The sequence below is a fragment of the Lithobates pipiens genome, unplaced genomic scaffold (genome assembly GCF_037356315.1).
Source record: "Lithobates pipiens isolate NorthernLeopardFrog02 unplaced genomic scaffold, aLitPip1_a1.2 Scaffold_19, whole genome shotgun sequence".
Classification (NCBI taxonomy): domain Eukaryota; kingdom Metazoa; phylum Chordata; class Amphibia; order Anura; family Ranidae; genus Lithobates; species Lithobates pipiens.
This window is the reverse complement of record NW_027507764.1, coordinates 112,153,013-112,225,101: the sequence shown is the minus strand read 5'-3', so window position 1 is coordinate 112,225,101 and position 72,089 is coordinate 112,153,013.

Below are 72,089 nucleotides of genomic sequence, written 5' to 3'. Positions count from 1 at the left end.
CCAAAGAGAATAGTAATGCAGCAAACATAGTGTCCCCTCACCCTCCTGTCAAGCCCTGTTCCAAGCCAAATTCCTATCTGGATAATGTGCCCGGGTTTCAGGTGGACCTGGACACATGATGCAAAACCCGGACTGTCCGGGTGAATCTATTGGTCTTTAGTGAATCAGACAGTAGACAGCAGACTGTGACTGAGAATTTAACAAGAATACAGTGACTCTAGTATTTCCTTCCCAAGCACACTGTGACTATCTGAGAGCTTCTCAGCTTACTCTTGAAAAGATCTTTAACATTGTGTTTTTAAATTTTCTGGCTGCAGATATTTGATTTTTTGCATTTTTAGATATAATTCATTAAAATTCATTCTGTTTTCCCTACTTCTTTACATTGCTATCCTGTTGGCTCGTTCCACTTTTTTCCACTGGCTGCCATAGGAAAATACTTTATACAGGGCTATTAAACAGGGCATGCAGGGATCTCTGAAGTTTTTTTAATGTTGAATGTTACCTGCAAAACACCAGAATCAGATTGCAGATAATAAATCATGACTAATAATAAATCATAAATAATAACTCCCTTTGGAAATGTAAAAAAAAAGGGGACATTGTCTAAATAACCTGGGGGAGTGTGTAGCGCCGGGCTCCTGAAGAGCACGCACTATGTTTTGTAAATTTCGTTTTTTCCTAAGGCCATAGTTGGGTCTTAGGGTTAATTTCAGTAAATTGTGGTCAGTTTGGCTGGGCTGTACTATGTTCTGCCTGGTCATAGGTGTAGGTATCACCTTTGACAGGCATTGGAACGCAGTCTGGTTGGACACATTGGGTACCAATCTCTCTCTCGGAGCCAATCAGCGGGTGCGTTGTCTCTCTCGGAGAGGGTGCTTAAAGTGGACCTCCACCCTAAAGTGGAAGGTCCGCTCATCGGAACCCTCCGCCCCTCCGGTGCCACAATTGGCACCTTTCAGGGGGGAGGGGGGTGCAGACACCTGTATAATCCATGTATCTGCACCCACTTCCAGGACAAGCTAGCCGCAGCTAGCCGCAGATGCCCCGCCCCCCGTTGTGTTCTGGTAAACACACAGTTCCCAGGACACAGAGGGGACCGGTGGAGACGCGCAGCACGACTCGCGCATGTGCAGTCGGGAACGGGGCAGTGAAGTTTAGTTCGTTTTTTCCTAAGGCCATAGTTGGGTCTTAAGGTTAATTTCAGTAAATTGTGGTCTTGGCATCAGTTTGGCTGGGCTGTACTATGTTCTGCCTGGTCATAGGTGTAGGTATCACCTTTGACAGGCATTGGAACACAGTCTGGTTGGACGCATTGGGTACCAATCTCTCTCTCTGAGCCAATCAGTGGGTGCGTTGTCTTGCTGTGTATTCCGGGAGAGGGTACTTAAGGTGCTGAGGTCATGTGGTTCTGGGTTCCGGTCCAGAAGTATGTTCTGAGTGCATGGTCCTGGTCCTCCTGACCAGCCCCCAGAGGCCCTCGTGGCCTGAGGTGCGGATCCATCCATTTCTGAGTCTCGGGACTGGCTAGTCTGAGGCACAGTACCTGGAAGGAGGATTTCAAGGTGGTCCAGTGCCGTCTCGGGTTTGGAGAGGCCCAGCAACTCAAAACGCAACCAGGGGAGGGCTCTTCAGAAGAGGGCCACACACCAGGCTGGCTGCTCGGTAAGAGCCTGGAAGCTAAGCTGAAAGGACACCAAGTAAATCCGCATTCTTACGGTATCGCCAGACCGGCTGCAAGATACTGGTACTGTAAGAAAGTTCCTAATTTCATCCTTCAGTTACACCTAAGTTTCTGTGCTAATTTAAAGTTCTACAATCAAGTCTGTGGCAGAGACTTTTCTCATTTAAAGTTCTAGGCAGAGACGAGTTCCAAGAGTTCCAAGAGTTCCAAGAGTACTTGAGCTTTACTACCCATACATTCTATTCCCAACTGAGAGACTGTGTTCTGTTCAACGTTATATGCAAATAAAAATTCCCAAAGGGATTCAAGTGTAGGTCTCTGCAGTTTATTGGGCCATCAACCTCGGGAACCCCTAGACAAGAATGAGGTGGAGAAGGTAAACGGTAAGCCCAGCAAAACCAGCCGCTCCTTCGGGGGTCAGTGCTACATATATATAGCACCTTCTAGGTTGCTAGATAGATGTAAATAGGGATTTTTGGCAGAGTAGGCAAATTTAGGCAGGCCTAGCTGGTAGCTAAGCCTGTTTGTTTTCATCTGGGCTGGGAATGGCCCAGTGTAGAGCTGGTTATTCACAAGCAGCATCATTAAGACCTCACACTTTTTTACAGAATGTTCTGGTACTTTCTGGAAAGAGAGATGGGGAGTGGAGGTGGAGCTGTTTGGGGTGTTCTAAGGAGCCTTGACCAATCCCCAACTTGGATTGGCAGGGGGCAGGCCACCTTAAACACCTAGGGTCAGCTCAGCGGGGAGGAGTTGTTCATGAAGAAGCTGGAAATGGAGTGCTAGGCTGTTGGTGGCCTTGGAGGGAGCTGCCCAGTCTGGTGGTTGACCTTGGGCCTGGGCTCAGGGTGTGGACAGGACCTTCTAAGAACACATGGAGGTGTCCTGGACAGAAGGCACGTAAGCAAGGAGAGGACAGTGGGAGAGAGCAATGCCAAGCAAGTCTTCAGGGAGGAACAACAGGTCGCAGCCGGGAGGGCTAGTGAGTGATGCACAGTCAGGAGGACTGGGGAGGCACGTCTGAGAGAACTGGGAAAGAGCAGTCTGGGATGGCTGCAGAACCAGAAGAGTGGACTGTGGAAGCATGGGTAGAGAGAGGCAGCTGCAGCCAGGAGGGCTGACAGGGCCTGAAGAGGTGGTATTGGTGTTGAGGAAGTATAGTCTGCAAGCAAGTGTTGTGCTGGAGTGAAAACTGGAATGTATACACAAGCAGTGTATATAGTTGGTCCCATGTAAATATTCTGCAATTCAGTGGGCATCCCATATTCCCTTATCCCATCCAAGTTAATTCCCCTAAAAAAAAAACAGAAAACAAAGTGCATGGACTGTTTTCTGTCTAAAGAGTGACTGCAAATGGTTTGCCTGACTGGGCAGGGTGACAGGTGGACTACAATACTCAGCAGCCCCTATGAGGGTACCACTACATATAGAAAATAATTATTATTTAACAAATAATATTTACTTAAAACAAACTAATCATTGGACAAAATGATGGATTTTTCTGTTTTACAGACTTCCATTTTATATAATTAATTTTGTGCTGCCAGTTCTGTCCCAACAGTCCCCATTACATTTGGTAACCATAAGCAAGAGCAGGGCTGTAATTGTACTGTTGTTTACAATTGCTCAGAATAGTTGATAATTAAGATTTTATGGTGTTAAACTGTTGGCTTCTCATAAAATTTGTAATCAATTTCTCAGGTCTGCACACCACCTGCAGCCATTTGAAGTGGTCCTATTCCATTTTGTAGGCGCAAAGTCAGAACTTTGGGGAGATGCTCTCTATCATAGGTCAGACAAGGGACTCCGCTATTCAAGAGTCCCTAGATAAGTAAGCACACTTGCATAGATAATTTTAGGATTTTTCGGGTACTATACTTGTTAATCAAGTCAATAATATTCATATCCAAAAATGTTGTTTAATATCTATAACCTCTTTGTCTCGCAAACATAGAAACCTGTTTTAAAAAGAAAGTAAACTATACGATATTAGTGCTGTTCCAGTATATATATATATATATATATATATATATAGGAATAGGCCCCCCAGCGATGCCACAGCTGGGACCTCAGTGAACTGCAGCAACTTCAGCAAGCTGCCTCAAAGGGGCAATAGCCCAGAGGTTGGGGAATTATCCAGCAGGACAAGACTCAGTTTGCTTCAGATCCAAGACTATTTATGTTCTCCCAAGTCACCTACAAGGTGCACCTCCCAGGGATTGGCTGCAACACAATAAATATTCAAGCTGCCCATTTGACTCTTTCAGCCCATTGTGTTCTAGAACAGTGGTCATCAACCCCTGTCCTCAGGGCCCACTAACAGGCCAGGTTTGCAAGATAACTGAAATACATCACAGGTGATCTCATTTGCTGCTCAGTGATTGCAGTATTCTAGTCCGCATCCCCCCAAGGTAATACATAAAACCTGGCCTGTTAGTGGGCCCTGAGGACAGGGTTGATGACCACTGTTCTAGAAGACTCTATAAGGCAGAGGGGAGCAATCAAACCTGCAGCCTGTGAGATCCAGCACAGCCTAAAGAAATCAACAGCTGCTCCAATGATTACAGAGGAACCAAAAATAACTAAATGTACGTATAATCCTAGCATCCTACCTAAGAGGGTGCTACATATACTATGTCAAACCTTATCAGCTTAGTTGATGAAGGAATTTCTCAACACCTTTTTTCAGGGCACCTGGCCACTCTTTCAGAATAATACAGAGGTGAATGTGAGTAATGCAAATCATAATTTGAGAGTGTGATTTACCACATTACATTATCTTCATAGATCTTTTGGATGTATACTGCATTATTGCATAACTTCGTTTGAACAGCAAAAATGGTCTTATAACAGCCTCGTAAAATCCGCACCTCTATCCACCAAGAAGAAGGTCAGAGGGAGCTCCATAAATTATCACTTGGTGGTTGTCTTATGGTTTGTTCAATATATGGAATTATGAAAAACTCCCTGGAGCAAAGGCACTTAGTGCCCTATACCAGGTAATACCCATATCCTCTGGTTATGAAGAGAATGCAGTCATTGAACTGCTTATCTACAATCTATTTTTATTTTTTCTTAATTCACGTTGAAATGATAATACTGTACCTAAATACATTGAAACAAATCTACAAAGACTGAAGAAACCAGATTCTGGAGCAGCTGTGCATGGCCACCAATCAGCTTCAAGCTTTCATTTTCAAAGCTTAACTGAGAAAACAGAAGTTAGAAGCTGATTGGTTACTGTGCGCAGCTGCTCTAAATTAAGTCAGCTCCAGTTTTAGTAAATCTCTCCCACTCTGTTTTAAAATTTGATGTACTATAATACCTAAAAAAAAAAATGATTAAGCACAGTTATTGCAGGTCAATAGCTAACTGCCCATAAATCATTATTGACTTTGACAATTTCACTAAGAGCAAATTCACACTAAGTGCGGTGATAGACATCTTACTGCAAAGTAAAACATCTGTCACCAAAGGGACACAAAGGAAACAATTGCTGCGCTGCAGCATGCTGCAATTTATTGCAGCACACTGTGCCGAATCGCATGGCAGTGTAAGGCAGTGCAGCACATTGTGCTGCTGTATATTGTCATGAATGAAGTGTATGTTTTCTACACTTAACGCACTAACATAAAGTTTGTACTAAAAAAAACAACAAAAAAGGAGACGTTTTTAAATAATTTTTATAGTATACAATCACATACTGTAGTTATAGGGTCAGTTTAGATTCAAACACGCATGATGGAGTTCTTTTCTACCAGCAATAGTAATATGGTGTTTTCTATAAATATCAATTTTTTAACTAAAGAATGCATATTGCATTGCATTTGAAAACACCTTGTGTATAATCATTTTTCCCTATAATATTAAACTATAGATGATATCAGCCACTAACATGTAGCAACGAAATCACATCTAAAGTGACCTTTTCTACAACCTGAATTCCAGGTTTGCCGTGCTCTGGCCACTTTATGTCAGTATGATTGATTGCCTATTCAGACTGTGATTCATTGAATATGGTTCCAGACTGAACAATCTTATGTGACTTGATTTTTATTTTTTTATTTTTTTTATATCCTTTTACTCAACCAGGTTCAGAATTTGCTTTTCCATGAACTTTTAGAGAGCTTTTAAAGAAAAGGCTTAAACTGAAATCTAAAGGCACATTCTGGTATTAAAAAGGCATTCTAGGGATGCACTGATACCATTTATTTTACAAGTACTGATATGTTTTTTACTCGCTGATACCAATTACCGATACCTACTGCAACTGTTTTGTTTACAAATTTACACGCTCTGAAATCCTGAAGGTGATGATTGGTTTTCGGGGTCCTATACCTGGCTAGGCTCCCAAAAAGTCTCACACATGAGATACTCAGGAGAAGCATCAGAATGCATCAGAATTTTGGGGTGTAATTCCACATATAACCATGCCATGTGTGAACAATATATAATTTAGTGACAACTTTGTGCAAAAAAAAAAAAAAAGTGTAATTTTACGGAAACTTGTGACAATATATAAAATATTCCATGGACTCAGCATGCTTATCAGCAAATAGCTAGTCTACTTTCCAAAAAGTGAGGGGGTGTGGGGGTAGGGGGGGTTTGAACTGTCCTGGCATTTTATGCACAACATTTAGAAGCTTATGTCACACATCACCCACTCTAACCACTTGAAGACAACTTTTTGTTTACATGAAAAAACCTACTGCAACTGTGTTGTTTACAAATGAAATTTTTTATTTTTTTTGCGCTTTTTTTCAAAGTGAAACGTGTAAATATATAAGATGTAAAAAAAAAATAACGAACAAAGCAAACAAAAAATAGTTTTAACTATTAATTGTTTATAAAATAGAAGTGAACAAAAAAATCTGCAGGAAAAGAATAATTAAATGGAGAAGGAGAATAAGGAGTTAATTAAGGCTGATTAGAGTAAATTAAGGGTTAATAAGGGGTTAAAACAGAGGAACATTTAACCACTTCAGCCCCGGAGGATTTGGCAGCTCAATGACCGGAGGACTTTTTTACAATTTGGCACTGCGCTGCTTTAACTGGTAATTGCTTGGTTATGCAATGTTGTACCCAAACTAAATTTGCGTCCTTTTTTCCCACAAATAGAGCTTTCTTTTGATGGTATTTGATTGCCTCAGCGATTTTTATTTTTTGCGATATAAAAACCGAAAATTTAGAAAAAAATGATATTTTCGACTTTTTGTTACAAAAAAATTTATTAATTAGTTTGCACAAAAGTTATAGCGTCTACAAACTAGGGTGCATTTTCTGGAATTTATGCAGCTTTTAGTTTATGACTGCCTATCTCATTTCTTGAAGTGATAAAATGGCAGGGCAGCACAGCACCCCCCCCCCCCCCCCAAATGACCCCGCTTTGGAAAGTAGACACCGCAAGGAAATTGCTGAGAAGCATGTTGAGCCCATTGAATATTTTATTTTTTTGTCACAAGTGACTGAAAAATGAAAAAAGAAACTAAAAATATATACAAAGTTGTCACCAAATGATCTATTGCTCAAGCATGTCATGGGCATATGTGAAATTAAACCCCAAAATACATTCTGCTGCTTCTCCTGAGAACAGAGATATCACATGTGTGAGAATTTTTGGGAGCCTTGCCGTGTACAGGACCCCGAAAACCAATCACCACCTTCAGGATTTCTAAGGGCGTAAAATGGTGATTTCACTTCCTCACTACCTATCACAGTTTCAGCGGCCATGAAATGACAAAATAGCCCAACCCCCCCAAATGACCCCATTTTGGAAAGAAGACACTTCAAGCTATTTGCTGAGAGGCATGTTGAGTCTATGGAATATTTTATATTTTGCCTTAAGTTTCGGGAAAATTATTATTTTTTATTTTTTTACACAATGTTGTCACTAAATGATATATTGTTCAAACATGACATGGTTATATGTGGAATTATACCTCAAAATACATTCTGCTGCTTTTCCTGAGTACGGGATACCACATGTGTGGAACTTTTTGGCAATCTAACCGCGTACAGGACCCCGAAAACCAATCACTGCCTTCATTCCTTCTAAGGGCATATATTTTTGATTTCACTCCTCACTGCTTATAACAGTTTCAGACGTCATGAAATGTCCAGTTAACCCCCCCCCCAAATGACCCCTATTTTGGAAAGTAGACACCCCAAGCTATCTGCTGAGAGGCATGTTGAGTATTTTGCAGATCTTACTTTTTGCCACAAAGTTTTGAAAATTGAAAAAAGAAAAAAAACATTTTTCTCTTTTCTTTCTTCATTTCCAAAAATAAATGTGATCTGCAAAATACTCACCATACCTCTTAACCTTGGGGTGTCTACTTTCCAAAATTGGGTCATTTGGGGGGTTTTGTGCTATCTGGATATTTCAGGGCCTCTGTTAATGTGATAGGAAATGAGGAGTAAAATCGCAATTTTATGCCTTTAGAAAGCCTGAAGGCTGTGATTGGTTTTTGGGGTCCTGTACACGGCTGGGCTCCAAAAAAGTCTCACAAATGTGGTATCCCTGTACACAGGTGAAGCAGAAAATTTGTTTTGGGGTATAATTTCACATATGGCCATGGCATGTTTGAGCAATAGATTATTTAGTGATAAATTTGTGCAAAAAAAAAAAAAAAAGAAAAAACAATTAATTTTACTGCAACTTATGGCAAAATATAAAATATTCCATGGACTCAACATGCCTATCAGCAAATAGTTAGTCTACTTTCTAAAAAGGGGTCATTGGGGGGGATTAGGGGGGGGTTTGAACTGTCCTGACATTTTATGCACAACATTTAGAAGCATCACCCACTCTAACCACTTGTAGACAAAGCCATTTCTGACACTTTTGTTTACATGAAAAAAAAAAATGTTTGCAAGAAAATTACTTTTAACCCCCAAAAGTTATATATATTTTTTTTAAAGTAAAGGCCCTACAGATTAAAATGGTGGGTGTTGCAATTTTTTTTTCACAACGTATTTGCGCAGCGATTTTTCAAATGCATTTTTATGGGAAAAAACACACTTTTTTTATTACAATGCACTAAAACACACTATAATGCCCAAATGTTTGATGAAATAAAAAAGATGATCTTATGCCAAGTACATGAATACCAAACACGACATGCTTTAAAATTGCACATAAATGTATATAGGGGGTTCTGGTTCGCCTAATACTGAGCAGAAGGACTTCCCCCATTCGGTTGTGTATGAGACTGTTAGGGAAAATGGTTGCCTCCTTTGAGGCCGTTCCATTCACCCAGTTTCATTCAAGGCCTTTACAGAGATGCATCCTTGCGGCTTGGAACAAGAAGCCCCAGACCTTAGATCTTCCTTTGTGTTTATCCCCAGGGATACGCAGTCTCATTTGGTGGTTACGGACCAAGAATTTACTGAAAGTGTTGAATTGAATTCATATAATACTTCTGGTATTTGTTCATGTTTGAGGTAGCCACTTAGCATCAGTTGAATGAAGCACATGAAAGCTTTGTAATCAGAAGAACAATAGCTGGGCTCAGACCCACCTGCTGTGATATGTGTGATTGCAGGCTTCAAAGGGAATAAGAGCGAGCTAGACGGCTCATCGTTAATAGAGACACTGATCAATAGTGGACAATACAGCATGCTTCCTGAAGAATGGGCATACATGTGAAGGAATACCTCTTGGCAAAATCTATTGGATGGAAGGCAAATGGGGGTGGCTACGAGTGGGTGTGTATGTTTGAATGAAAAGGCTCACACACAGACAATGCTGTCTCTCTGTTTGCTGCAAGAGCCTGCCATGTGGTGATTTCGGCCTACTCGGGGTGATGGCTCCGGCCTAAACCTCATGGTGAAGGCCCTCTCCTGGTCTGAGCCTAGCCGATGCAGCAAAGCCTCACGGAGGACCGTGTGATAAGTATCTTTCATATTCTTGTATTATATGTTCTGATTGTAAGCTTTGTGATATTGTAATGTCTTTTTAATACTTTATGTTAGCTTTCCTAATTTCTTGGGAAATAAATAAGATAGTGTTTTACTAGCAGCAATGTGTGTGTTTTCATAAGTAACTTTATATCAGTATGCTTAGTAGGGTTTTATAAACTAGATAACTATGGGAAGAGACAAGGTAGTAATAGTTTGTAGAGTACAGAATGTCTTTCAGAAAGGCAAAACTTTTCTTCCCCTTCCATGAAAAATTGTAACCACAGATGCCAGCCTGACAGGCTGGGGAGCAGTGTTGGAAGAGGTATGCACGCAGGGGAAATGGTCTGCGACCGAAAAACTCCTGCCCATAAATATTCTGGAAATTCGGGCAGTTTATATGGCCCTCGTGGACTGGTCCTACAGACTACAGGGTCACCCTGTTCGAATACAGTCTGACAATGCCACAGCAGTGGCTTATGTCAATCACCAGGATAGCACCAAAAGTTTGGATGCACAAAGAGAGGTGAATCGCATATTTGCTTGGGTGGAGAGGCATGTTCCGTGCCTTTCTGCAGTCATCATTCCAGGAGTGGAAAATTGACAAGCGGTCTTTCTAAGCCGCCAACAATTATGCCCAGGAGAATGGGCTCTACACCCCGACATATTTCAAACCATATGTCACAAATGGGGTACTCCAGATGTAAATCTGTTTACGTCCAGACTCGACAGGAAGCTGGACAAGTTTCAGATTCTCTGACAATTCCCTGGGATCGGTACAATCTAATCTATGCCTTCCCGCCATACCTGCTTCTGTCGCGGTTCCTGGGAAGAGTCAAGAGGGAAACAAAGTCGGTTCTGTTAGTAGCCCCGGCTTAGCCCAGGCATCCCTGGTACTCAGAGATCATGAAAATGGCAATAGGCAGGCCTTGGATCCTTCCTCCCCGGACAGATCTGCTCTCGCAGGTTCCAATCTACCATCCTGCTTTACACAGTCTGAATTTAACGATTTGGCTGCTGAGACCCACATTCTGAAAGATCGTGGACTCTCGGAGTCAGTCAGTCCTTTCTACTCTGGTCAATGCCAGAAAGCCAGCATCCAGGCTTATTTACTACAAAATCTGGAAGGCATATGTTTCCTGGTGTGAACCCAGGGGATGGCATCCTAGAAAGTATGTCGTTAGCAGGATCTTGGCTTTCCTCCAGTCAGGCCTAGAAATGAATTTGGCCGTAAGCACTATCAAGGTTCAGATTTCAGCTTTGTCAGTGTTTTTCCAGAAGCCACTTGCATTACATTCTCTTGTCCGGGCTTTCATTCAGGGAGGCATGCGGTTAAAGCCGCCAGTCAAACCTCCAGTATGCCCATGGGATTTGAATTTGGTCCTCTCTGCATTGCAGGGACAACCATTTGAACCATTACACCAGGCTTCGTTAGTTCTTTTGACTAAAAAATTAGTCTTCCTGATAGCCATATCCTCGGCCAGAAGAGTGTCAGAGCTAGCAGCTCTTTCAAGCAAAGAACCTTATTTAATTATTCATTAGGACCGAGTAATTATGCGTCCTAATAGGTCCTTTTTACCTAAGGTGGTTTTGGGATTCCATTTGAATCAAGATGTAATCTTACCATGCTTTTTTCCAGATCCACAGTCCGCAGAAGAAGAGTCTTTGCACACTCTAGATGTGGTAAGGCAATCAATATCTATCTCCAGGCGACTGCTCAGATAAGAAAGACTGATTGTTTATTTCAGGCATGTCCAAAGTCCGGCCCGCCTGGTCTTTCTCAATTTAGTGTGCCGCGGGATCAGGGCTGTCAGATGAGCCGATCCCCGGCACTGTGAGAAGCTCCGTGAGCTTCAAAAGTGAAAGTAAAGTGCAGAGGATTGTGCTGTGCTCTCTGCTTCCCCCTACAGTGCAGTACCCGGCTGAATGAGGAAGCTGCAAAGGTACTGTACTATGCTACAAGCTAAATTAGTGTGAAAAAGGGCTTTATTCATGTGTGTGTGTGTGTGCACATGTGTCTGTATGTGTGTGTATGCACATGTGTCTGTATCTGTGTGTGTGCACACATGTGTCTGTATGTGTGTGTGTGCACACATGTGTCTGTATGTGTGTGTGTGTGTGCACATGTGTCTGTATGTGTGTGTGTGCACATATGTCTGTATGTGTGTGCACATGTGTCTGTATGTGTGTGTATGCACATGTGTCTGTATCTGTGTGTGTGCACACATGTGTCTGTATGTGTGTGTGTGTGTGCACATGTGTCTGTATGTGTGTGTGTGCACATATGTCTGTATGTGTGTGCACATGTGTCTGTATGTGTATGTATGTGTGTGTGTGCACATGTGTCTGTATGTGTGTGTGTGCACATGTGTCTGGATGTATGTGTGTGTGTGCACATGTGTCTGGATGTGTGTGCGCACATGTGTCTGTACGTATGTGTGTGTGCACATGTGTCTGTATGTATGTCTGTACGTGTGTGCATTTATGTCTGTATGTATGTGTGTGTGCACATGTGTCTGTATGTATGTCTGTGTGTGTGCATGTATGTGTATGCGTGTGTCTGTATGTATGTGTGTGTGCACATGTGTCTGTATGTATGTCTGTGTGTGTGCATGTATGTGTATGTCTGTATGTATGTGTGTGTGCACATGTGTCTGTATATCTGTATGTGTGTGCATGTATGTCTGTATATCTGTAGGTTTGTGCATGTATGTCTGTATCTGTGTGTGCACATGTGTCTGTATGGATGTCTGTATGTATGTGTGTGTGTGCGCATGTGTCTGTATGTATGTCTGTATGTGTCTGTAAGTATGTGCATGTGTCTGTATGTATGTCTGTATGTGTGTGTGTGTGTACGTATGTGTGTGTGCACATATGTATGTCTGTATGTGTGTGCATGTATGTCTGTATGTATGTGTATGCATGTGTCTGTATGTGTGTGCGGCGTGCATTTGTCTGCAAGTGTGTGCATGTATCTGTGTGTATGTTACGTTTAATCCGGACCCCCCCCCCCCCCTTCTTATACCATCAAAACTGCTTTTGTAGGGCTTGTGTGTGATATTAGCCAGGACTGCTGCTCCTCTGAAAAGCAATCCATGCACAGATCTCTTTTCAGAGGCATTTGAATGGCGGTAAAGAGACATTATGTTGCCTCCTCACCACCTGCTTTAAGCCCATAAATGCAACATCTGTGTGGCTGCGTACTGTGTGTAGGGCAGCCCATTAATTTCAATGGACTTCCCTACTCACAAATGCAGGGAAAGAAGTTCCCGAGTTTTTTTTTTTTTTTAAATTGCACTGCACCAAAAGCACCCTACATTTTCCAATGTGTGGGGTACCATTAAGAATTAACGGTACCCCCTAAAGTGCAGAGCATTCGTCTGTGTGTTGGGAACGAGCGCGACAAAGGCAAGAGAATTCTTGTTGGGCCGTGTATTAGCGCTCGGATGGACACACTTAGACCGAATTTTCAATGGTTCAAAGAATGTCGGGCAAAATGGTCGGCCCTCACGCATGTTCACTTCATCAAATCTGGCCCTCTTTGAAAAAAGTTTGGACACCCCTGGTTTATTTATTTTGCCAGAAGGCCCTAAAAGGGGCCAGGCGGCATCGAAATCTCAAGATAGATTAGACAAGTTATTCTTCAGACCTATTGTGTAAAGGGGAAGATTCCTCCTTTTCAAGTGAAAGCACACTCAACTAGGGCTGTAAGTGCTTCTTGGGCAGTGCATCACCAGGCCTCCCTGGCTCAGATCTGTAAGGCTGCGACTTGGTCATCAGTCCATACATTCACCAGATTTTATCAGGTGGATGTGAGAGGGCAAGAGAATACCGCCTTTGGGCGCAGTGTACTGCAGGCTGCAGTTTAGTTCCTCTGGTCCATGGCAGTCTATAATTATGATCTGTGTCTCCCTCACCTCAAACTGAGCATTGCTCTGGGACATCTCACTATGTAAGGAAGCTTCTGTGTCCCGTGATGTATGATCAAGAAAATAGGATTTTTATATACAGCTTACCTGTAAAATCCTTTTCTTGAGAGTACATCATGGGACATAGAGCTCCCGCCCTTCTTGGGCTTTACGTGGTGTCTTATTGCTTTGCTACAAAACTGAGGTGCCTCCCATATGGGAGGGGTTATATAGGGGAGGAATTCTCCTTAATTGGGGTTAGCCAGTGTCCAATCACCGAAGGTGCCTATATAACCCACTATGTAATGAAGCTTCTATGTCCCGTGATGTACTCCCAAGAAAAGGATTTTACAGGTAAGCTGTATATAAAAATCCTATTTTATGTGAGTGTGTGCACCTATTAACATTAATGAGTGGTACTTTATCAATGTATTGCATGTTCTGCATAGCTGGTGCTAGCTCTGTCTTTTTTTCCCTGTAGACCTTATTTAGTCTTTAGCAATTTTCTGTAACTTTGTACCAAAGTATACTCACATCTGTTACTGTAATGATGACATGTCTGTTCATATTATTACAGATACATTTTTCAGAAAAAACATGCCGACATCAAGTGGAATATTCATGAGCTCACATAAATAATATAAAAGAACAACCTCTTTATTATTTAGCCCCAAGACTGATGGCTTGGCACCTCTTCCTATGACTGACCTTTGCCTTCAGCAACATGTCAGAGAACTATGAGTCAGATGACCTGTAAGACTTATTACTATAGCTACAAAAAATGTGAAATATATAAAGGTTGTTTAGTTGTGTTAGTCAACTTGGGTCTGGTTGTTTCCAATCTGTCCGAATATCTACACTATTTAAGAGAACTTCTCAGGACAGAAATGTTTAAACTGCTGCTGCTGTCTTGACACTGAATGTCACCGCAACGCACTAAGATGATCCATCTGTGTGGTAGCTCGCCTAAAATATAGCAACTCATGGCAGTGCACTGCATTTGAAAAAAGGGTCCTGTGCAATTTTCAGCATGTTGGGGTGCATTGGCCGTTCATTCATTTTTAATGTGCTGCTTTAATGTAATACAAGGTAATGTTTGACATAACATGTGTGAATGCACCATAAATTGTGATATAGCCATATATATTTTACAATCGCCCAGAAATGGTATTGCTAAGAGCCAAAGTGTACTGGCAAGTTGTCAAGTTTTAGCTGATGTGTCTGATTGGAAATATTTCCTGTCACTTCAAGTGAGAAGAAATCATTCCATAGTAAGATAAAATCTCCTGAAATCCAAAGAGTGGCACATTTTGAATAGCTTTTCTGTTCTGGTAACAATGGTCATAAAGACAAATTAAGGAGATAAGTCTCATCACCAGCTTGAAAAAAAGCCTTTCAAGTATTTTAACATTTCGGCACTCTATCCAAAAAAATAAAAGATTTAGATACATTTATTGTGGATGTACTGTAGAAGGAGATTCAAAAAAATTCAACAAACTGGCAGAAGGAGAACTTGATCTTTTTGGATCACCCAGGGCTCCCGCCATAAAGTATGTACAACATATTTGCACTTAAGGGCACTATTGCTTCACCAAGCAGCTCCCTCTTGCTCCCCCGTATCATGTTGTTACCAACCCTGACATCTTTTCCTGGTATTCTTTCAGTTGCAGAGTCTTCATTTACCTTCATATGATGTTACTCCTGCATAAGTGCATGGGAGTTACTGCATCCAGGCACCCTTGGCTGGGATTCTACACTGAGCTTCACATATGCAGCTTAATGTTCAAATTGAAGACAACTGCTAGTAATCCATAGATACATACAAAGCTCACAGATACATAATTAGTTAACAAAACATCTGCTCAAGCTTGACCTATGATCCAATGATTACACTCTTGGGAGTTTTCAAATCATGACTGCATGCCTATAGGGCTGGAAAATGTGTTTGTTGGTTGCTTGACCAGTTAGCACTCCACCATCTGTTAACCTGGACAACTGTTCACTTCAGTTTTATGAATTTCAGCTATACATTAAAGTCACAGAGCATGCTAATAAGGACAATGAATATGAAATATAATTTTTCTTTTCCATAATTAATAATGTTTAAGTTCTTCCAAGATGCTTAAATCTCCTTTGTCCAGAATGACATAGAAATAGTATATATAACAACACATTAAACATAGTTTAATGTGCAAAATGTGTTTTATGTGTTTACAGTATGTGTCATAATGGATCTGTGCAGACTGAGTTATAAAAAATGAGTGTCCTTGCTGTCAGCATATGGCAGCATGTATAGTGATGTCTGTATCTAATGTATGATGGTAATAGCGAAGGCAGCTTTGGGTAATGACACCTGTTTGTTCTGGCTGCTCTGCATAACGATTGCTGTTGTGCACAATGACAGTAAAGCACTTTTTTTTATAATAGTCTCATGGGAACCAGAAAATCACACATCCCCTAAGAAGAATTACGGCAGCTATTATTTTAGCAAATGTCTTAATTAACATAAACCTTCATTTTACTCTGGTAAAGAGATTAGAATATCTGCAATGTGTGTGTGTGTGTGTGTGTGTGTGTGTGTGTGTGCTCATGTGTGTGAGAGCCCTGACTCATGTACAATTTATTTCCTTTACATAGAATGTTTTTAATGTGTATATGGAGAGCTTCTACAGTACATTTTAAAGGTATTATTATGGCCAGGATAATGGCTCACATAAGCCACAGAGCAAACTTCCACAGTTGCCTTATCTTCTTATCTAGTTAACCATTAGTACTTTGGAAATCCTTTTTCATATATATTTTTTTCTGTTCAATATTTCTATTGAGATATACAGAAGAAAGACAGAAAAGTTTATATACAGTTACTCGGGATACATTCACATCGAACAGTAGCATGCATGAGCTTATACGCCTAGAAGTGAACATTAAGGATATAATCCATAGATAGTCAATGAAACAGGATGTGCCTCCAGACCACCTGTTCGCCCCTCATGGGATCAAGCTGTGAACTGATGAGGCCTCATCTCTGAGGCAACACATTGTCCTGGTCTAGAACTTGAGGTATGTTATAGGAGGTACGAAAGTGTCGTGCTATTCGCACTACCACCCTCATTCGCATAACATTGTAGTCTTAAGAGAAAATTGTAACGATCATAACAGCTGATGAAGTGATATGTGTTTATCTCTAGCTATAAGCTGTAGGTTAGAAGGTGAGTATATATCCCATAGTTATGGGCATGTGGTTGAAAATAGAGAAGGGAAATTATAGAGGCAAGGGGCCCAAGTGTGAGGTTGAAGTGGGCCACAATTTATCAATCATGGGAGGCAAGTGTTGTGGTATCGTGTCCGCACTCAGTAGATCATCATGAAGAAGAGAATGAGAGGGAGGGGAGAAGAAAAGGAGGAGATAAAGTTTCCCAGGATGGTAGTGTGGTCCATGGTTAGGAAATGCACCTAGTAGATGGTGAGGTGGGTTAATTAAGAAGGCAATAACAATGACTCATCGAAATCAGGGGTAAGCAGTGTTTGACCGAAGGTTGCCAAATCTTATGGAATTTTTTAATTTTGTCATCTTCAATAGCTGTCATTTTGGCAAAGATAAGGGCTCTATTCATCCTGTGTTTGGCTTCAGCCACAACCAGGGTCTGGAATGTCCATGCCCTGGCTATGGTTTGTTTGGCTGCAGTGGTAAGGTGGATGAGTAGTTGGAATTGAGTCTGGCCGGTTTAAGGTTCAAAAGGGCTATGGCTGGGTCAGGAAGAATATCGGTTTCCAAGGCTTTGGAGGCCATAGCAAATATTTTTTTCCAGAATTCTTGGGCTACTGGGCACTGCCACCATACGTGGATGTGGGTACCTGATGCCGGTCAGCACCGGAGGCAAGTCCCTGGATAGAATGGGACAAATTTTGCTATTCTAGCTGATGATAGATACGGTCGTGATAAAACTTTGTAATTGGTCTCCAGTGCCAAGCAATTTGGGGAGGAGGATTTGGTGGCTAGCCATATACTGGACCAGTCTGTGATCTCGAATGTGCGCTCCATGTCTTGTGTCCATTTGGTGGTGTAAGATGGTAGTGCATCTTTAAAGTTTTGGTATAGGAGGGAAATCCGATATGTGGGTCGCTCTCACAAATGTGTGACATTTGGTTTAGCGGTGAGGAAGGGCATATAGAAGTTCTTAACTTGCAGATAGCGAAAGAGTTCAGTTCCGGGAAGCCCAAAAGTTTTGAATAATGTAGGAAATGTATGAATAGCATTGGTAGAGACTAGGTTATTTAGTCAAAACAGGCCCACGTTAGACCAGGCTGTGAACGGCAGTGGGGATTCCCAAGCAGGATAAAAGGCTGGATTCCTGAGGAAGGAAAGAAGGGGTTGTGTGGGGATTGGAGATTGCTAAATTTGTCCCAGATGTCCAGGGAGTTTTTAGTTATGGGGGTTTGGGAGGTGAGCTCTATCCTTGGGTCAGAGCCACAACATGTTGGCCACGGAGATGGGGTCACAATCAATTGATTCGATAGAAACCCACAGGGGTGTTTCCACTGTTGCATGATATTTGGGCAGTTGTGCGAGTTGCCCCACATAATAGTAAGAAGAGAAATTCAGTATGCCCAACCCCATCGCTCAGTTTAGTAAGGTAGAGCATTGATTTAGGGATATGGGGCTTGGTAGTATCCTATATGTAGGACATAACTCTTCGCTGCGTGAGTCGTACTGATATGGGGAGTACTCTGAACAGGTATAAAAATGTTGGTATTATCAACATTTTTGTGGCATTGATCCGACCTAGCCACTATAAGGGAAGAGAAGACCACTGTTTCATGAGGTCAGTGGCTTGTCTCAGCAGTGGTAGATAGTTGAATGGCAGGGTGGTCTGAGTTTGTTGGAGTTTTGACTGTGTTAAGAAAATGTTGAGTGCATTCGATTTTTTTGGATTGACATGGAATTCTGATATGTGTGCAAAGCTATCCGATATGGCTTGCAGGTTTGGGGCAGAAACATGCGGATGAGCTAAGAAGATGAGAATATTATCTGCAAAGAGGCATATTTTATGGTGGTGACTACCTTATTCTATCCCCTTGACATCGGGGTCTGACCTGATTAATTGTGCTAAGGGCTCTATAAGTAGGGCAAAGAGCAATGAGAATAGGGGACACTCTTGCCTCGTGCCCCTCCTAATATCTATCATCGCTGATTTATACCAGCATACTTAACGTATGACTGCGGGTTGTTGTACAAAGAAGAGACCTCTTTGTCATGTATTTATGTATTTATTTATTTATTTATTGTTTGCAAAAATAAATATCCCCTGTTTACTGATTTCTGTTTGCTTCCTGCTCTGATCTCTATGTGCTGCATTTCTGAAGGCTCCTTGAAAGGGGAAAGGGGCATGAGCCTAACACATGGAAGTTAAGTAGCTCCATCAGGATTGGGTACAAAGACCTGAAGTGACTGGGTGGAGCCTTGGTTCTAAAAAAGACTACTCTGGGGCAAGTCCTACTGATCTCAGGAGATTCAGCTTTCATATGATTTGCTTGTTCTTGCTTGTCCCTCAGCTTTCACTCTTTGGGGAGAACCCAGCAAATACAAGCTGCGACTATGAACAGGCCATTACTTAGATTTCATTAATATAATGCCTTAATGTAAATCTATGGAGACCTCAGCTCAACCAACCCCACATCGCCAGCATAATAGATAACATCACTGTACATTGTGGTTATTTTCAGTTTATGCACATACCATAAAATAACCTGAAATTCAGATTATACAAGTTATTAAACAAGTGCTGCTGAACTGTGGACTACAGTTAATGACTGCTGGTGGTGAAATCTGGCTTTGTGGCATGACCACATAAATACAATCATTACCTATGATAGCTATTCTATATATTTGCAGTCACAGTTCTTTCTGCTGTGTATTGAACATTAACCACTTGCTTACTGGGCACTTAAACCTCCCTCCTGCCCAGACCAATTTTCAGCTTTCAGCGCTGATGCACTTTGAATGACAATTGCGCGGTCATACAACACTGTACCCAAATTAATTTTTTATCATTTTTTTCCCACAAATAGAGCTTTCTTTTGGTGGTATTTAATTACAGCTGGGAGTTTTATTTTTTGCTAAACAAACAAAAAAAATGCAAAATAAAATAAAATAAAAAAATCATGTTTAATAGTTTGTTATAAAATTTTGCAAACAGGTCATTTTTCTCCTTCATTGAAGTGCACTGATGAGGCGGCACTGGTGGGCACTGATAGGCTGCACTGGTGTGCACTGATAGGCATAGTTAAGGCGGCACTAATAGGCACAGATAAAGTGGCACCAATAGGCACAGATAAAGTGGCACCGATAGGCACAGATAAGGCAGTACTGATGGGCACAGATAAGGCGGCACTGATGGGCAAAGATGGGCACAGATAAGATGGCACAGATGGGTGGCACGGATGGGTGGCACTAATAGGTACCACTGATAGATGGGACTGATGGGCACTGATAGGTGGCACTGATAGGTGGCTCTGATAGGTGGCACTGCTGGGCACTGATGGGCACTGGTAGATGACACTGATGGGCACGGATATGTGGCACTGGGGTGCAGCACCGTTGTTGAGGCAGATTGTGGGCACTGATGTGTGGCACTGTGGGCACTGATGTGTGGCACTGTGGGCACTGATGTGTGGCACTGTGGGCACTGCTGGGTGGCACTATGGGCACTGCTGGGTGGCACTATGGGCACTGATGGGTGGAACTGATGGGGGGCACTTTTTTATTACAGAGGTGGCACTGGCAGGGGGCAGATGGGCACTGGTAAGCTGGCCGTGATCGGGACTGATGTCCCAATCACGGCCGCCGGTGATCGGCTCTTTTTTTTTCTCCTTGCACTGTCAGCGCGAGGAGGAAAAATAGCCGATTACCGGCTCCGTTGTATCACATGATCAGCTGTCATTGGCTGACAGCTGATCACGTGGTAAGGGGTCGGGATCGACCCCTTGCTCGGATCCGTGATCAGGCAAGTCTCGTAGACTCGCCGATCACAGAGCGCGCCGCACGCGCCCCTCAGGGGGCGCGCAGGCCGCTTGTGCACGGGACGACGTCAATAGACGTAGTCCCGGCAAAGGAGGTCCGCGCTGTAGCCGTCATTTGGCCATAGCGCGGGTCTCTACTGGTTAAGGAAGCTGGTGGTGACTCATTTATGCTTCCATTCAAATAAGTTCTAGCCAGAAACTGGATTTCTATTAAAATTGGGAGGAGTCTTTAAAGTGTACCCATCACACTTAGGCTTATACAATAATCTGAATTTTTTGTCTTAATCATAAACATAGGCTTACCTATGAATGATCTATAATTGAGCCCTTGTTTAGTGTACATTACTCTGTTTAAAGATTACTTTGAACCCTAATGCCATGTACACACGAGCGGAATGTCCGACAGAAAAAGTTAGACGGAAGCTTTTCATCGTATGTTCCGATCGTGTGTATGCCTCATCTGACTTTTTTTTTTTTTTTATTCTGACAGACCTAGAAATAGAACATGTTCTAAATATTTCCGACGAAACCAATTCCTATCGGGAAAACCACTCATCTGTATGCTGTTCTGACGGACCAAAAACCAACACATGCTCTGAAGCAAGCACGAGACAGACGCTAATGACTACTGGCTATTGAACTTTCTTTTTCTAGTCCCGTTGTATGTGCTGTACGTCACTGCATCCTTGACAATTGGACTTTGGTGTGATCGTGTGCACGCAGGACAGTTTTAGTGGAATTCTGTCGGAACTCCGTCGGAAAAACCTTCAGAGTTTATTCTGACGGGAAATCCGGTCGTGTGTACAGGGCATAAGTGTTATGCCGTGTACACACGACCGGACTTTTCGACATAAAAGGTCCGACGGAACGATTCTGGCAGACCATTCGATCGTGTGTGGGCTGCAGTGGACTTTTGATTTGAAAAAATCCGTCAGACTTTAGAAATGAAACATGTTTCAAATTTTTCAGCCGGAACTCCGCCGGACCCAGTTCCTACCGAGAAATCCGCTCGTGTGTATGCTAGTCCGACGGACAAAAACCGACGCGAGGGCAGCTATTGGCTACTGGCTATGAACTTCTTTATTCTAGTCCAGTCGTACGTCATCACGTTCGAATCCGTCGGACTTTGGTGTGATTGTGTGTGGCCAAGTCCGTTCATTCGGAAAGTCCGTCAGAACTCTGTCAGAACTCTGTCAGAACTTTGCCGAAAGTCCGTCGGACCTAGTCCCTCGAAAAGTCCGGTCGTGTGTACGCGGCATTAGAGTTGAGGGGTCATTTGGAGCCTGACAATGGCTGCTTTTGCAACAACTTGTCCTCATGCGGACCACACATCGTGTCTCTTGAGTGTGGATATCAGCATTATATAACAGAACCCAGAGTTTAATACTGCTATGTTTATTTAGGAACTGGGAGGCAGTATGTAATAGTAGCTCCAGGAGTATTCCTCAGAAATAGTATGTAAGACTAAAAAAAGGAGATAAAATATAACTATTTCATAAGTAAGGTTGTTAAATTGTCCTAACTTGAGTCAAAATATTTACATTATTGCATTAACTCATTTGTGACTGGTTATCTTTAAGCCTTTTGCTGGTGACTTACATATCTCCAAACCTTCAACCCACAAGATTCACAAGCTAGTTTTTCTGGACCACCACTACGAGTGTTATAATGAGATTTTCGGTTCAACTCATGGGAATAATAAGTATCACACAACGATATCTAAAAGTTAATGGGAATGGAAAGTTCACTGAACGTCTTTGCCCCTTTTGTTCTTTGACATTGAAGCTTTGCTGACACTGTTCATAGATCTGACTGAACCTTATTTGCAATCCGCTCATCTGTATACATGAGCTTTCCTGACACAATGAATACATGGGCAGATAAAGCTGCAGACACTCATGAGGCTGGACACTTCAGAATTTAATCTTTTTAAAAATGGGGGTGGTGGGTGCTTTTTATCCATCTACCATTGGCATTGATCCCTGTTCAATTGTAAAGCATGAAACAGAAATGCTTCTTCAATCTTTTTTTTCTAACTTGGACTTTATATTAGTTATTTTCCTTTCCTTTTAAATTATGTATGTGCAGGCTATTTTAGCACAAAATGAATAATACGAATCATTTTAGTAATCAAATTAAGCTGAGCATGACAGCACTCTTACTATACAGATACCATACATTGCCGTATAATAATGGACCAAAAGTAGAATATTACTTCAATAGAATTGCATAGCCTACATACTTATATATTGTATGCCTAACAAACTGCAGAGTCAGACCTGTTAGGACACTAAGGGCACAGGTCAGACCATTGAGGGGTACCCATAAGATGGTAAAAATGAATGCTCATGAAGATTTTTCAACATTAAATTTGGTTGATCCTTCAATCATTTAAGCCATAAAAGGGTAGGAAGGTGTTTGATATACAGCATCTAGCTCCACGGAAAACACACAGATGTATCCTCACTCAATGGTCTTATGGAGACATTTGTCCACCTATGGCTAGTCTATGCTTACTTAGTGTTCATTGGGATAAACATTCATTTTAAAGAGCACAATATGTTTGAACCTGTGCAATTTGTCAAATATGTTGACTATCCCAGTGCAGTGTCCACTCCCAAATACAGTGCATCTGGAAAGTATTCCCAGCGCTTCACTTTTTTTTATGGTACAGCCTTATTCCAAAATTGATTAAATGTATTATTTTCCTCAAAATTCTACAAACAATACCCCATAATGACAATGTGAAATAAGCTTGTTTATAAAAAAAAAATAAAAAATAAAAAAATCACATGTACATAAGTATTTACAGTCTTTGCCATGACACTCAAAATTGAGCTCAGGTGCATCCTTTTCCCACTGATCATCCTTGAGTTGTTTCTACAAGTTTATTGGAGTCCACCTGTGGTAAATTCAATTGATTGGACATGATTTGGAAAGGTACATACCTGTCTATATAAGGTTGCACAGGTAACAGTGCATGTCAGAGCACAAACCAAGCCATGAAATCCAAGGAATTGTCTGTAGACCTCTGAGACATGATTGTGTCAAGGCACAGATTTGGGCAAGGGCACAGAAAATAATTCTGCAGCTTTGAAGGTCCCAATGAGCACACTGACCTCCATCATCCATAAATGGAAGAAGTTTGGAACCACCAGGACTCTTCCTAGAGCAGGTCATCTGGCCAAACTGAGCAACCAAGAACCCAGTGGTCACTCTGACGGAGCTCCAGCGTTTCTCTGTGGAGAGAGGAGAACCTTCCAGAAGAACAACCAACTCTGCAGCACTCCACCAATTAGGTCTGTATGGTAGAGTGGCTAGACAGAAGCCACTCCTCAGTTAAAGGCACATGACAGCCTATCTGGAGTTTGCCAACAGGCACCTGAAGGACTCTCAAATCATGAGAAACAAAATTCTCTGGTCTGCTGAAAAAAGGATTGAACTCTTTAGCCTAAATAGCAAGCGTCATGTCTGGAGGATACCAGGCACCGCTCATCATCTGGCCAATACTATCCATACAGTGAAGCATGGTAGGGGAAGCATCATGCTGTGGGGATGTTTTTCAGTGGCAGGAACTGGAAGACTAGTCAGGATTGAGGGAAAGATGAGTGGAGAAATGTAGAGAGACATCCTTGGTGAAAACCTGCTCCAGAGCTCTCTGAACCTCAGACTGGGGCGAAAGTTAATCTTCCAACAGGACGATTACCCTAAGCACACAGCCAAGATAACAAAGGAGTGGCTATGGGAAACTCTGTGAATAGAATGGGAGTTCCCTCAGGGTTTTTTTTTAGCAGCAAAAAGTAGTACTTGCATAGAAATCAATTTTGAGGAAAAATTATTTTATTATATCAAAAAGGACTTGGTAAATACATGAAAGCTGTAAAAAGCAATCCTGGCTTAGACATAAAAAATGTACAACCCATCAATGGTGAAAATGACAAAACATATTACATGAAACCCATTATGTCAACATGGTATTTCACATGATATCCCTACACGTTTCGACCCTTCTAATTATTGGTCTTCATCAAGGGAATTGTTGTCTATGCAGAAAAGAGAAATACAGATTATATGTTTAATGAACCATCATTTTATATTATGCATTGCATTTCATCATGTGTAACATGGGGTATATCTAGCATTTCTGATGTCCTACAGCCAGACATATTTTAAAATCGAGTTTTGATGATCCCAGAACCTTCTTGCACTGTCCTTATGTCTCCCGGGTTGATACTTTCCTCCATGGAACTTGCAAGAGACCACCTTTCTGTTGGACTACCCGGAGGGGCAGGGTGGGGAAAAAATGAGGTAGCACCTGCAATACATTGTAACAGCCTTAGTGGCTATGATTATAGAGAAACACAAAGTTTTGACTGTGATTTTATATCAAGCTAAAGTGCCATCAACAGACTGAAGTATGACTGAGTAATAACTGTATGGTTGTAGTAGTTATGTATGCTTGCTATATAATAGCTTTCATTTGTAGTTATATTGGTTTGTATTGTTCCTATATATAAACTTCCATATATCAATGAACTCAATCTGAAAAAAAAGATCATGATGGGGAAAATTGCATGAAAAATTTATGTTTTAATGAACGTGATGAGAGAGTGTAGGTTGCATAAATATGTGGTTAAAAATCTGCTAGAATATAGTACCAAGAGTATTGGTTTGTAGTGAATGAATTACAAAACTGAAAATATAAGTGAAATACATGATGTAGTGTTTGCAGGTTGAAAGTGAAGTTGCAGAGGTGCTGTGATTAGAAAGTGCACCAAAAAAGGGGGTCTAGGTACAGGACTTTACGTCCTGCAAATAAAAAAAAAAAAAAATAAAAAAAAAACAAAGGAAAAAAAACAAACAACTTAAAAACAAACGACGAAAAACAAAACAAAAGGCACACAAACAAATAAATGAAAAGGAATGTGAAAAAATCTATAGTGCAAGACGGGATTCAGAATGTTTTCAAACTTCCATGTCTGTAAAATGATAAAGCAAAGTGTTTATTAGTTGGTTAAGAAATGAAGACCACAAAGAGTGTCAGTTATATTCAGTTAATGGCACTTACTTCACAGTGATGTTCGCAGATATGTCTGTGTGCCAGCAACAATCCAGGGATCACCCAGGGACAACTCTGTGAATGTCCTTGAGTGGCCGAGCCAGAGCCCAGACTTGAATTTGATTGAACATTTCTGGAGAGATCTGGAAATGGCTGTGCACCGACGCTCACCATCCAATCTGATGGAGCTTGAGAGGTTCTGCAAAAAAGAATGGGAGAAACTGCCTAAATATAGGTGTGCCAAGCTTGTAGCATCATACTCAAAAAGACTTGAGGCTGTAATTGGTACCAAAGGTACTTTTACCACCTGCCGACTACCTCACACCAATATACGTTGGCAAAGTGGCACAGGTGCGCAAAACAATGTACCCGTAAGCCGCTGTGTCATCCGTAGCTAGCAGGCACACACCCGTGGGTCCCATGGATTTGATGTTCGCTGGTGACCTGTAATCGTGGCAAGGAGAGGCAGAACGGGGGGATTCCTATGTAAAAAAGGCATTTCCCTGTTCTGCCTAGCAACATGACAGGGATCTACTGCTCCCATTGGTCGGCAGCAGTGATCTCCATTATGTTTTAGTGAGCCCATCCTCTCTACAGTTAGAACATGCTGAGGGAACACAGTTAACCCCTTGATCGCCGTCTAGTGTTTAACCCCTTCCCTGCCAGTGACATTTACACAGTAATCAGTGCATTTTTATAGCACTGATCACTGTATAAATGCCAATTGTCCCAAAATAGTGTCACAGTCACGATAAAAATCGTAGATCACTGCTGTTACTAAAAAAATATTAATAAAAATGCCATAAATCTATCCCCTATTTTGTAAACATGATAACTTTTGTGCAAAGCAATCAATATACGCTTATTGAGATTTTTTTTACCAAAAATATGTAGACAAATACATATTGGCCTAAACTGTGGAAGAAATTCGTTTTTTTATATATTTTTTGGGGATATATATTATAGCAAAAAGTAAAAAATATTGCTTTTTTTCAAAATTGACGCTCCTTTTTTGTTTATAGCGCAAATAAATAGATAAAAAATAATAAAAAATTAAATTATGGGGTATTGTCTATAGAATTTTTAGGAAAAATAATAAATTTAATCCATTTTTGGAATAAAGCTGTAACATAACAAAATGTGGAAAAAGGGAAGAGCTTTGAATACTCTCCTAGATGCACTGTAATCAGCTATGACAGCTATGGAAATGGAAAGATTGTTTCATGCAACTTATAGGGGTTGATTTACTAAAACCAAATGGACTGTGCACTCTGCAAGTGCAGTTGCTCCAGAGCTTAATACACAAGCAGAAGCTCTGCTGACTTCCATCATTCTATCATATGTAAGCAAAAAAAAAAAAAAAAAAATTGTTTTTTTCCTTGCACGTAATTGGGAATTCTTTGCAAAGTGAAGCCCAACCTCATTTATTAAGCTCTCAATGTACTTGCAGAGGGCAACTGCACAGTCTATTTGCCTAATGCCTTTAGTAAATCAACCTCATATTCTCATATATGCTCATATTTTTTATTTATTTAGTCATATTTTCATGATGGTATTCTATTGTACACACAGATTTGTATGTTCCTGAAGAATGTCTGATAGATCAGTTACAGGTAGGGATTACTTTGGGTTCAATAAAGAATTTGAGCATCAAGCTGGTCTATCCATGTGAGTTAAATTCTATTGTACACACAGATTTATACTAAGGGGCCCCACCAGGGTTGCCAGCCTCAATAAAACCAGGGACAGTATGTAAAAATCTGTGTTTTTAAAAAAAATCCCAAGCTTATAGCTGCCCCGCCTCTCCGGTACCTTTGTGTGTATGTGTATTCTGTGTGTGTATACTTTGTGTGTATACTGTATGTGTGTGTGTGTATACTGTGTGGCCCCATAATCTATTGCCTGGGGGCCCCATAATCTCCTATTTCCCGGGGGCCCCATATTCTTCTATTGCCCAAGGGCCCCATAATCTCCTATTGCCCTGGGGCCCCATAATGTTCTCCTATTGCCTGGGGGCCCCATAATCTCCTATTGCCCGGGGGCCCCATGAGTTGTCAGCCTGCCCCTGGTTATAGGTAGGGATTACTTTGGGTTCAATAAAGAATTTTTGCATCAAGCTGGTCTATCCATGTGAGTTAAAGTAAGAAAATGAAAAGCACATAAATGCCATAAAAAAGAGAAATCACAACATATACAGTATACCGTAAGTAACAAGCAAATATGAATGTCCCCAAACATTTATATGGATAATGACAAAATATATATACTGTAGAACCATGTTTTTTTAAACCTCAACACATCTTGGTTATTTATATTAATAAGAACATATTCCTATATGGTAATTATTTAAAAATCTTTTATTTATAATGTTTAAAAATGCAAAAACTTTAAAAAGACTATCAATTTTATTATTATAGGTGAAGTCTTTATTTTTTATTTTAAGGGTTATTTATATTGTTTATGTTTAAATCTAAAAAATAGTTAAGAGAACAAGTAAGAGAAGGTAGTGCTGGACTTTCTCTTTAGAAAGCCCAGAAGACTATGCAAAATAAACAGCACGGATGCATTGAATGTTTGTTTGTAAATTGAATCTTTTTAGAAACAATGAAAAAATTATCTAAAACACTGAATTGTGCATGGTTAAAAAATAAAATCAACAAAAATAATTATAGCCCCCCTGGGGGCAAGAGAGATAAGGGTAATAGACGCAGCTATTTCAACTGAATCATATTTTACAGAATTTGTTTGGACATTATTTGTGTTCATATTTGAAAATGTTGACTTACTATTGTTTTCCCATAGGGGAAAAAAAGGAAGAATTGGTAATATTTATATATTTTTTTAATACAAAACGAGTAGCAAAAACTTTATCCAATAATACCATTCACTCATCAATAATGGTACAATAAATCCAATAATGCATTACAGATTTTAGACCATAAGCGGCTAGTTGGTAAAATGTAGTTAAATATACTAATCTCTGAATTCTTAATGAAAACCAGTATTGCATTGTTTCAGGCCATGGAGTGTGACCCTTTTTCCATATAATTTCTAGATATCATGATATAATGTTGTCATTTTTATTTATTCAATATAAGTGATTGTTATTCTGTCATTATAAGCCTAAAATTCACCCACTCCATATTTAGCTATTGTGTTGGTAAAGTATTTTTGTTCAGATTTTTACTGAGGGTTAAAATGGCTGATTTATGCTTCATTATGAATACATACAGGGATTTGTTCTGTTTTACAAGAGTGTCATTTTTATTCTACTTGCAAAAGCAATTTGCATTTAACATTTATTAAGTCAAGAAGGAAAGCTGCAAATTGCATTCCCCACTTTAAGAAATAATAAAATAATTTCAATCAATACAAAAATGCACAGTCCAAATGCTCTGGATGTACTTCAATTACCATGTTACTCACACCAGTATCCCACTAAAAATAAATATTTACAGAAACCATTCAACGATGTTAGGAAACATGCATCTACAGTCATATCAGAAAACCAGAGAGGATGCAAGTAGACACAACAGAGAAAACAAGTCAATTAGATACATTAATTTAGTTTGCCCTAGAGCTGTAATTAGCATTCTGGTTGAAATAATCATAATCCAGTGAAAGACATTTTAAATAATTCCTACCTTATTGTTGAAGGCACTGTTTCAATTTGTGCCATGTAGGGGTTATGTTAGTTGAACAGAAAAAAATCGAGGAAATCAGCCAGCTGCTAATTCTTTTCAGGAAATCTTACACTTGTGTCGAGGGTTAATTTTTTACACAACAGCCAATCATTGATTGTGCTTACTTCTGTCACACAGTACAATTCATATATGAATAAATATCTCTGCCATATTAGTATGTTCAGTAAATTGTGAGATTGTAAAATAAGCAGCTAGCAGTCCATCTGTCAATGCAGTTGATATAAATGAGTCAGCCAAAGGCTAACTGAAAGATTTACATCTCTTGCAGGTCTCGTGTATAAGACAGATGTTTATTATGCACTTTTGCTGTTTTAAAAAAAAAAAAGTATCAAGATTCTTGACAGTCAGATTAGAAATGATTAAAGTACACTTGTCAGTATGGTAATGATACTGAGCAGGCTGCAGAATAATGATGCACCACTCAGTGGTGCCTATAGATGCCTTTACATGCTTTCTTGAGTGTCCTTAGCACCTTGATTACATTGGTCCTAGAATATGACTATTTAGACTTTTTGGTACTTTTCTATTGGCCTGCCAAGTATGGTGTTTGACTAATACACACACACATAGCTTCCAACTGTCTCTGATTTTGAAGGACTGTCCCTGATTTGAATCAAAGTCCCCATGTGCCCCTTTCCTCCTCATGTGTCCCTCATTTTGGTCTGATCTATATAGTTGTATCTCACATGTACTTTTTATCTTTCTCAATATAAAGGTATAATAGTGGTTAAAAAAAGTATTTTTTTTGTACAAGTCTCCTTAAAAGGGACATGGCGGGGGGGGGGGGGAGGGGGGGGTCCTATGCCTACATATTTTTTCTAATAGTTGTCCCTCATTCCTATGTCAAAAAGTTGGGAGGTATGCATATGCACAACGGCTGGAGGTGTGGACCAGAGCTCAGCACCATCAGAATGTGTCTGAAACCTGGGCTGCTAAAGAATGCAGGTAAATGTACAAGAAAGCACCAGATGCCTTGCCAAATTGGCACAGGATTTGGTTCTGCCTGGACTAGACATGTTTTACCATACTACTAAAATGATAAAAATATAGACAGAGCACAGACCAGCACAAAAAAAAAAAATAATACATTCTGACTAGTTCTCACATGTCTATGTCACTTTCTTTGAACACTCTGTATTGATTCTTCACACTTTGTCCTTGTAAATTGCAAATCATGTTTGGGAAATATCTAGCAAGTATTGCAAAATCAATAGCATCCTTAAAAAAATTAATCCTTGTGTATTTTTTATCCGATTAGCTTCTTAATTTACATAATTATTCAATTTAACATGAAACAACAGGCATCAGGTGTAACAGCTGCTTTGAATATCACAGGCCATTGACGTAGGTGTTTCATTTTGTAACCTTGTTGAAAATTCATACAGTTTAACCCCCCAGAAATCAGAATGAAACTACTCCTCGGATGAAAATGTGAGTGTAGCAGGGGTGGAATATAGATGACGAGGCTTGGGAACTATATTCTTATTACATAGTACAAAGCTTGAGTTGAGGCTTGGAAAGGTTATAAAAAGGTTATTCATGCTAATTAGCCATATGTTTCAAGAACTTCATTTTTTTTACAGTAATTATCCTAGATGAATGAATAGCTAAGAATAAAAATAAAAGAAACGTGGAAGGTGGTTGCTAGGCTGTGGGACTTGGCTTGTGGGTATTTTCTTTGATAGCCTTGGATGGTGATGGAAAGAGACTATTCAAGTTAGCAGAAGGGGCTTAAGATCCTTGTACATAAAACTTTCTAATTGGGGAATAATCATCCTTTGAAAAGAATTTCTGCTCACCTTACCAAACATTTATATATAAAGTCAGTCAAAAAAACTTTCTGAGGCTGGATTCACACCTATGCATTTTTAGTGCTTTTTTTCATTTTGCAGATTTGTACTACAGTCCATTTAACATGGTTTGCTATGGAACACATTGTGTTGTGCAAAACACTAAAAATGCTTAGGTGTGAATCTAGCCTTAAACACTCCTGCAGTTCTAGTTTGCATCACTTTTTCATTTTTTGGTTTTAGTTGGAATTTTCAAGAGTAGAATCTTTACATTTCCTCCAGAAAGTAATCAAGTTAACAAGCAGTGACAGTGGGTGCAAGTCTGCAAAAGGAAAAGTTTACAATTCAAAACTTTATTTTAGCAACTCACAGGGAGAAGTTTTTTTTTTCCATAGATGATGAATTTTTCTTTTTTTTTTTGGCATGGACTGTACTTCTCACTGCTCAGCTTTGTACACTTTGCTGTATATTTTATGTGTTACCCTGCATTGCAATACTATGCACTGTGCTGTACATTTTAATTTCCACACGCTGATTTGCTTTAAACTCTATGTTGTACAATATACTGTATATACTACGATGTTCACATATACAGTGAGCTGTACTGACATACTACATACTGTTTGCCTTTATACATTATACTGTACAGTATATACTCAAAAATGCTTATGTTAAAGTGGTTGTAAACCCTTACAAACCACTTTGACCTACAGGTAAGCCTAGATTAAGGCTTACCTGTAGGTCCAAGAAATATCTCCTAAACTTACACAGTTTAGGAGATATTTACAAAAAGAGAGGCATCGATGTCTACGGCGCACGCAGGTGCACTATCGCCGTTAGCAGCATGCTGATCCTAACGGCGATATGCCATTAGTTGCGGCTCCCATGCACATGTGCGGGAGTGATGTCATCGCTGCTCCGGCGCTGTGAGTGGCTGGAGCAGCGATACCCGGAAGAAGATGGACGCTCCGGACTACAGGGGACAGCGGTGACATCGCTGGTTCCTGTGTCAAGTAAGTGACACATAATGGGCTACTATGCGATGCATAGTAGCCCATTATGCCTTACCTTTGCAGGGAAACAAAGAAGAAGTAAACCCATCAGGGTTTACTTCCTCTTTAATACATCCCTATTCATTACAGGTATATATTCCAGACAACACTGCATTGCATTATTATACTTCCCAACACTTAGCTGTAAACAATGTGCTGTACATGATGTACTCTAAACTATTTAGATGTATACCATTTGCTGTACATTATATATTCCACCCTGCTTAGCTCTAAACATGGAACTGCATTATTTTCCCAATGATCTACTGATTTATTGACTTAATTATCAAACCTTTGCATAATAGCGGACACTACTGGGACTACAGTTAAGATCTTTAAAACCCTTTGTACATAATCTCATTTATCTATATACGGTACTTTATATGCTACTGTGCCAAAAGAAAGTTTGTTGGCATGTTTTTGTGACAGTCTGCCTGGGTGCCTCTGCCAATTGGTGCCTCCTACCTCCCAAACCCTTCCAGCAGACTGATAGCTAATACCTGTCCCTCTACCCCAAGCATCATACACAGACACGATGTTGAGGTAAAAACCAAAGGAATAACTCTTTATTAAAGCCTAGACACATGTTTTATACCCCCCCCCCCCAGGAGGACATAGATAAGATAAAATGTACAACCAGTAAAAACATGACAGTGCAAACTTCAAACAGCAATCCAATTAACAGCTAACAGTAATCTAATTAACAGCTAGGTACCTAGACAGATGTTATCAGTATGACTGGCAGTCACAGGAATTCCCTCACCCCAGACAGTTCAGCAACAGTTCCCCCAGCATTCAAGACCCAGGGCTCTCCAAATCTCCTTAACCAGCTTCCATATCACATCTGTCTTCTCACTGAATTTCAAGATGGCAGAGACCATCATGGCTTCCTTGACAATTAAATGTGGTAATAACATGTCATCTTGGATTAAATAACAGGGCGTCTTCATGAATGCTTGTAGCCCCCTCAGCTTTCCATTCACTAGGATTTCAACAGTCATTCCACTGTCCCTGTATCCAGCTAGAATATTCATTAATCTGGATTTTCCTGCACCAGATGGTTCAATAATTTCAATAAGCTCCCAGTTGCAGAACATGCTAGACAAGCACTTTAAAACAATCTTGTATCCTCTTTTTCTCCAGCATGGTCCCTCTCTTATGGAATAAGATAACTATTTAAACTCAATGTCCACAGATGACCTTTGACCACTGTGATGTAGGTTTCCACCTTCTGCAGTGGGTTGAAAGAAGAGGTGAGTTCTGTACATTTTGGCACTGGCCATCCTCAACTGTAGTTGTTTCCTAAATTGCTAAAGGCACCTTCTCTGCCATATGTGAGTGAGATGACTTTCAAGCAGGTCCACAATGTCAAAGACCTGTTTAATCGCATGCTCTATCTTGAAAATAGTTCCACGGCCCGAGTCTCCTCCATGGGCCATAATCAGTGGGTAGAAAGCAAGCACATAGTCCTCTCCAAAAGCCCCTGTCCTGGTTGGGTCTGTCACAGTTTTATTATGTGCAGTGGTATTCCTCTGTTTATATGACAGGCTGAAGTAGGCATTATAGTATTACTGGTTGGCTACATTTTTATATTGAATGATAACATCATGGGATAACCAGAAAATGCACTCAGCTGCCGAGTTAAAGTGGAAGTAAACCCATCGATTTAAACAGTTAAAAAAAAAAGGCATGTCGGGAATGCTAACTGCACATTGGCTGTGCTCTCAGCCAAACTACCAAACCATCATGTGCAGCACCATAGCAGTTGAAGATTAAACAGAGGCAAAGATGGCAGCTTCCTTGGCTGAAAACGATAGGGGAGTTTACTTCCACTTTAACTTATTGACCATTTCAATGATTTAAGAGCAACTAATAATCTTGGAAAGAACACGTTAAGGGGATATGTAGATATTAAACCATATACAATGTAGTTACCCTAGCTGTAAATGTGGTCTGCATAATTGCATTTAAAAATCAGGTACAATGGGGGGCGTGGCCGGCTGCAGAACTAGATGGATGTGTGAGAGCTGACCTCCTCTCCTCATAGACAAACAGCGGCTAATAGCGACATTCCAGAGGGGGTTTTCACCCCAAAACTGAGTGATCTGCACACCACAGATGACCATGGCCAGGAAAAGAAAAGACCTCAGGAAGCCCCAGAAACTGACAGATTTTGTTTTAATGGTAGACACATGGAGGTAGGCAAGATGGAGCTCAATCCAAACTGACATGATGTCTTGCATGCAAAAGTTCAATAAGGAGATACAGGCTGTAAAATCCAGAGTGGGGCACATTGAAAACAAGATGGGGGAGTTTGCAGATACTGTGAACGATTTGGTAAATGCCCATGATGAAAAAGAGGAGGTAATAGAAGGGCTCAAATGTAAAATGGCTGACATGGAGGACAGAAGCAGAAGGAACAATATAAAAATCAGAGGGATCCCAGAGTCTGTACAGCAAGGAGACCTGCGTGAGTATGCCACTACTCTGTTTAAAGAAATCCTTCCTGACCTCACGGGTCTAGATGTGATCATAGACAGGATCCATCGCCTGCCTAAACCTTCATACCTCCCCGATCAGATCCCTAGGGATGTGCTACTATGGTTACATTTTTACCATGCAAAAGAAAAATGTATGTCTGCAATGCGCACTAAGGATAATATTCCTCCACAACATCAAATTCTGCAATTTTTTGCAGATCTTTCGCAATACACTCTCCAAAAAAGAAGAAGCCTCACCACAATTACCAAAGCCCTCAGGAATCATAGGATCAACTACAGATGGAGCTTCCCCACAAAAATCACGATTACCAAAGAGGGCCATACCTTCACCATAGACTCCCTGGAAAAAGGTCTGTCCCTGCTCAAAGAATGGCAGATAGTTCCAGAGCCTGTCAGCAGTCCTGACTCACCTAGGAGCATTCCCCATGCAGATTCTGGATGGCAAAAGGTAACGACTATAAATGCTAATAGGCACTGAATACCTGGAAATCGACTATTATCTACGTATTATCTTCTGTTCTATGGGGAGAGTAGCCTCTCTCGGCTAACAAACTCACCCCCCGATACTACTTGAGCAGCAAAATGCTGCATATGGGTATGCAATACCTATACTTGGATCACAATGTTCACTTGACAAGTTTAAACATGTTATTCAAAGTTCAAGTTCTTATGTTCATAGTCAGTTTTATTTTTCTTCTTGTTAAATTTTTCCAACACAGTCAGAACTTACAGATTACTTTACAGTTCTCAGATGAAGCCACTACTGTTTCTCCCAGGTCAACACCTCCAAAGAGACTTCACCAGCACAGCCAGGCTGCAAAGATGCCTGCACTTCCAAATGTGAGTACAACAAATCTCTGGTCTGCACTAGCACTTAACAATACAATCTATACCAGCTCTGACCACTTGAGGGAACTCTCCACTCACAAAAGAACTTACATGGACACAGAATGTAAAACATCTAAACCTACTTTGTCCACATGGGAGTGACATTTCTTTCCATAAAAGCCAAAGGACTTAATCACCCTGTCAAGTATAAGTCATTATGGAAGGAAGCTCAACAATTCAAAAGCGATGTCCTATGTGCTCAGGAAACACATTTTAATAGTCCCCCCCCCCCCAAAATGCACCAATAAACAGTTCCCCCATATCTTTACTGCAAATGCAGATTAAAGAAAAGTGGCGTTCTTATTGCAATAAGGGACACTGTCTCATTTCAACTCCATGAAGTGATTGCAGACCCACAAGGACTGTTCATAATATTAATTTGCGATATCAACTCCTCATCTCACACTATTGTGATTACTCCCTGAATTCCAACCAAATACACTTTAAAAAAAACTTTTCGGAAGATAAGGGCCCACCAAAAAAGAGCCCTGGGGATATGTGGGGACTTTAACCTTATCCCAGAATCCTACCTTGATTCCACTTCTACCCCCATCAGAAAAACCCAAACGCTTCAAAACACCATACATCAGCAATACGTATTCGATGCCTGGAGATGTCTTCACGCAGGGGAAAAATACTTTTTTTCTTCACCACACAGGTCATACTCACAAATTGATCTATTCCTAGTAGACATGTGTACACTGAAATTTTTTGTTTCAGAATTTCGTTTTCGTCTGAAAAATACATTTATTTAGTTACTCCCGAAATTCGTTTTTATTTATTTTGTTTTTCGTAAAAAATTGCATTCGTCTGAAAATCCAAATGAATTAAGGTCGAATCTGTCATTGAAGGCTTATGGTGTCTGTCGAATGTTCAAAGAAGATTCGACCGAGCAGCTAAACTCTATGACTCCACATAGTTTAGCTGCACCGTCGAATCTTCTTAGAACTTTCAACAGACACCATAAGCCAAAGATTAGGTGTTTGTATGTTTTTCGCTGCTTTGTCGAATCTTTGTCGTTCATGTTGAATGTATATAGTTCTAACAGAAAATGGACTGGTGATAGTGATCACTGATCAGACAGGTAACAAGATAGGGTATATAGAATCTATATAGAATCTCAATCTATAATATAGAATCTATAATAATAAATCCCCCCCCCCCCCCCCCACAACATGGGCAGCCTCTGAGGCTATCACAACACTAGCAACACTAGTATCACTATCAAGATCACAACACTAACACAATAGCAGCAGATTATTATGAAAAAGTTAAGTTGAACTGTAGCTTTCTTCACTAGTGTTCTGCTGCTGTGCTTATGCTTAATTGCTAAATAATGTAGGTTCTCTGACAAACGGACCAGCTAAGATTGACTGTCTTCTGAAATGATTCAGTGTGTGTGTCTCTCTCTGCTAGCAATTGTAAGTGAAGGTAAGTTGGCTGTACGTGTGTACTTAGTTCTAGCCATTTTACAGCTCCTCCTCTTTGGTTACAATCAGCCAATAACAGTCACCATCATCATTTTTATTTTACTTCCCCCACCCAATTCCAGCAGCAATCTTTTCTCTCTCTGTCAAATCTTTTCTCTCTGTTAAATCTTTTCTCTCTGTCAAATCTTTTCTCTCTATGTAGAATAATCCTGGACTAATAGAGTTAAGGTTAGGCACATTCGACCACAGATTCGATAGACACAGATTGTTATTGTCAGCGTCATGTCGAATCTCCTATCTATATCGAACTGTTGTCACAAAGAAAACAAAAATAAAGCATTTATTTATGTCGGATGTTTCGTTTTTTTGGATTCTGCACTCTCGTTATTGTTTGTTAAAATGATAACAAAAATATCTGAAATTCGGACGAAAAGGCATTCGGACAAAAACGAATGCACATGTCTAATTCCTAGTAGATCAATGGACCTTGTCCAGAACTGTAGCAGTATCCATAAATAATATTACATGGTCAGATCACGTCCCTGTAGTGCTGACAATCAGTGACTCATTTTCCTCGAACCCTGTTCCCATCTGGAGAGCTAACCCACTTCTTTTACAGGAAAAAACTACTAAAACTATATTGGAACAACATTTAATGCAATATATAAGCAATAATGTGAATTCTGTGGATGATAAGTTCACATTGCAGAATGCCCATAAGGCGTTCATGAGGGGTATCTTTATTAAACTGGGGCAAGGAGGAAGAGGCAGCATCAACAGCAAATACAGGATCTCACAAACAAAATTCAAAACTTAGAAATCAGTAATAAACAAAAACCCACACCTTCAATTTCTAAACAATTATCCCAACACCGTTATGATCTTCCATTGCTGCTATTAGGAAATTTTGAAAAGTCTACTAGACGTCTAAATATGAACTATTGTATAAATGGTAACAGGGCGGAGAAACTCCTAGCACAAAGCTTACAGGGCTGCAGGTACAAAACCAAGATACCATACATCCAACACCCAATCACTATAGAAAAACATCAATACCTACAAAAAATTGTATTGTACCTAAAAAAACACATTTAGCCATTATTATGAATCTCTTTACAACTTAGCAGATGATCCAAATACCATTCAACCAAACCCCCCAAGGCTATACAGTGCTTTCTGAAGGAAGTGTCTCTTCCCCAATTAACCCCAACACAATTACAGCACCTTAATTCTCCCTTCACAAACCAGGAAGTGTCCCATGCTATAGATATGCTACCACTAAACAAGTCCCCAGGTCTTGATGGATACAAAGAAGAATACTACAAACATTCAAGTACATCCTCACACCCCGCCTAAAAAATATTTTCAAAGCTGCAGCTGCCTCTTCCTCCTTCCCATCAGAAATGTTGAAAGCACTTGTAATCACCCTGCCCAAACCAGGGAAGGAACCATCTCTTTCCCAGAATTTCAGGCCAATATCATTACTAAATAATGACCTGAAACTATATGCCAAACTGATCGCACTAAACTGATAAACATACTTCCATACCTAATACATATGGATCAATATGGATTTACAAAAGGACGTCAAACCACTGATGCCACTAGGCGTCTAATTAATATATCCCCCCATGCAAATCTGAAGGGAACGCCTTCTCTGCTCCTAGCTTTGGATGCAGAGAAGGCGTTCGTTTGAATACATTGGGGATATCTTGCCAGGGTATTGAAGAAGTTTGGATTCCAAGGCACCATATTTTCTGCAATTGTGGCATTATATTCCATGCCCTCTGCCCAGGTTTAGGCCTCGGGAGGCACTTTCCACTCCAATTAATATTACAAAGGGAACTCGCCAGGGGTGCCCACTTTCACCGTTAATTTTCAACCTTCTCATGGAACCTCTGGCGAGTTACATACGCAACCACCCTTAAATTACAAGACATAGGTTTAACAACTCAGCACACACCATCAGTCTTTGCTGACAATGTTATATTCATGATCACTGATGCAGAGACCTCATTAGCCTCAATACATCAAACACTCAAAATGTTCAACGGTATATCCTACTACAAAGTAAACGACACTAAGTCATAGATCCTTGGCATCAATATACCTCCTAAAAGTAGGCGCAAAATGGAACAATTATACCCATACAAGTGGAACACCACCAGTATAAATTACTTAAGGCATCACCTTAACACCTAAGACAGAGGAACTGTTCAAAGCAAATTACTCCATCTTAGATAAACTACACCCCAAACTCCAAGATCTAGCAAAAACAGAATTATCCTGGTCTGGAAGACTGGCAGCCTTTAAAATGGTACTGCTACCACAATTTCTATATCTATTTAGGTCCATCCCTATTCCAGTGCCTAACATCTTCTTTATTAAAGCCCAATCTATGATCAACAGATATCTTTGGCAAGGAAAGAGGGCAAGGTGTGCATTCTCCAAAGTAATCAATACTAGGAAGGCGGGAGGAGTGGGCTTTGTAGTACTTAAAGACTACTACATTGCCTCAATATTGGCGCTTATTAAAACATGGTTCCCCCAAAGCCCCAATACAAGATGGAAAGAATTGGAAAATGTACAAATTAAAGGTGGCAATCTTTATCACTTTCTTCTTAATAGCCAACAATACACCCCTATATACGCATCGCTTTCTCCCACCATCACAGCATCACTTTATGCCTGGAGAGCTTTGTTAAACACTCCATCTCAGGACTCCATTATCTCCACACTATCAATGCCTACCTATAGTTTGATACACATCATACCTGACTTAAACATCTAAAGCTGGGTGGAAAAAGGGATAGAAAAAATTGAAGCTATGATGATAGGTCCAACTCCAAAAACCTTCAGGTCCTTACAAATAGCATACAACCTAGCTAACTCAGAATATTACACATACCATAGAATTACACATCTACTACGCTCCAACTTGAAAACAAATATTGAGATGCCATGGAGAGTACTTCAATATTACACAAACCCTACTACCAAGATTAAAGGCATATAGTTGTTCTATAATATACTGAAAAATAAGGATACACCCTATAAAACAACTCATATGATTGCCTGGGAGAAGGACTTAGATACTTCTTACTCCCTGGAACAATAGCGAAAGTCACTTCACATCACCTACGCTGCAACAAAGAGTGTAAACTTATGGGAATTATCACAGAAAATCCTCTTCAGATGGTATCTGACACCCCATAGAATAGCTAAATTCTCACCACAAAGTTCCAATACCTGCTGGAGGAACTGTGGTGCTGTGGGAACAATGTACCATATACTCTGATCTTGCCCTACTATAATCCCCTTTTGGAAAGGAGTATATGGAGTAATTTCACAAGTATTGAATATTAAAGTACCCATGTCGCCAGGAAATGCAATTTTATCCTTAGACATAGAGTTAATTCCACCAGAATACAGGACCATAGCTGTGCACATTCTTCTGAGTGCATGATTAACGATAATGCACCACTGGAGAGATCAACAAACCCTGTCTCTACATTAAGTAATAAATACAACTAACACTCACGCAGCATATGAGATGTTATATGCATTAACCCAAAACAATTACAGTAAAGCCCAAAAAATATGGGAAAATTGATAGATTGGTGCACAATGAAACATAAGACCTAAATGTATCACTTATAAACCGTACTGTACTACCAAAGAGAAGTAACTATCTGACTTTTCTTCTTTTTTTCCGAATTTTATTTTATATTATTGTATACTTTTAGATTTTATAGTTCTTGTTTTTTCTTTTTCGAGCACCAGTGTCTTTTTCATATACTACTTAGTCTAACACTAGATGTTATCTAACAATTAAAACAATACAACAGCCCCCAAAAGAGGGCTGGGAGTCGCCGCTCTCCTCCTGAGTGCAGTATGTTGCCAGTTGGAGTGCCTGGGCAGGGAAGTGGTGTTCCTTACTCTTGATCTAACAAGATATACTTTATATATCACATTTTGTAGCTTGGTTTACATGTCTATTGTATACAGATTTTGTTATAGAATAATCCTCAAGACTGTGTAATAAGCTGAAGAAGTGCATGTCTGAGTGATTATTTTTCTACATGTTTTTTCATTTATGTTCTGTGAAATATTCAATAAAGCAATATCGATTTTAAAAAAATCAAGTACTATAAATAATGTTATTATAACACTGCCTGAATCGTAGACATCAAGAGGCTTGTGTTTTTATTTTTTTTATTACTATATTATATTCTACAGCATATTTAATGAAGTTGGCATGGGGGAAAAGTGTATATGCTATTAAATAATAACTGTATAACGGCTTGTTATAAACCTATGACCAAAATATAGTAATTTTCTATATTAAATTTACCAAGCACTAAGCAGAGGAATGGGTTAATGAATTTTGGCTCTGCTAAAGGGAGGTGTTGATGGAGTGTTCTATAGACATCCCATCGCCTGTTAGTGATTGCAGAATGTGTTTGATTGTTGCAATGTACAAACCTCTTGCTTATCACGTATTTGGAAATGGCAATAAAGGGGAGCAATCAGAGGGATTTCACTCTGGCCTGGTGTCTTAGAAAGATTGCTGTGACCAGTTACATTTTCTTTTGTGGCAGGTCCGATCTTCATCAATGTGGGTCTTTCTCCTGAGAACACAGTCAGTGCTCAGTGCCCTTTAGGTGTTTGCTATCTGCAAGGGAAGGAACACACGATAATTAAATAAGTACAAATATAGATAAATATTGGAAAAGTATTCACCCCTTGGCTTTTTACCTATTTTGTTACATTACAGCCTTTAGTTCAATATTTTTTAATCTGAATTATATGTGATGGATCAGAACACAATAGTCTAAGCTGAAGTAAAATTAGAAAAATGTATACATAAAACAATTTTTCAGAAATAAAAAACTGATAATTGGCATGTGCGTATGTATTCACCCACTTTGATATGAAGCCCATAAAAGCTCTGGTGCAACCAATTACCTCCAGAAGTCACATAATTAGTGAAATGATGTCCATCTGTGTGCAATCTAATGATCCCTCATTACATATACACACCTCTGCAAGAGACACCACTAACCATACATTGCTATGAAGACCAAGGAACTCTCCAAACAAGTAAGGGACAATGATGTTGAGAAGTACAAGTCAGAGTTAGGTTATAAAAAATATCCAAATCTTTGATGATCCCTAGGAGCATCATCATATCTATCATAACCAAATGGAAAGAACATGGCACAACAGCAAATCTGCCAAGAGATGGCCACACAGCAAAACTCACGGACCGGGCAAGGAGGGCATTAATCAGAGAGGCAGCACAGAGACCTAAGGAAACCCTGGAGTAGCTGCAGAGTTTCACAGCAGAGACTGGAGTATCTGTACATAGGACGACAATAAGCCGTACGCTACATAGAGTTGGGCTTTATGACAGAGTGGCCAGAAGAAAGCCATTACTTTCAGCAAAAAACAAAATGGCATGTTTGAGTTTGCGAAAAGGCCTGTTGGAGGCTCCCAAAATGTATGGAGGAAGTTCTCTGGTCTGATGAGACTAAAATTGAAATTTTTGGCAATCAAAGAAAACGCTATGTCTGGCGCAAACCCAACACATCACATAACCCCAAGAACACCATCAGGACTGGGAAACTGGTCAGAGTTGAGGGAAAGGATGGATGGTTCTAAATACAGGGATATTCTTTAGCAAAACCTGTACCACTCTGTGTGTGATTTGAGGCTAGGACGGAGGTTCACCTTCCAGGAGGACAATGACCCCAAACACACTGCTAAAGCAACACTTTAGTGATTTAAGGGCAAACATGTAAATGTGTTGGAATGGCCTAGTCAAAGCCCAGACCTCAATCCAATAGAAAATCTGTGGTCAGACTTAAAGATTGCTGTTCACAAGCGCAAACCATCCAACTTGAAGGAGCTGGAGCAGTTTTGCAAGGAGGAATGGGCTATAATCCCAGTGGTAAAATGTGGCAAGCTCATAGACCCTTATCCAAAGTGACTGTGATAGCCGCAAAAGGTGGCTCTACAAAGTATTGAGGTCAATAGTTATGCACATTTACTTTTTCTGTTATTTTGTCCTATTTGTTGTTTGCTTCAAAAAACAAAACAAAAAAAATCTTCAAAATTGTGGGCATGTTCTATAAATTTAATGATGCAAATCCTCAAACAATTCGTGTTAGTTCCAGGTTGAGAGGCAACAAAACACAAAAAAATGCAAAGGGGGTGAATACTTTTGCAAGGCACTGTATGTGCCTGCCCTGTTCCCCTTCTGAATAAATGGACAGTGAAGGAAGATGCAAAGTAATGTTCTTGTTTAAGCAAAAAAAGCAAAATCTGGTCATGAGGAAAGACTAGGAAACTGCTCTCCAGAGAATGAGAAGAGACCCTGTGTAGTAGCATAGAAATATAAGAAGAGAAGGCATGTCACCTGTGTGTAGAAACGGTTGTGAGCATGAAAAGTCAGCAAGGGCCCATTCACCTTTTGAAATTAACCTGAATAACAGTTCTGGAGCAAAAACCTTTAAAAACGTAGTTAGCGTTACTATTTCCCTTTTTATTTTGCCATAACAGATTAGCTTTGAGGATGCTAGAGCTGGAGACACTGCTAGACTGCCCTGGGCAAAATGTATACCTGCAGAGAGAAGCCTGACCTTCAGGTGTGTTCTATGTCATTATATCACACTTCTAGTGTCTTTTTAAATTACATTGCATTTATTAATAGGGAACATTTTAGCTGGATTTGAAAAAAAATTATGTGTTATGTGCCAGTATGGATATTTATGTGAAAAATGCATTAGAGGCTTTATCTGGACAGTTTGCACACAGTAACACTTTAGTTGCAGTAAATTCTAGATGAATTAAACTTGTGCCTGGTGTAAAATTCACTACATGTACCAGGATTTAGAAAATTTATCAAAAGATTTATTTTTTTAGAAATCATTGTGTAGGAAAAATAGTAAAACAAAGTTATAAAGAGTAGAAGCTCTGTGCTTCTGTTAGCACAATAACTGTCATTGGGATTGCACTTACATACTGATAAACATTATTATTTTAAACCCAGAATCCAGTACCTGTAATTTCAACTCTTTTAGAGTCGGAGACATATGGAGCTTTATATTAGTCACAAAATACTCCAACAGATTACCTTGACTTTCCACTGCTTGTTTGGAAACCACCAATGAACTGTAAGCCCTTGTACACACGGTCGGAGATTCCGACAACCAAATCCGTCGGATTTTGTCCGAAACTGTTGTATACACACGGTCGGACGAAGTTGTCGGAAAATATGATCGTTCTGAACGTGATGACGTTATTTCGTTACAACGGGACTACGTTCAGGCTAGTAGCCAATAGCTTTGATGTAGGAATTTGATCTGAGCATGCGTGGCACTTTGTCCGATCTGAATCCTCTACACATGATGGGAGTATGTCCGATCGGAGCATTTTGTCAGAAAATTTTACCAACAAGTTGGAAAACTTGGTCCGTCGGATACTCAGACGAAAACAGTCCGATGGAGACCACACACAGTCGGAATATCTGACAAAACGGTCCGATCAGACACATTCCGTCGGAATCTCCGACCGTGTGTACAAGGGCTTACTGTTCCTAATCTGTACAGTGTCAGGTATGCATTCATTACACACCAAAACAAATATATGAGGCATTTTAAAGAGTTGCTGTCTGTGTAGCCCTCTGTTGGGGGCGAGTATGATATCTGATATTTATGGGTATTTTGGAACATAAATGTGACGGCTTTTGCGTGGCATAAGTCTTTTTGGCTGAATAGTAACACAACAGCAAAGTTCAAGGTATTCTAAACATGTAATATAATTTACTTCTTAATGGCAGGGAACGCTCTTAGGGTTGAACACTGGGCACTCTCCCTTCCTCAAAGTAATTAGTTAAACAAAATCATTTTAATGCCTAATTTCCTTACCTAAATCTGTTGTCACATGATGAACTGGGCTTTGAGTCTTCTTTTCCTCTTCACTGCAGAGAAGTGTCCTTCTCCTTGTGTGCACGCCATTGCCTAGGTAATGTAGACACTTCCTATTGGCTGTGCAGCTGCAGGGTACTTTTAGGATTCTAACACTAAAGTGTATTGATGTCACTTATGCCACGTACACACAATCAGACTATCCGGCGGACTTAGTCTGGCAGACAAACCGCCGCAAAGTCCCATACTTTTGAAATGAACGGACTTGCCCACACGGAGGAAAGTCCGTTCATTTTGAACCGGGCTCCAGGTAGCCGGGACTAGCGAAGGAAGTCCCAACCCCAAAGCACCTTGTCCCCATATTGATGAGGTCTGCGGGCGGAGGGCTTATCGGAATCCAGGAGCCCCCTTGGTCGTTTTTGGTTTTTTTAAGCAAAAAAAAACAAAAAGAACAGCAGTAATTAAATACCACCAAAAGAAAACTCTATTGAGAAGAAAATGATAAAAATGGTTAAAGTAGAAGTTCAGCCTAAAATGCACTAACTCTAAATCTACTGGCAGCCACATTCTAAGCCCCTGTACACACAGTCAGAGATTTAGCCAACCAAATCCGTCAGATTTTGTCTGTCGGATTTAGTCAGACGGATTGTGTCCGAAACTGTTGCATACACACGGTCGGGCCAAGTTGTCTGATTTAGCGGTTGCCAAGAACGCGGTGACGTAAGCCGTGTACGGCGGGACTAGAAAAAGGAAGTTCAGCACCACGTCCGGCACCCTTTGGGCTCCTTCTGCTGATCTTGTGTTTTAGTAGAAGTTTGGTGAGAGACGATTCGCGCTTTTCAGATTAGTGATTCAGTTTGCTACCGCTCTTCAGTTTGTGCTTGTCTTTGCGTATCTGATAATCAGTGCGTGCAGTCATTAAGTATTTGCTTCTCATTGTGGACTATATCTTGGTATAGTACGCTTTGAAAGGCATTTTTTATTGTCTGCTTGCTTCTGCTATTCAGGTCGTCCTTTCAGGCCTTGCTGTTTATCGGTGCTTTCTGGTGTTCGTTCTGACCAGCCGACCGTTTTCAAACATGTTTCGTCTACGTACTCATCGTACAGTTTGTGCTGTGCAGGGGCTTCTTGTTGGGGTTCTTACTTTGACTTTGACACAAGCCCGGTCCATGAACAGGGAGAGGAGGCGTTTGTGGACCAAGAATTGGTTGCGCCAGCGTCACCAGTTCTCCCACATGCCTTTGCTCCATGAGATCCGTGAGAATAATCCTGAACATTTCTGGATTTTTCTCAGGATGACGGACCCAGTTTTTCACCGTCTGCTGGCTTTGCTGACCCCTTATATCACCAGGCAGGATACCTGCATGTGGCAAGCCATCACTCCGGAGCAGAGGCTCATCGCTACGTTGCGCTACTTGCCGACAGGGAGAAGTCTTCTGGACCTCAAGTTCTCTACAGGCATCTCCCCCCAGGCTCTGGGGATCATTATTCCAGAGACCTGTTCTGCCCTCATTCAGCTCCTGCAGAAGGACTATATTATGCTAATTTTTATCCTTAAACATCACATTCTATGTATTTCATGATTGCTAATGTCTTGCATTTCTTTCCTCATTCCCTAATTACCATCATTGCAATATGCTCTAATTCATATGCTCTGCCCCTTTGTCCTCATGCATATTTGGCTCACTAACTTCCCCACCATGCTCTTCTTGGCCCATAAAACTATAGTCTAGTCACTTAACAATGTCTTTTGGCAGCTCCATAGTATTCCCCTAAACACCCCCTAAAATGTCTACAAATGTGATGTGTGTGCTTCAATTCATGCAAAGTGACCTTTTTTTGATTTTTTGGAGTTGTGCCAAACTCATTAGTAACCCCCCTCTCCCCAACTGCTAGCTCAGCTGATAGCAATCCTCTATCTGATGACTTGACCCAACCCAATACACACTCTAAATACCTTTTTCATGATGACATTTATGGACAAATTTACCAAAGCATGTAGTGTAAGGGCCTGCCTCAATACTTTCAAATGCTATTTTTATTTTTTTAACACATTAATTTTCTTGCTATGTAATAGCAGAATGTCAAAATTTGCTTCCATTTTGTTATTATGACACTTCTTACCTGTCCGGTGGGCTGCCAATAGTGTAACTAAGGACGGGCTTCCCAAAGTATCACACAATATTTAGGCATTCAGCTCTCAATCAAGTGGAGAGGGTTACCTGTCCTAAACATCCCCCCTCATTTTTTAGCGATGGGATGGGGGGGTTATGGGATGGGGGGGTTATGACTCTCATAAGGGGACCTTATACTTTAGGCTTTAAATACTCAGTTAAAAAAATGTTATACTAATTTTGTCAAAAAATGTGGCTAATCTGCATGCAATGTTGATTTGTCAAATTACTAGTTTTTGTTCTTGTTTCACTACACAGTGTCCTTCAACGCCACAGGAATGGCGGACTGTTGCCTCCCACTTTACCAGTTGTGAGGATCAAGGTATAAGAAACCAAGATGGTTGACAGTATGTTTCACTAAATGCTTATATCTCTGTTTTATTCTCAGCATCTTAAAGACACATCATCCTTAAGTCCGGATGGGTGCAGTCACGTACACATAAGAGGAAACCATGTCGTAAGGGTCATCTGCCACATCAACTCTAAAAGCAGAAGACACTTAGAAATTGCCTTTTATGGAAGTTGTTGTTTTGTTTCAACATTTCTAACGCCTGTCTTTTAGTGTATAAAAGAGCTGTGTTAATAAAGGACCTCAGAGTTGGGTGCGACCTTCTGAGCAGACATACTGAGAACTTCTTTCCGTGTCTCATTGCTTAGATAAGAACTCTAATAACAATTGGGAAACGGTAACATAACTTGATGAATAGGTGACTTGCAGTAGTCACACCTAACATTCTGGCGCACGAACAGGGACTTCGCTAAAGAAACTACAAGAGGCGAACGAACATAAGGACGGAACGAAGAGGTCGGGCACATCAGGAACCACAGACAAAACCTGTGCAGGTAAGAAAAGCTTTATTTTCTTATAAACTCTGTGCTTCTTAGATTTGTGCCCACCCGATCTGTCTGTATTGTTCTTCAGGTAATACCAACCTCTGTAGTAAGCGAGTCTTGAATTTAATATTTGACTTATGTTACCGTTGTTTCTTGTCTGTCTCCTTGTCATCTGTCTGTTGTGACTGAGATAAGCCCTGTTTGTATGGTGTGAATTGAAACATATATCATCCCAATGAGTAACGGAATGCGCCCTTAACTCGTAAGAGTACTTGGGGGGTCCGACACTTAAGTTTGATATACGCTTTTTGATTCATGAGCCTAAAAACGGGTTGAAAGTATAAGTCCTGACTGCCTCAATAAAGCAGGAATAAGAAACGATTGCTGAGAAATTCCATGTTAAAGGGAAGGGAATAAGGTCTCCACAAAGTCCCGGAGATCTAGTCATATGTGTTTGGCCACCTACAGGTGATGATTGTGATTATTGTTTCTGTTGTATTAGTAGTCGCATTTATCTGGTTGGGGTGTAAAAGTAGTTCGGTTTCAGAATAAGTACCCCAGACAAAGTTTTAGTATTTTGGCACCCTAGGAGGAGAAGGCAACGAGACACTTAGTAAGTGATCCAAACGCCACCTAGGCAGGACTGTCAAAATGGGCCAGACACATGGTAAACCCCAGGAGGAATCTCAGAAATGTTATGCTGTTAAAGACATAATTACAATGTTGTATGGGAAGGACAAGGCACAGGGCACGAATAGGGTTCTCAAGAAATTTGGAATGGATGGAGAAAATGGGCTAAGTGTAGAAGGTTGGGAGAATATAAAGAGAGACAGACAGGGAGAGGTCCTGCAGAACAGATGGGTATCACAAATACAATGTTTAATTAAGGTTTCCAACAGGGCTAAAGAGGAGGGATGGAAGTATTGTCATGAACAGGGTGGATGGGACATGAAGGTCCGACGCAAGAGTCTCCCTTCTGCTCCCGAGGATGGAGTAAAAACGGAAGGTACTCCACCTCCTTATACCACTACCACACCGGGTAACGAAAGACCAAAACTTTATCCTTCCTTAAGAGGAAGAGGATGGGTATGCCGAGTATGCGGTACCCAGAATACAGACTGGGCACAGGAATGTGTACATTGCGGAGCTCAAAGACCAGAGTCCATAGCTCCAGTCCACAGTCGGACTAGGGTAATACAAGTAAATAATCCAAATGCGGGTCAAGCAGGACAGCCACCTACAGTGACTCAACAAGTCGTTCTGAGGACATGGGCACCTTGGTCGGCTGACACTCTTATGGCATTAATACAGAATGCTCCTGATCCCGTAGCAAAACCTGCCGCATTCTGTAGATTCGTGACACAATTACTAGACACACATGAAGCAGCTTGGCAAGATGGGGAAGATTTGTGTAGACATAAAATGACACTAACAATGTTTAATCAATTTATGAATGAAATTGCTCCACATAGACCACAAGGGGATCCAGCGACAAATCCACCAGGAGTACACCCCCGTCATATAGACTCTAGACCCCTGTTTATTAATCAGTTACGAGAATTTTGCCAAAGGAAACAGCAGGAAAGGGGTTCGACAGCGCCCATAAAACAGGCCCCAGGTCAGACTGTTACAGAATTTTACCTCAACATGGAAAGCATGATGGCTGACGAAGGTCTAGATTTAGCCTTACCCGTCACCATTAGGGCTTTCAATCGACAGTTTATGGAAGGACTAGTACCCCAAATAGGTGACAAACTGAAGGCATGTACTCCCGAATGGAGAGCCATACGGGACAGAGGAACATTGTTGCAGAAAGCACAAGGCATAGAGGCTAATTTAGCAGAAACTAAACCCAGAAGGACACCGGGAGTTAACACTGTTGCCCGGGTCAATGAAGGAGGGAATTCCTCCCGTAAACCTCTTACCTGTTATTACTGCAACAAGGTGGGACATATAAAAAGAGACTGTAGGAAAAGAATAAAAGACGAACAGGAAGGAAACATGGACAGAGACACGAGGGACAACAGACAGAGGCGTACCAACGATAGGGACGATCCGACCGCATGACTTGCCCCAGTCCTAGCTGAATCAGAGAATAAAATGCTCCACATGTTGATGAAGGTGGAAGGTAAACATATTCCTTGTTTAGTTGACACAGGAGCATCACGCAGCTTATTATCTGATTCAGTAGTCCCTCCACACATGACCTCCTGTGACACCATACCCATAAGTGGTTATGACGGTCTTTTGTCCGATGCCCCACTGACTAAACCTTTAAAAGTAAAAATAGGGAATGGCAACCACCTGACACTTGTGTATTGTTGCAATATGTAGATGACCTATTGTTATGTTGTCCGGATAACGATACTTGTTTAAAAGCCACTCTATCATTGTTACAATTCCTGGCTGAAAAAGGGTGCAAAGTGAATAGAACTAAGTTACAGGTATGCCAGAAAAAGGTTGTCTTTTTGGGCCACTGTATATCCCAGGGTACCCGACACCTCACTGAAGAACGAGTCCAGGCCATAAGACAAATGAATGTCCCACGCAACTTTAAGCAACTTCGTATGTTTCTGGGAATAGTATCATATTGTAGACAATGGATACCACATGCCAGTTCTCTGATGCAGCCATTATATGATTGCTTGAAAATAGTACCCTATGTACTCACAGAAGCAGGTCATAAGTCTTTTAGCACCTTAAGAAAGTTACTAATTTCGGCACCTGCGATCGGGATCCCTGACTATACCAAAACATTTCATTTGTACATTGCTGAAATCACGGGACACGCAACAGGGGTGTTGACACAACAACACATCAAACAAAGGCCGGTAGCATATTTCTCAGCGGCTCTCGATCCTGTCTCTAGAGGATCACCGTCCTGTGTACGAGCAGTCGCAGCAGTGTCAATTATCATTGACAAATCCTCAGAAATTGTCTTAGACAATCCTGTAGTGGTACATACCACACATGACATACACGCCATCTTGTCACAAGTTCAGCCAAAACAAATATCAATGGCAAGGCAGCTGCGTCTGCAATGCACCTTGCTCCTACCTCCCAATGTTACCTTCCAGCGATGCACTTCCTTTAACTTAGCACAACTTCTACCCTTACAGACAGATTTGACAGGGGGGAGTAATGGTGAAGGCACAGCACAAGAAACTCAGGATTCTGACACACTTTCATTTCATGACATAACATCTGATGAACACGATTGTTTTCAACTTATGGAACAAGAGACCACGGGGTTCCCACATGTCACAGACACACCCATTGCAAATGCAGAACACACACTGTACATAGATGGTAGTAGATTTGCCGATGACAAAGGTAAATATCACACAGGTTATGCTGTGGTAACGGACACACAGGTAATTGAGGCAAAGTCACTACCAGCACACATGTCTGCACAAGAAGCGGAACTAACAGCTTTAGAAAAAGCCTTAGAACACTTAGAGGGACAAGAAGGGAACATTTACACTGATTCTGCATACGCCTACGGTGTGGCACATGATTATGGCCACATATGGAAAGCTAGAGGTTACCTTACAGCAGCAGGCACACCTGTTAAACATGGTGAAGGAATCAAAAGAGTCCTGAACAATCTTCAAAAAGTTAGAAGAGTAGCCATTATGAAGATAGCGGCACACACGAGCGCAAAAACAACTGAGGCAAAAGGAAACGCATTTGCAGATTTAGCTGCAAAGAAGGCAGCTCTAGGGGAAGTAAGTCCTGAGACCTTAGCCACGGTACAGGTGAGTTTGCCCGAAACTACATGGCAGCAGCTGATCGAACTACAGGAACAAGCAGGGACTACTGAGAAGGACCGTTGGGTTAAGGAGGGAGCTGCACCAGGCCTTGACAATGTATGGAGAGAGGGAGACAAAATATGTCTACCCGCCTCTCTATACCCCGCAATGGCAGCGGCTGTCCACTTGCCCACTCATGTCAGCTCCAATTCTATGTATAGGATTGTAAGCCAAGGATGGCTAGCCCCTGGATTCAGTAGTACTGCAAGGAACTACTGTGCTGCATGCCAAATCTGTCTGTTAAATAACCCAGGACAGAGAGTGAAAACCCCACGTAAACATCAGGTTCGGGCCCAGTATCCCTTTCAGAGACTGCAAATTGACTATATCCAAATGCCTAAGAGCGGCCCATTTGAATTTTGTCTCGTGTGCATCTGCTTATTTTCAGGCTGGCCAGAAAGTTATCCAGTGAAATCAGCTACAGCGAAAGCCACAGCGAAGAAACTGATCACAGAGTTAATACCTAGGTTTGGTCTTCCTGAAACCATAGAATCAGATAGGGGAACACACTTTACAGGAGAAATCATGCAGAATGTAATGGCTATGTTAGGGGTTCAACAAAGTTTCCACACCCCTTACCACCCACAGAGTTCAGGATCAGTAGAAAGAGTAAATGGGACAATAAAGTTAAAAATACAAAAAGCTATGCAAGAGTTAAATAAACCTTGGCCAGAATGTCTGCCTTTAGCTTTGTTCTCCATAAGGTATACTCCAACGGGAAAAACAGGGTTATCCCCATATGAAATACTTTTTGGGAATGCACCCAGACTAGGTTTATACTTTCCACAGAGTATGCAATTGCAATGTGATAGTTTGACTGCATATGTGATACAATTACAACAGCATCTAATTAAGATCCACAAAAGTGTGTATTCTTCTCTTCCAGACCCTAACTCAATAGCAGGTACTCATTCGCTGAGCCCCGGAGATTGGGTCTATGTAAAGAAACATACCAGAAAAGCTTTAGAGCCACGGTTTGAAGGACCATATCAAGTACTGCTGACCACTCCCACATCGGTCAAGTTGGAGGGTAAAGCAGCCTGGATCCACGCTTCACACTGTAAAAAGGAGCCAGTTGGCAAATGACAACATGTATCTTTTTATTCTTTTTGTTTCAGTAATCCTGACCAATAGTTTGGTTACCTCACAGAATGAAATAATACAAATAGAATTACATGAGTTAGCAATTGAAAGTATGAGTGCAGCATTAACAGGACTCTGTGAGGCTACAGAAGACTATGAATGTTGTACTTGGATACATAACACCAGCATCGAGATACCCGACTATTATGACATCATTGCACGACACCGCACGGAAGTAAAGGATCTACAGGAGAAGGCCCGTAATATTGGCCGTGACTGGGATCCGTTTGGTGGAACTTTTAGCTTCTCAGGGTTATTCTCTTGGCTTAAGAAGGCAGCGATGACAATTATAGTGGTGCTTTTATTTGTATTTCTTCTTTATGCGTGCTTTAAACTGCTCATGTGCTTTTGCAAGAAAGCCAAGGTAAATGCTGTAGAAAAGATGGAACTTTTGTAAGTTGATAAGTTGGATAAGATAGGTGGATTTGGTTCCTTGACATCACCCATCTTTCAGAAAAGCCACTCTTCCTGAATTTTAGATGTGGGTACTATCCAGGGGGATGGGTGTATACCCCTCTGACAACTCGCGGTCAGGGAGAGTACTTTGGACATAGGCCGACTAGAACTTGTTCAGGTGGACCCAGGGTAAGAGGGAGGGGTGATGTCAAAGGGGGAAATTGTGAGGATCAAGGTATAAGAAACCAAGATGGTTGACAGTATGTTTCACTAAATGCTTATATCTCTGTTTTATTCTCAGCATCTTAAAGACACATCATCCTTAAGTCCGGATGGGTGCAGTCACGTACACATAAGAGGAAACCATGTCGTAAGGGTCATCTGCCACATCAACTCTAAAAGCAGAAGACACTTAGAAATTGCCTTTTATGGAAGTTGTTGTTTTGTTTCAACATTTCTAACGCCTGTCTTTTAGTGTATAAAAGAGCTGTGTTAATAAAGGACCTCAGAGTTGGGTGCGACCTTCTGAGCAGACATACTGAGAACTTCTTTCCGTGTCTCATTGCTTAGATAAGAACTCTAATAACAATTGGGAAACGGTAACATAACTTGATGAATAGGTGACTTGCAGTAGTCACACCTAACACAGTTTTATTAAAGTTGTGCCTTTTTCACCAACAGTGCAAACCCAAGTTCAGAGCGAGATGAGGGGACAGTCTCTTCTTCAGATAATCTTATTATGTTGTGGGTCTGCTACACACACACCTTCTTTTTGTTAACTAATGTATGTAGTGCATTACTGATCAAAATCGTGCTCATTTTCAGCACCATGGCAGGAAAATGGCATGATTGTCCAAATTTACACCTCACTGTGGGTGCTTTTTACTAAAGGCACATCTACTATGCACTACAAGTGCACTGCAAAAGTACACCTGAAACTGCACTTGGAGTGCAAAGTGGAGTTGCCTTTAGTAAATCGCACTCCTTCTCAGCACAAACTCAAATTTGACTACAAATACATTTTATGCCCAATGAAAAAGGAAGCCACACATTGTTGAGAATTCAACTTTTTAATGCAAGCACATTCATATGTGCGTTTATTAAAGGTTTTTACAACAAACCAAGAGATTTTGTGTATCCAAAACAGAGTTTAATCATATTTTTTTTAACTTGTTTTTTTTGTGTAAACAGGCATGTATCAAACCATAAAATACAGAACACAGGAACTTACAAAGTTCAACTTGGAAAAGTGAAGACAATATCATACATGAGTATGTACAAACTGGGCTGATATTGCCTTCATCACATGGGGTGTGACCCCTGAAAAAAACACATTTGGAAGATGCACACAGTGTGTCAACATGTGCTATCTCCCATCATGGGGGATCAATGTACATGCTTTGGGGCTGCAACCCCTTCATCTCAGACACTTTTCACAAAACATGTACATTGATCCCCCATGATGGGAGATAGCCCATGTTTACACACTCTGTGCATCTTCCAAATTTTTAATTTTGCAAAATACAAAATTTTTATGTTAAAAAGCAGAAATAAAACCCTATCTAGTTTTTTCGTTTTCACACTCTCCCCAAAACATCAATGACGTTCTTCATTTTATTTTTAACATCATTGATGTTTTGTTGTACAATTTCCAAATCCCGATTGCACCCCATTATCTCCCCGATCAAGATCTGGGCACTTTCACTGGTAAAACGGGAATCTTCTTCCACATCACCTACAAAACAAAGCAAACAAACACACCATGTAATCCAAATATGGTGATATACATTGATGAGCTTATCGGAAGCTGTGTTCTCCGACACTCACCTGTTGTGGTGACAATTTGTCCAACCTCCACAATCTCTACTTCCTCCTCCTCCTCCTGCTCCTGCTCCTGCTCCTCTGTTTCTGCTTTTGGAAGTTGGCCTTCTTTGGGAGGGGTGTGGTCCCTGGTGTCCTCATACTTGCTGAGTCTTCTCTCCCCTATGAGAATGTAAACAAAGATTAATTAGCAAACAGAGGGCAGAAATAGGAATATGAAACATTGCTTGGAAGTGTTGTACAATTGTGTTTTTGGGCCGAGTTACAAGGTGAGAACATTATTGGGGACACTTTGTTAAGCTGGAATAACTCCCTGCAGAACGATGTTTCATACGAACGAACGAAACCATGACCTTGAAAGTGGCCATTTTAAAATGCACAACATGAAATCAAAGCACATGGAGCATGTATGCAAGCAAGAATAATCATATGAACACACAACAACTACTTACTTTTTTTAAGAACACGCTTGATCCTTAGGTACTGCTCGTGCTCCCTCAGTTTCAGGTCTGACCAGCGTTTTCTCAGTTGATCCTTGGATCGGCATACCCCAAAATTCTTCAGAAGACTCTTCACAACTTTATTCATGATCTTGGCCTTTCTGATGTTTGGGTTTGGGTAAGGTCCATACTTCCCATCATAGTCGGTCCTGTTCAATATGTCGACCATCTCCATCATCTCTCCAAAAGACATATTTGAGGCCTTAAATCTTGTCTTCCTGGATCGGGACGTTAGTGGAACTATTAGTGCACACCTGCGTTCTCTCCGCCATGTGCTCTCCCCACTGCGCGGAAAGCGAAGGGGCGGGGAATAGTCTGGAAAGAACGTCAGGGGCGGGCGGAGTTTCACGCATGCACACTGTATATAAAACGCAACATGTGTGTATCGTCCGTACGATCTGGGAGGAGAGTGTGAGGCACGGACGCGACGAACGTAGAAATGAAGGTAACATTTTTAAATTGGTGCTTTACTAGACTAGACTGCTTCTATCTAGGCTGATGTTGGGACAAGATTAGGAGGGATTTTAATTGCATTATTAGTATTTGAGGGTTTGTCTTGTGTTGTGTTTTGCAGACAATATGGATCCATTCACAAATGCCAACTTTATGGGGCTATTCATAGAACTGTACATGGAGATGCCCTGCCTGTGGCAGTTCCACAACAACTTTTATACTGACAGATCAAAGAGGAACGCAGCACTGGAGAAACTGCTTGCTTTGTTGCGGATCATGGTCCTCACGGCAGACATGACCTATCTGAATCGCAAAATTGTGGCCATGAAGATGACATATCTCAAGGAGAGAAAGAAGCACCTGGAGTCCTTGAGAGCAGGAGATACAGATGCTGTTTATTACCCCAGGATGGGGCACTTTGACAGGCTGCATTTTCTGGTAGACCAAGGGGTACCCAGGCCACCACTCAGGCCACCACTCTCCAGGCTTCCTCCAAGGCATCCTTCACCCCCAGCTGAGGCTTCTGATGTCCAACCTGGGCCTTCCAGGCAGCACCATGTGGTGGGGCCCAGCTTGAGACAGGTATTGCATTGTTGAACATATTTCTTGTGTTACATTTAATTATGTTAACTAGATGTTCTTATTGATCAGTAAGTTGTGATTTCTCAAAGTGGTTTGCATCTCAAGAGACAGTAGTGACCAAAAATGATTAGGACGGGAAAGAAAAATGCTGGTGTCAGAATGATAGTCTGTTCTATTTGGTAACATTCAATTAGCAAAAGCCAGGAGCACAAAATGGTGTGATTGATGCATACATACACAGGATGACCTCAGTTGGGGGGAGGCTGTGGCAAGTGGCAGCCAGGAGGTTGACCAACGCCCTCCTTCTCCTGCCCCAGCCACAGCCTGGAAGGATGCCTGGTGGGAAGTCCTGAAGGAAGACCAGAGAGTGATGGCCTGGGTTGAGTCTGGTGTGCCAGAAGATGCAGCCTCTTGAAGATCCACATCCTGGGGACAGAAATGGCATCTGAATTTCCTGCTCTCTAGGACTTCGGGACCAGATTTCTCTCCCTGAGATATCTATTCCTCAGGCCACCAATTTTTTAATATCTAATTTAGTCATGTCTGCCCTGGGGGCCAAAGGCTGCATCAAAGTTAAGAAGTTTCTCCAGTGCTGCGTTCCTATTTTTAGTTTCTAGCGAACAAAATTAATTTTTTTTTTGTTTGATGAAATACTTGTGTAATGTGTTTTCCTTTAAAAAGTACAGTTTATTTGTGAGCAGGCAGGTACATTTCAAAAATACAAAGTGAACTAAATAACAAGGGGTACCAACACTAAACAACCTCCTGTAGATTAAAAAACAAACACAAAAAAAATAAAAAAAATAAACAGAAATGAGCAAACTATCTTTAAAGGAGATTTTTAGGGAATCCCCCCCAAAAAACATCCAAAAAAGAAAAAAACAAATCTAAAATTGTGTAGATGTGACGCAAACTAAAATTGTATTGCTGAAATGGTTAAAAAAGAGTAATGAAATCCGTTCGGGAGAAGTGTGTGTGACTATGAGCATCAAAAGAAGTTCGTTCTTGCAGCATTGCAAAGAACAAGAGAATGCACTTGATGAAAGAATTTTTAACATTGCAGCGTGACGAATGTGCTATATCGCTTACGAGCAGTAGTTTTACCTGAACGAGCGATTCCGTGTCGGAATTTGAATGTGAGCATGCGTGGCACTTGGTCCGATCAAAATTCTCTACACATGATCGGATTAGGTCCGACCAGCCCAGTTGGTTGGGAAATATTTCCAACATGTTGGAAAATTGGGTCCGACGGATATTCGGACGGAATCAGTCCGATGCATACCACACACAGTCGGATTATCCGACGACACGGTCCGATAGGACACATTCCGACGGATTCTCTGACCATGTGTACAAGGGCTTAGACTAATCTATCTAACCCTTTAAAGCAAAAAAATCCCTATGCATACCTTTTCTGCAGCTGATCCAGTCTGATCTCCAACGGCAGATGCTGTGTGGAAGGGATAGACACCAACGGCTGGGAAATGCCTGAGAAGTGATGTCACCAATAGATTTATTATGGGGCTTCTGTTGTAGGCTGCCTCTTCTGCACACGCCTACACAGAGAAGCTGCTGCTGACAGCCTAGTCTTAGAATGTGGCTGCCAGTAGATTTAGGCATGGGACCACAATGCCAACAGACCGAGAGTGATTTTCACTAGGTTTGCCTAACTAAGCAATTAACCCTTTACTCTGCCATGGGAAGGGAGGTTGACCTATCTCCCATTTACAATATTAGCAATAGCACTTTATAACTTTAAATAAACATCTGTACACACACTGTCACCACAGACATGTATTATCAGAGATTTACCATGTAGTAGCTCTCTTTGAGTGACAGGGATTCAGTTAATTTCTGTACTAGTTCATTAGAGTCCATATTAACAATTTTGAAATACACTATATTACCAAAAGTATTGGGACATCCGCATTTACATGCACTTGAACTTTAATGCCACCCCAGTCTTAGTCCGTAGGGTTTAATATTGAGTTGGACCATCTTTTGCAGCTATAACAGCTTCAACTCTTCTGGGAAGGCTGTCCACATGGTTTAGGAGTGTATCTATGGGAATGTTTGACCATTCTTCCAGAAGCGCATTTGTGAGGTCAGGCACTGATGTTGGGCTAGAAGGCCTGGCTCACAGTCTCTAATTTATCCCAAAGGTGTTCTGTTGGGTTGAGGTTAGGACTCTGTGCAGGCCAGTCAAGTTCCTCCACCTCAAACTCATTCATCTATGTCTTTATGGACCTTGCTTTTTGCACTGGTGCTCAGTCATGCTGAAACAGGAAGGACCAACCCCAAACTGTTCCCACAAAGTTGGGAGCATGAAATTGCCCAAGTTTTGGTATGCTGCCACCTTAAGTGTTCCCTTCACTGGAACTAAGGGGCCAAGCCCAACCCCTGAAAAACAACCCCATACCATAATCCCCCTTCCACCAAATGATTTTGACCAGCACACAAAGCAAAGTCCATAAACACATGGATGAGCGAGTTGGGGTGGAGGAACTTGACTAGCCTGCACAGAGTACTGACCTCAACCTGATAGAGCACTTTTGAGATGAAGTAGAGCGGAGACTGCGAGCCAGGCCTTCTCTCCAACATCAGTGCCTGACCTCACAAATGCGCATCTGGAAAAATGGTCAAACGTTCCCATAGACACACTCCTTAACCTTGTGGACATCCTTCCCAGAAGAGTTGAAGCTGCTATAGCTGTAAAGGGTGGGCCAACTCAATACTGAACCCTACAAACTAAGACTGGCATCCCATTAAAGTTCATGTGCATGTAAAGGCAGCCATCCCAATGTCCTTATTCTGGCTGTACTGTTATTGTCTTAGCCCTTGTACACACGGTCGGAGATTCCGACAACCAAATCCGTCTGAGTTATTCCGACGGATTAATTCCGGAAGAGGTCCGGAAGTGATGTTGCATACACACGGTCGAACCAAGTTGTCGGAAAATCCGATTGTACATAACGTGATGACGTTATTTTGTTACGACGGAACTCCGTTCAGGCTAGTAGCCAATAGCTTTGGTCTAGGAATTTGATCTGAGCATGCGTGGCACTTTGTCCGTCGGAGTAGGCTACACATGATCGGAGTATGTCCGATCTGAGCATTTTGTCGGAAAATTTTACCGGCAAGTTGGAAAAGTTGGTCCGTCGGATATACTGACGGAAACAGTCCGATGCAGACCACACACAGTCGGAATATCCGACAAAACGGTCCGATAGGAAAGATTCTGACGGAATCTCCGACCGTGTGTACAAGGGCTAAGGAGTTATGAACTACATTGAAGTTTTTGATTCTTTTCTAATAACCAGGCAGTCAGGAATACATATTGGTCATTCCAGCAATTGAGCTATTTATGACTGATAATGAGTCTGCGACCAGGATGGATATTTATTAAATATCTAGTTACTCAATCTTAGACAAGACTGTTTTACGAGGGCACTGTGATGTTTAATGGGCTTAAATTCTGCTAATCCTATCAAAGTAGTGATAAGGGAGTTTGTCATGCAGCTAAAAGTTTGTTGATTGTATAAACTGAAGGGGTGGGGGAAGTCACTGCTGCTAAATCTTTTGTTCTGAAAAAATGGCATGGGTGACCTCTGACCTGAACAACATGGCCACCACACACAGCTTTTCGTGTGCCCAGTATGCTGCAGAGCAGGACTGACAGCCTCCTCAGAACCCTATGCTAACTCCCTGCCAATATAATCAGGGCTGTATTCCTCCCGCCTGTCGATGTGATCAAAATAAGAAAAAGAAAAAATTGTGCTAACCTCTAAATCCCAAAGTGAAAAGGGTATATATATGTGCAAATCCAAAAGTAAAAAGCAAACAAAGCTTCAAATGATTATACCTAAAAAATCACTTCAACATATTATACATGTGTATACATGTGTAACACTTACCCTCACAAGTGAAACACAATTACGTGTTATCAATGTATCAAAGAAAAAAGAAACCACTGTGTAATAAAATAAAGCACACAAAATCATATATAAAAGATGAGCAAAAAAAACTCAAAACAAAATGTCTACCAAAAAATATAGATGCATGATACACAAAAAAAATTTAAAACAAATAAAAAATTTATAAAAAATTAAAAAATGTCGATGTGATCAGGCCTCTGAAACAGGCTGACTCTGCCTAAAGCAGAAAGTCGGAAACTGTTATGGGCAGCCTCTGCTGTTTTCTCCATCTGGATCCTTCTGGGACTTTGCAGATATGCCTTGGTTATTGTGCCTGCCTGTAATGCCAGAGTCGGGTCCAACTTTTCTGGTGAGTTTATGCTGTCTAGGGGGGTGTGTATAGGATTCTTGACACTTTTCACAATGGATGGAACACCAGTACATTTTCTATGCTGGGTGGCGCACCATTTGTGGAATATTGGAATTTGTCACTATTTGGAAAAGCATTTTATTTGAACTTAAATTATGGGTAAAACACAATTTATGGATGGTAGAATGGACACTGTGGTCTAATTGCACCAGACTGAATTTGGATTGGTTTTTCATGTTTCTCACATTTGTACATATGTTTAGTTAGTGTAATTGCATTGTTATATTGCACTGTGCATATTGTACAGCATTGTATTCAACACACTTGTATATATTATTATTTTTATTATTAGAGCTGCTTTATTTTTCAGTTTTACACATTATGGTATTCACGTGTTAAAGGTAACAACTTTGATAGGGAGTTTTTTTCACATTTGTATTTATATTGGGTGCAGAGCTGCCTGACTTGTATTATTATTATAATAACAAGAAGTGCCTGAACAAAAAACCCCAATGACAGAAATACCATGCATTATTTAAAGTGGTTCTAAAGTGAGATTTTTTTTTTTTACCTTAATGCATCTTCTGCATTAAAGTAAAAAAGCCTTCTATATGCAGCTCCCTCCCCCTGCCCCCCTTATACCTACCTGAAGTTCACTTTGCTCTCTCTAAATTTAAGCTGCAGATTTAAAAAATATTAACTTTTGAAATTACATTACTCATTTATCTGAGCTTGATTCAAAGACATTTGCTTGTCAAGGCTGTTATGTGCAAGTAGAGTTGAGCCCGATGTTCGAGTGGAACGTAAGTTCGACTCAAATATTGGTGTTCGCCGAACATCGAACAATATGCGGTGTTCAGGCAGCTTTTGAATTTGCCGTGAACACCGCATATTGTTCTTTAAGTCTATGAGACACTAACATGAAAAATCAAAAGTGCTAATTTTAAAGGCTTATATGCAAGTTACCGTCATAAAAAGTGTTTGGGGACCGAGTCCTGCCCCAGGGGACATGTATCAATGCATTTTTTTTTTTTTTTAAATGGCTGTTTTTTCGAGAGCAGTATTTTTTTTTAATGCTTAAAGTGAAACAATAAAAAATAAATATTCTTTTAAATATTGTGCCTGGGGGGTGTCTTTAGTATGCCTGTAAAGTGGCACATTTTTCCCATGTTAGAACAGTACCACAGCAAAATGGCATTTCTAATGGGAAAATTGACATTTAAAATTGATTGCGGCTGTAATGAATTGTCGGGTCTCAGCAATATAGATACAGATAATTGAAAAAAGAGCATGGGATCCCCCATCCATTACCAGGCCCTTTGGGTCTGATATGAATATTAAGGGAAACCCCAAATCAAAATTAAAAAAAAAATTGCATGGGTGTCCCCCTAAAATCCATACCAGGCCCTTCAGGTCTGATATGGAAATTAAGGTGAACCCTGAGCCAAATTTAAAAAAAAAATGGCGTAGGGGTCCCCCTCCAAAATCCATACCAGACCCTTCCATATCACAACCCTTGCCCGGTGGTTGTGTGGGTGGGGGGCTTATTGGAATCTGGAAGTCCCCTTTAACCAGGGGACCCCCAGATCCCAGGTTAATGGGGTACAAATGTACCCCTACCATTACCCCAAAAAAGTGTCAAAATGGTAAAAAAGACAAGAGACAGTTTGGGATAAGTCCTTTATTAAAACATAACAAAATAGAAATGTCCCACGATGGCCTCTGATGCCACGGGGAAGCCGTGGGGAAGCCCCGTGGCATCAGAGGGGATGAGGTCACCCGGTTACGTCCCCGGGTGGCCCCGCACTCAGTTATATAAGAGCTGTCCCAGCGAATACATGTCAGACAGCGGGGCCTCCCATTGAGGCGAGTCGGTTGTGGCTTTTTTTTTCGGTCCTTCGGGCAGTGTGAACTTACACCGTGGGGCATTTTTATTTTTTAATAAAGGGCTTGTCCCAAGCTGTCTCTTGTCTTTTTTACCATCTTGACACTTTTTTGGGGAAATGGTAGGGGTACATCTGTACCCTGTTTCTCACACGGGGGGGATCTGGGGGTCTCCTTGTTAAAGGAGGCTTCCAGATTTTGATAAGCCCCCCTGCCCACAGACCCCCACAACCACCGGGCAAGGGTTGTGGGGATGAGGCCCTTGCCCCCATCAACATGGGGACAAGGTGCTTTGGGGGCTACCCCAAAGCAGGCTCCCCATGTTGAGGGTATGTGGCCTGGTACGGTTCAGGAGGGGGCACTCTCTTGTCCTTCCCTTTTTCCTGCGGCCTGCCAGGTTGCGTGCTCGGATAAGGTTCTGGTATGGATTTTGGGGGGCCCTATGACATTTTTATTTTTATTTGGCACAGGGTTCCCCTTAATTTCCATATCAGACCCGAAGGGCCTGGTAATGGACTGGGGGGAGGATTCTAGGCTCTTTTTTCAATGAGTTTTATTTTATCTATATTGCCGAGACCCGACAATTCATTACAGCTGTGATCAGTTTTTAATGACAATTTTTCCTTTAGAAATGTCATTTTGCTGTGGTACTGTTCTAAACACAGGAAAAAAGTGCCACTTTATAGGTACAATATTTAAAGGAATATTTCATTTTTATTGTTCTACTTTAAGCATTAAAAAAATCACTGCTCCCGAAAAAACTGGCGTTTTTTAAAAACTTTGCATTGATACATGTCCCCTGGGGCCGGACCCAGGTCCCCAAAAACTTTTTATGACAACAACTTGCATATAAGCCTTTTAAATTAGCACTTTTGATTATTCATGTTCGTGCTCCATAGACTTTAACGGAGGGTGTTCGGCTCATCTCTATGTGCTAGGTACTGCAATGTACAAAGTGTTAGCAGCTGTCTAAGACCATATTGATACTTCATTCATTTTTAATGGATCTGGAGGTATGAGCAAAAATGTGAAAAAAGGATAAATGTATCAATACACCATGTGGTGTGGTGGATGCACAAATAGTAAATGAGCGTGCCACGTCCTGAATTAAAGTCAAAAGAAAGAAGGGAGGGCTATGGACTTTCTAGGCACAATTACAAAAAACTGTAATTTAAAAAGGTATAATTTTATTTACAAAAATAGCAATACATTTATAAACATCTTAAAAATTCATAAGCAATCATGGGTTTATCAACAGATGTTACTTTTACGCTTCTTCTGGACCAAGTTTATAGCTAATTTTAAACAATAAGATTTTTTTTTATAAAAAAAGAATTATTGTTCCAAAATGTTTTGTTACAATATATATCACAATGAAAAATGCAATCTGGACAATCTAGGCTGAAATGATGCAATGGTGCAAAAATCGGAAGAGCTCTCAAGGTGCCATCCTGGAAGACTTCCCAGAAACACCGTTCCCGAGGGGATTACCTGTAGTACCTATACCAGTTGATAACAACATTGTAACTGCTGGAATTGGGAATTATTTGCTGTTTACCTTACAGCAGGGAGGTAAGGTAGCCATTGCACTAAGTGTGTAAACACCCGACTCTGAGGCCGCGTACACACGCGCGGACTGTTCGCCCAACTTTGTCCGCTGAACAGTGTTTGGGCGGACAGTCCGCTCGTGTGTGGGCTTTCAGCGGACAGTTTCAGCGGACAGTTGGACGGACAAGGTTTTTCGGAAATTCCGTAAAACTGTCCGCTGAAACCTTGTTTCAGCGAACAGTCCGCTCGTGTGTAGGCTTGTTCGTCAAACAAAGTTGCGCGCATGCTCAGAAAGGATTTTCACGCTGAAAGCTATAATGCAGTGTATAGGACGTCGTATTTTTCGTCCCGTCGTACGTGCCGTTCACGTCATCGCGCACGGTTTCAGCAAACTGTTCGTCCGTCGTGTGTGGCCATGTCCGTCCATGCTAAGTTTGAGCGGACTGTTTGCCGAAACTGTTGGACGGACAAAGTTGGGCAAACAGTCCGCGCGTGTGTACGCGGCCTCAGGATTCAAAAGATCACCGGTGGAATTATTATTACCTTTTCTTTTCACGGAGCTAGTTTACTTCATGGCACAGTGTGGATTCACATACTGCATGTTTTGATATAGATTGCATTGATGTTATAGATAAGAGACATTCTTATTTCGATTGGACTTTTTTTCAAATGTTTTTCAAGATTTTATTTTTAATATTTTTAACATTTTTTTCACTGGATGCACTTTATGGATTTAGACACAATTTACTGCAATCGTATTCACTGTATGCACCTTATGGACTGAGACATGAGCTAGAATTTTATTATATTTTCAGTAATTATTTATTCTTTACTGTCTGAATCTATTTACATTTTTAGTATTAATTTATTTTCACTGCATGCACTTTATTTGGAGTATTTGATTATGCACATTGCATTTGATTGAATTTTGTTTGGTTGGCACTAATGCACTTTAGAAGGTGCAGATTTAAAGTAATAAGTTTTGAATAGTCATATGTAGCTATTCTTTTGCATTATTTATTAGTATTTATTCATTTATTTTATTTGATTGATTTATTCTTGTGGAGCGCAACACCATTGATTTACCTGATATCACATTTCTAGGGGAGGGTTTGCACCCCTCTTGGTGTTTTTGCTGCAACCATAGTTTATTTTTTGCTGTTTGAACCATTGTGGCATGAGAATAACTATTAATCATTATTGTTACAATATATATATCACAATGAAAAATGCAATCTGGACAATCTAGGCTGAAATGATGCAAGGGCGCAAAAATCGGAAGAGCTTATAGGGGGCACTATGGGGGCACACGTAACATAATAAGAAGAAAGAAGAAAGAAGAAACAATTATGTTACGTGTGCCCCCATAGTGCCCCCTATGAGCTCTTCCGATTTTTGCGCCCTTGCATCATTTCAGCCTAGATTGTCCAGATTGCATTTTTCATTGCGATATATATTGTAACAAACCATTTTGGAACAATAATTCTTTTTATATAAAAAATTTCTGAAGAAAATGTCTTCTTCCTACTATTAATTATATTATGGCTACGGTACTAATAGCGGTAACATCTTTTGTTGATGAACCCATGATTGCTTATGAATTTGTAAGATGTTTATAAATGTATTGCTATTTTTGTAAATAAAATGATACCTTTTTAAATAACAGTTTTTGTAATTGTGCCTAGAAAGTCCATAGCCCTCCCTTCTTTCTTTTGATGACCAAAAATGTACTGACTGCTATCAGGTACTGTAGTTTTGAAAGGCTGCTTTCCACTCCATGTCAGAAATAATTATTGTACTACCAGATCATTTTCTTTGTCCTTTGATGAACTCACAAAGATTTTAGAATATTTAGCCTCATATGGCTTAAAGTGGGTGGCATTGTCTCCTTGGATACACCACTTGTAGATGGCAGTCTTAAGTGGGTTGAGACCATAATCTCCTAGTTATGAGACTTTAGAAAGCTTTAAGTATGTTGTTATATCAAAACTGAAATAAGAGTAAAGATTATGTATAAGTTGATATATGAAAATTGGAAGAAATAAGCTTAGAGTCAAAGTGGAGCAGTTGCCCAGGGCAGATAGGGTTTAAATGATAGCCATTTACTAATGACCTCAGCTGACGCATTTAGCACAGAAAAAAAGTCAAAATGCTTACTAATATAAAGGTCTTATTAATGTTTGTCAGAAACAAATGGCTGACAAAAAATTAGTCTACAAATAAGACAAGTAGAGCAAAAAAATATTTTATTAGAGGTCATGGCGTCTGAAGTTGAATGACTATCTCTCAAGTGTCCCAAAAGATTTGCCCTAATGGAATTTTAAATGAGGTGGGCACCATTTGGCCAAAAAGCATCATACCAGTAATTGAAATATAAAGTATATCCATTTATTCAGGTAAAAGTCATACATACACTGGAATCATCAGCAATGGCCAGTTGTAAAACAACATACATGTAAAATAGACAACGGTACATAAATGGATGATAAGCATGTAAATCACAGGCATTGGTGTACCCTAAGAGTGGAAAACATGTGATACACAAGCATCTAGTGTACCCAACGCATTTTGCGAGAACCAGCTCGCTCTTCAGGGGTTGATGCGTGTACAGATGTACCTAAGATAGAAGAATATAAATGGGTAGGTGGTATAGTATTGATGGAGTAGTTGCAGAGCGCGTGAGCCATAATATGGGGTCCCATACTCACCACTAAATGAGGTCAGGACAGCAGGTGTACAGTTCCCAGAGGTAGCAGCAGGTGTCTTAACTGGGAACCGTGGAGACGGAGCCGAACAGGACCCCAGTGGGGCAAACCAGAGGTCAGGCATGGTGCGCATGTGAGAGTGTGTCCACAGGAGTCTCACTGAATCCATGTATTTTGGAAACCGTAGGTGTAAAAAAGTATAATAATGCATTGAGTACTAATGATATGTATGTGTTTATGTATAAACAGAGAGTCCATATATAATGGAAACTGTAGGCATAAAAAAGTATGATCATGCAATAAGTACTAATGATATTTATGAATAGAAAGCCTAAGCCAAGAATAGTAGGGGCATGGCAACAACTTGCATATAAGCCTTTAAAATTAGCACTTTGATTTTTCATGTTCGTGTCCCATAGACTTGTGTTCTGGTGTGAACCGAACCGGGGGGTGTTCGGCTCATCCCTAATTGCAATATTAAGTAAGGGAGGTTGTGTAAAAAGTTGGGGTGGATAATAGGAGTGGTGAGATGGAGGAGGCCTTAGGGGATTGGGGATCAGAAGGGGACAAAATAAACTGGATTAAAAGAGAATGTTAATGCCAGGAATATGGTGACAGCCATCAGGTTAAGACATGCTGCCTGGCTAATGTACATTCATTATTTCCCACACATATGTGCACACATGGACATGTGTTCACTTGCACTGTCACCAAGTGTCCTATTTAAACCTGAGCTCTGCACTAGGTCATTGCTGTATGGTCCTCAGCCTTGTTCTTGTGATCCAGTCTTGCTATGCCTTCTTGATGTTGTTAATGGCCTGGCTTCCTCACTGACCTTGCTCCCATATTACCCTTGCATGCTCATGTTTGCTGTCTGCCTCCACTGCCTCCACTATGGACCCTGGCCTGGTCCTGAACTACTGATCATTCTTCTGTCTAGTAACTCTGTACTTTGCTGTATGATTGTTCCCGACTTCTGCATGTCCCTGATTCTGATTCTGCTTTCTTCCTGGTGTCCTTCCACCAGGTGTGGGATCTGACTGCACCATCAACTGGACTTGGTGTTTCCACATTGCATTCCTGTGCTTGTCAGACACCAGCACACCCAGATTTCTGCTAACAGTGTCTACACCTTGGCACTTGTGCATTTTCTTTACCACTGGGTGCTCAGACAGGAACCATGCAAGAGACCACCTTTGTCATCTCACACTTTTCATATAGGTACGTGACACGTAAAGTGAAGAGGAGAAAGGTAGGAAAGAAGACCCAGGGAAGACCTAGAAAATACAAGTCTGGGAAGTTCTACCATCATAGGACATTATTGCAACAAGAAAATTGTTAGAAGTTGTCTTAGACCATATTGTTACCTAATTTTTACTAAATCTGGAGGTATAAGTAAATGTACAGATTGGCATCAGATACTATAGCTTTGAAGTGCAGCTTACAGCTCCATGTCTGAAATAATTAATGCACTACCAGGCCATTTTCTTTGTCCTTGGTTATAATCAAAAGGAATTCAGAATATTTAGCCTCGTATGGCTTAGAGTGGATGTCTGTCTCCTTGGATACCCCACTTGTAGGTGGCAATTTAAAGTGGGTTTAGACCATCATCTCCTAATCATGAGTTTTTAGAAAATTTCAAGTATCTGGTTATATAAATTCTGAAACAAGAACAAAGATTATGTATAGGTTCATACAAGAAAATTGGAGCATATAACCCTAAAGGTCTATGTATAAATAGCTTGCAGAACGAATGTGATAAATATCCATTCAGCTATAATGAGACCTGCTGACCTATTCTGTTAAAGTGTTTCTAAACCTTGCATTCACTATATCTGATCTCCCACAGTACACAGATCACGGGAATGCAATTGTTTTAGTAAATATAAACTGCTAAATACATTTTCTCAGCAATTAGAGCAGTCTTTGACTTCTATCGGTGTCTGGTTAAAGCTTGTAGGAGGAGTTTTAATTCGCCCCTTATTGTCCTATGAGGCTGCTGGACCCCTGCCCCTCTGCCTGGACACTGCTGATTGGCCCTGTGCTGATCACATGCACCCTCCCAAGAAAAAACAAACAAACTCTCTAGCAATACACACCAAACTGAGCATGTGCAGATGCCTCCAAGGCTCTGTTCTAACAGGAGATGGTTTGGGGATTGTGGAAGAAGGGGATGATCAGAGAAGACAGGATCAAACAGAATTTTATCACACTGCAGAGGATTAACCCCTTAGGTTCCACAGTGAGTATAACATGCTTTACTGCATTTACATACTTATTTTGCTGATGTGAGTTTAGTAACAATTTAAATAACGATCTTGTATGGTGGTTGTAACTACCACCCAGAGGCCATAATGCTCTATTTGTTTTGAAATACTTCAGTCATGATTTTTTTTATTTTTATTTTGGCCAATATGTGGGGCTTATGATTTATATGAGATGGTTATACACAGTGTGTCACATTCGTTCAGTGCAAATGTTATACATAGACCTAATAGAGTAAAAAGGAAACAGTTGCTCAGGGAAGCTGATTTCTTTTGTTCCTTCCCTATAAATACTGTAAATAAAAGTTCTAACTTAACAAAACATGGTTTAACTGATAGCTATTTACTAATGACCTCAGTTGACAAACAGTATATAGAAAAAAAATAAAAAATTGTCAAAATGCTTACTAGTGTTGCTAGGCAATAAACATATTAGATCGACCTTATTAAACAAAAGATTGACCCAGAAAAAAATGAGTCTACAAATACCAAATAACTATTTTATAGGAGGTCATGGCCTCTGGACTTGAATGACCGTTTCTCAAGTGTCAAGTAGAATCCAGGTATACAAATCAGTTTACAACACAATAGATGAATAAACTTCTTTCAACTTAGAGCTGCTCATGATATGGAATTTTTCGTGGGTTGTGTTATGAACACATGGTCTCACTTGATAATAGGCATAAGAAGGATGTCTCACAACAAGAGGGTTACAAGTCAATATTACAATTTAATTTTCTTTGAGTATAAATAGTGTACCTAGACATTTTAAAGTGGTTGTAAACCCTCACATATACCTAGTGAAACGAACAGCCTCAAATGATACACAGATTAAACAAATACGCCTACATAGGTTTTACTTGTATATCTGCTGTCTTTCCCTCTCTACACTCCTTCCAAAGTGTAGATTGTGCTAAACATCTTTCTTCATCTGTCAACAGTACATAGGGAAAGGTGGTAAGACTGTGGTTACAGTGTGAGCTAATTGGAGGAAAGGAACACACCCCCCCTTCATGACGCAGAAGAATGGTGTTCTGAATAGACAAGCTCTGTTCTGAGCTCTCCCTCCCCCTCCCATCTGACACAAATATATCTCATGTGTCAGGAAAACTCCTCAGAAATGACACATGCTGTTAATTGAGGAATGAAGCACCAGAGAGAAACAACATTTAGAGCTTTGGAGAGAGATAAGTAAACACTACAGATATACTGTATGTGCTTTTCTCAAATTCCATGACTGGTGTCTACAACCACTTTAAGGAAGTGCATGGGCAATCAATAATAGGATTACAAGTGTGGGTTATAGATCTTATCCCCAATACCTACTTCAAAGCTGAAAGGTTTAAAAAGCTCTTTAAACAGGAGACTTTTTTTGTCCTTGAATACCCTGTTTTCTACAGTGGTTTATGAGGAAATAAAAAAAAAACAATACAATCATCTAATTAGTTTGCCAACATATCTCTTTATTTACATTTTTATTCCATTTTTTTTTCTTTTTACATTTACTGTTTGTAGAAACAGAACGAAACTCTGGATAGCCGCACTCCGGATTGTGTAAAAATTAGATGCCTTTATTTCTTCAAAATGCAAGTGCAAAACTTCATTGAACAAAACGTCACAGCAAAAAGGGAACAAAAAAGGATTTTTGAATAAAATAGCTAACGCGTTTCACGCTACAAACAGCGCTTACTCATGAGTAAGCGCTGTTTGTAGCGTGAAACGCGTTAGCTATTTTATTCAAAAATCCTTTTTTGTTCCCTTTTTGCTGTGACGTTTTGTTCAATGAAGTTTTGCACTTGCATTTTGAAGAAATAAAGGCATCTAATTTTTACACAATCCGGAGTGCGGCTATCCAGAGTTTCGTTCTGTTTCTACACATTTGGCTTATGCAATCAGCCTGCACCTGGAACCCCATTTGGAGAGCTAGCAGCCTGTCAGTGGTTTTGACTTGGAGCGGTGACATCTTTGTTTGTTTTGTCGACTTTCTGGATCTTTTTGTACATTTACTGTTTACTACTATTGATACATCATCCAATTATCCATTCATTAATATTTTTATTTTTAATTTATTATTTTTTTATTTTACATCATTTCATGTGTTTTTTTTTTTTGTGTGTTTCCTATTGCTGTGTTCTTTTTCTCTACAAGCTGTAATATTCATGTTATTTTATTTAGCTATTATCCATGCTTTGTTTTTATGCATAGCCAGACCCCTACCATGTCTGACATCATCCACACTCCCAGAACCACCATCTGGCTTCTGGTCCTACTGTGCATTTCAAGCTGGCACTACTGGATACCACCCATCTACAGTCGCTTTGTGGTTCTACTCTGCAACATCTATAGTTGCTTTCAGAAGTTACTCTGCATCACCTGGCCCCTTCCTCTGTGTACTCTGTTCACCATCCCCAGGCTCTTCTGGTTGTGTTCCCTCAGAGTGCTAAGATGATGTGTCTAACTCTATCCATCTGCATGTTAGCGCATTTGCCTCTTTTAACCCATTGTTTAATACATTAATACACTTAGATAGTCGTGCCCTCTGTATCTTTTAATTTGTTCCAATAAATAATTTCAGAGGATTAACCCTTACTCTGGACTAAGAAGAGCAGCAAATCATCCTAAAAAGGGACTGTGTGTTTTTACATTGCACTCTTAAAAGGGCACCTGGACTTAAAGACTGATAGTTCTCAGTGTTCTGCCCCAAAGAAATTAGATGTTTTTTCATTAAGGTCCAGGTGGACTCTAACAAAGTATTATAATCTCTACCTACCAGCGATAGACGCATATTGTCATGGGTCCACATTACTAGGTGAAGTTAAGGAA